We start from the raw sequence: 63,550 nt of genomic DNA, 5'->3' as shown, positions 1-63,550 counted from the left end.
CAGTCACATGATTTTCAGTATCTTTCAAATATTTTAACAAATACTCGGAATACTGTTCTTCCATCCAAACTCCTTGGCATGGAAATCCATACTGCTTTGCTGCAGTGTTAGGCTGTCATTTTTCCAACCAAGCAGGTTTAACTATATACTCATTATACACCAGTTCAGCAGTTACAACCTTAACATGCTTTCTTCTGCAGAGAACTACCTAAATGCTTTATTACTGAAACTGCAGGTATCTTTTCATTTTATTTCAATTTTAAAAATAGTAACACAACTGGGAAAACGTTTGCCGCAGTGTTGCCAACTATCATAATTGTACTGTGAGGTCTTACAAAATTTGATGTTTTTCTTCAAGCCCCAGCTCTGGGAGGCATGTGCTGACATGAGAAGCTCAGCTTTATTTTATTTTATTTTGTTTCTGGTTGCAGAGAAAAGCTTGTAAATATGAACTGAGTATACCCTAAAGGGAGGGGTGGACAAAATGTGGCCTGGGGGCCGTATGCGGCCTGCCAGGCCACTCTATCTGGCCTGTGGGGCCCCTAAAAAATTTAGAAAATTAATATTTATCTGCTCTTGGCTGACTGTCATGCGGCCCTCGATGGCTTGCCAAAACTCAGTAAGTGGCCCTCTGCCCAAAGCGATTGCCTGTCCCTGCCCTAAAGGGTTTGAAATCACAATATAAATATAATGGAGAAATAATTGTAGAAACATTTTAGAATGTTAAGATTAAAAAAAAAATCTTAAAAATCTAACAATCTTAAAATTTAAAAAGCTTAGAAGACTTTTAAACTCTCAAGGTTGACAGTTTTTTCAGTAGAATTATAATAAAATTCTACATCTTTCTGCTTACATTTTGATGATTATAGAATCAATAGTAGTTGCTTCTGGTCTTTCAGTAAACTGGAAAGATATACATATACTATTTTTTTCCCCCAGAATATGTGTTAGGTTGATTTAAGCAAAAGACAGAGCCCTTTCCTCCGTATCAGCAAGGCATGCTTGCAAGCTGCTTTGTGTCTGTGGCAGGGAGGTGTTAAACGTCTCTCTTTTCTGTGCACAATATAAGTTATCCCCTGGCAAACGGCATGTAACAAAATAAATGGAAAAGTTTGCATTGCCATTGTCCTTTTTTGATCTAAGTAAAACTAAACAAGAATCTTGCTTAGTATGTTGACACAAGACACTTTATCTCTGTATGCATAGTGAGAGCTATCCTTTGCAAACAATAATATTCTGTCTTTCTGTCTCCTCAGGTTTTTGTCTGTGTCATGTATGGGTCAATATATTTGTATTAAATGCATTTTTAAATTTTGTTTCCCCTCTGAACTATGCCAAAATTACTTCAAATTGAAACAGATTAAAATGCTTGCAGCTGTCATTACTGTAACAATCCAGACTGAATTTTAGATTGTTTAGAGTAGATGAATGTTTCATATATGCATGGCCAACCAGCTAGGCCATATATGTGGGGAAGGGCCTATGGATAACTGCCATCTGGTTTGGGAACACAAGCTGCTTTCAGACATTAACCCCCAAAAAGTTGCTTTGCTTTAATTTTCACGCGCTCCTGCGCTGAGCCCAGAACATGCCCAGAAGAGGCAGCACCTTAGTTGGACTTGGCTCATCCAACATCTAAATAGATCGGGTGCTTTAAAGGTGTTTTTTTGGAACTTCTATCTAATAGCTGATGGACTCATCTTTAAATAAAAGTGCCAAAAAGCCTTGCTGAAGTGCCCAATCTTTACAGATGCTGTGGAGTCGGGTCAAAGTAACGCACCGCTTCTTCCAGTAAAGCATAGGGGTTTGTGTTTTTTTTTCTAATGTCTGCTAACAGCCACAAGGTCTGAGATAGAGCCCAAGAAAAAGTTGACTTTCATGGGAGTTGGAGTAAGTCTATGTTATATGCTGAATTTAAAACTTCACTGCCAGGGCCAAATCTAGGGAGCCAGTACCCAGCCTAATTTGCAGGTATGCAGGTAGGGTAGAAGGAATCCTTTCCCCAACCACCTCTACTACTGTACTACAGAGGTTGCTTTAGCCAAATGACTTAAATAAGCGCTCAGTTCTGCTGTGTATCTCTTGCCACAGAAAAAAGGACTGGAGCAGTGGTGTGCAACCTGTGGTCCACAGACCCCTGGAGATCTGCAGGCTATGTCTAAGGGGTCTGTGAAAGATGACTATGATCAATCAAAAGTATGTGAATACTCATACTTGCAATTCAAAAGGGTCCACACCTCCCTTCAAATTTTTTTAGGGACCCGCAAATGAAAAAAGGTTGAAAATCACGGGATTTACAGGACCCAGGCAACGATTCTGGGCAAACTTCTGTCCATCCCATGGCCTAGTCCTGACCTCTGTCCCTGAGCTGATTCTGCATTGCTGGTGAGGTTCCCCCAAATTGCAGTACAGCAGAATGGCAGCGTGGTCAGGGACCCTCTATAACAGCTTTGTGAAAAACTCCCCTATATCCTATCTACTTTAATATGGACTTTTACTCTGCTTACAGTAAAATTTCACTCTACTTATAGGGAAGTTTTACTCCATAGTAATTAGATTTCACAGATTTAATCCACTGAGAATGCAACAATTACCATGTACCTGACAAGTGTTAAATGCTTCATTCCTAAAGGATTATCACCTCTGGTTGAGCATAGGAAGAGGAGAGATGGGGAACAGAAATTTCCACTCCCTCATGGGGAGGGGAGTAGGATGGTTTCCTGATTTGTGGCAGCTGCTGGTTCACTGCAGAGAGTGAAGAGGAGGCAGGATATCCAGCATAAAACATTCCTGAGAAGGACCAAATGAAATGTTTATCTGTAATAAAGTGACTATGGGTAACACTGTACATGTGTGTCACTTCACTCTCTTACTGAAGTGCTTGCTCCAGCTGGTGTGTGTTTATAGAGGGATTTTTATTAATACTATTATTACATTGTGCAAATACATCGCAGGGTAAGGCAGATTAAGACAACTGGTTTAATAGGCTTCAGAAATAAGTAGTATTAAATCAAAATCATATGCACCAAAAATACAGTATTGTGAGGAAAAAGCATCTGCACCTCTTTGCACCCTATTGGATATTCTACCTCAATAGTTTTTGTATAAGGTATAAAGCTTCTAATGCTTTTTTTCATAGTCTTCTCCCAATATTAAGTACTTCGGAGTGATCTTGTGAGATACAAGTCATTGTTCATGAACTGCCTAACATCATTAGGAAAAAAAATCAAAAAAAAAAAATCACAGTATATAATATATATTTTTATATTTTTATTATGGCTATTTATATAATAAATAGTAAAAATAAATTTGACCTATATACTTAGCTATATCCCTATTTCCACTCCAACCGATCCTAACACGCTTTACAGATTTAGCAAACTGAAATAAAGGGCCAGGTTCCCTCTTGGTGTAAACTGATGCTGCTCCCAGTGGAATTGCACCATGCCTTACCCAACTGGAGTGAGATGTAGTCAAAGTATAGGAATTTGTCTCGGGCAAAACAAGTTACCTCCCTATTCTTGCAAAAAGTGTTGTTGGGACTTTAATAATCACAGCAGGCCAGGCTCAATTTTATGTTTCATCTTAACGACAGGACATTGTCCTGCATGTTGTACATTGGCTCAGTACTACTTGGAAGGGAGCCACCCATTGAACTACTTACATTTCCTGCCACACCTAAAACCAAGTCCACACTAGAAAAAGATTTGCCTGTGTAGTGGTATAGTTACACTAAGAAAAGTTTCCTAGGGTTGATATGCTTTTGCTGGCAATAGAGGGCTTTAAAAAACCCCAAATGGGCGCATCCCCACATGCAGGAGTGTGTGTTTGCAGTGGCAAAAATAGTAGTGGAACAAATTTGTGCCGCTACTGGTTGCCACTGCACACACCCCTGCACATGCACTTTGGTGAAGGGTAAAATGCCCCACTTCAGGCAAACTGCCCTTTCCTCACTTCTCCAGGCTCCCAGCATACTGGAGGGAAGGGAGATGCTTTGGCCAGCCACCAGACTGTCTCCCTGGAGGACTGAGCCTACATGTCTGCCGGTGCATGCTCCTGTGGAATGGGCTATGCCATTTTTTTTCAGCTTTTTTTTTGCTATCCAGGATTTCCCAGTGGCAAATTTTGCTGCCAGCATGGGGCACATTTTAACATACTGGGCATGCAGTTTGTGGCACTGCAAAGAGGTTTATGGCACCACAAATTGCATGTGCCTGCACATGCACATCTGGATCCAGCCAATGAGCACTTTATGAGTACTTTTCAGTACTTCTCCTTCAGTATTATTAAATTGAATCATTATTAAGGATAAGCAAATATAAAGAAAATGAAAACATATAAATCAAAACACATTTCCATTTTATGAGGACTGATCAGGTCAGCAAGAGAGGAAAGAATGACCAGAGGTCTGATAAAAATCAAGCTAGCAGTACAACTCTTATTGTACAGATGAAATTATACTGGCCTGAGATCACTGTGAAGTGGTACAATTTAAAGCAGGTCTTTGCAAAATATTTCTACTGACTTAGCTACAAGGGTCAGGAATGTAAAGTATGACTCCTAACTGACATGGTTTTGCCAGCAACAGCTCCTAACATCCCAGTTATACAGCCAAACTGTGCTTTTACCATTATAGTATGTTTATCTGATGGAGAGTGCTTTTCTGTACTGGTGCAAAGCATACTTTACCATTTTAGCCTTAGAGGCATCCATACCAGAAACTTGGCCAATATACTTGTATGCCTATAGGATGGAAGTGCATTACTCTGCTATGTATTGGACTAAGTTTCACACTAATGTAAGCCCTTTTTGCTTGAATAGAGAGCATGAATGAAATGTAAAGCTAAACTAAAACCTTGGTTTCAAACTTTAGAGGGCTCTCAAATCTGTAATTAATCTCTCTATTTATAGAGGCTGACTCAAAAGAAGGAGCCTAGCACCTTCCCCAAAATTGAGGTGTTTGAAACCAAGACTCATATGGTGTCTGAACTCATCTCCATCCAGGATACCCAGTTTAGACATAAGTACTCTGCTAAGAAAAATGGAGTATCCTCTCCATTCAGTTTTGGCTGCAATGGCCTGGGCAGTTGATATGGAGATGCTTGAGTTGCTTGAGTTGCCCATATATCAGTGTCTCCCTCTTGGCCTAGCTGGTTGATCCTAAAGGCAGAAGACAGTACATTTGGAGCCAGCTTGGCTACAGGAGCTCCTGGTATGAAGATCTTAAATCTCTCTGCCTTTTGGGGCTCCACTCCTAGACAGATTGCCAACCAAGGCTGGAGGGCCCAGTCTACCCGCCTGTTGGTGCCATGTCTTCCACCAGGGGTAAGGACAAATACCACCCTCTAACTTGCTCCTCTACCAGAAGCTGTTGGAACCATATACGTTACTAGGTTATTTCCAGCTGCCCAGCTCTTGGCCTTGACAGCTGCAGGTAATACTGTCTACTGTTATAACGGCAGTAGATTTGGCCTGGTCTCACCTGGTGGTCTACACAGCCACTGGAGAAAATGCACCACCAATCAGTAGAATAGCTGCAATATCCACCATCACTGCTGATTACCAGATGCCATTACTCTACCGTACAAACTCCTTGGTATGTTATGTCTTGAAGCATTCCTCCACAAGGAATACAGACAGAATAATTCATGTTAATTTGGGGAAAATTAGACTTATTTTCTTATCCTGATCACTGTATACAATTCAAAGATAACAGAGACTCACGTCTGGTATGAGTGGAGAGATTTACCTTAGTTTATGGAAACGAGTTGCTTGAATGCAGTCAGTTGGTTACATGCCACGTTCACTTACGAATGAAATAATTCCCTCTGATTTTGATGTTTTTTATTCTTTTCTTTTAATGATATTTCAGATTGAAGTTTGAAGTTGTCCTGAAGCAGATCTGCCCTTCACAGGCCAGAGTCAAAGGTGGGAGGCCTCAAATCAGTTTTCTTATCTCCCCCCCTTCCTCCCGCCCCCCCCCAAAAAAACCCTTTTCCTTTCTATGATCCCTACAATAGAGGCCTTCCATTACCACATTATTTCCACACACTGAGCACCCTCCCTTCCCTCAAATGAGGACTGCAGTCATCTTCTAATTTCAACCGTTACACTAGGTGCCCTAATACAACATGTCTGGGATCCTCAGGATAATATTTTCAGGGGGGAAAAAAGATCCAATTTGAACATCTACTTACTGTAATTATACATGCAAGTGGCCAAAATAAACCTTCATGAGAGAGAAGGCAAACAAAGTAAAATGTAGCTATTAATTTGGTTTCTGCGAGTCTTTTCTTTACCTAATTTCTAGCCCTGGGACTTCGAGAGGATTCAGGATGAAGGTTCTTAAGAGAGTGATAGACATTTCCTCCTTTCCTGGAGCTATTAAGAAATTGTTCTTTCTTGGATACCTGGGTTTTTTTTAAATCTAAAATAAAAATAATCTGGACTGATCTATACATGCTTAGTTGTCTCCGTATGGAGCCAGTTATGTGGTTTAGGAGCATCTCAAAGATTTTTATGACCAGTCAGGGAAAGTCACCCAATAATTGCTGCACTGGGCCTAACAACTTGTGCTTGAATTACAAATAGCTTTTAGGAAGACATCTGATCTCCATGTGATATAAATGTCGGTTGAACCATTTGACACATAAGTTGGGTGCACAGTTTTTCAAGCATATTTTAGGAAAAAATGATGTTTCTAAATTAATTTAGAAGCAGAGAGCCAGCCCAAAACTAGGCATCAGTTAAGTTGCCTCAAATTGTATTTTAAGGGCTTTCTGACTCAAAGCGTTATGTTGCTTATTTATGCAAGGCAGAGTTAATTTTACTCCCAATACAAGCATATGCATATCCTTTATACCAGGAGAAAGAATTAAGGGTACATCTCTATGCTTCTACCACATGCAAATCTGTTGTGTGATAGCAGTAAATCCAGGCAGGGGTGTGGCATTTATGCATTTCCTAGCTCATTAGCTGGGATTTGAAAATTACTGCAATGCTCATTTCAGAAGCCTGGTAAACCTGTTTGAGAAAGATAATCAAATTGACAACAACAATTTTTTATTTGCTCATTTAGGATGAGATTTTTAAAAACAGACTAAGTGAGTTAGGAGCACAAATCCATTAATAATGGATGGGGAGGCATGCTTCTGATTCACAAAGGACTTTTCAAACTCCCGATCAAAGGCTACAATAAATTCTCAGCTAGTTCTACCAGTGGCTTTTCTCCACCAATTAAGTCTTATCTCTGGAGAACTACAACCCCCTGATGATTTTTATCCATATGCAACATGCATCAGACCATGTTTCTCTCTTGTACTTTCATGGTCAAAAGAAAAGGAAACGGAGCCATGAGTGTTATCTACATGTTTACCACTCTGTGGGGACTAACTCTTTGCTGGGGTAAGTCCATTGCAGTTAACTGAGTATAACAAACATGCATTAAACCCTGTATCATAAAGCCTCTCTCTGTTTTTTTCAATGTACTTTAAATCTTGACTCCATTGAAGTTACTCTCAAAACTGTTTGACCTCAGTAGGGCCGGGATTTCTCTTATCTATATTTCTCCCTGCTGGTTAAGGAAACAGAAAGAAGAAGAAGACGACGAAGAAGAAGACGAAGATGAAGAAGAAAGGTAAGGCTTGGTTAAAGAAGAATAAAGGAAAGGAAAGAAAAGGTAGGCTTAGCATAAAGACAGATTATGCCTTTCTGTTGCTCAGAGCTGAGGTTACAGCTGTTCCCACCAACCTTAATTGACTACTGAATATTATTCTCTTCAGTCCTGAACCAGACTTCAGTTTATCTGGTTAATGGGCCACTAAGCTGTTTGCATTACCTATATTGTCCCAAATGGGCACCTGTTCGCAAGTGTTTATGAATTAATGTAATAGCCAAAGCCTATAGGAGAAGAACAAAGATGTTTGCTGAACACTAGTTCCCTCTAATTGTCTTGAAAATGAATATCAGACAAACATGTGTTTTTACTTAAGACAACTGAGTTAACTAAATTTGAAGCTGTTTTGTGTTAGTTTCTACCATTTAACTTAAAAGTTTTGTCTCTTAACATACTTGATGTGGCTTTAAGAAGCTGCAATCCTCCCTCTCCCCCCTGCCCCCCCACCCCTGATGAATCTTAATGTTTGGCTAGAGTTGTTTGTAGTGTCAGACAAAAGAATCTGGCAGGCTGGTCTTGTGACATAGATTTCATGGGGAAATAATCAATAAAGCTGATTGAAATCCATCAGAAGTCATTTGGAAAATGTGTTTCTTGGAAAAAAATGGTTTTAATGGATTATTAAATACTGTGTTTGTTAAGAATTCTTGTCGTTCTTGAAAGGGCTAGTTTGCCAGGCCCCTCCTCCACTTCAGCCTTGTGAGGCTGCTGTGCTGCAAGATGAGTCAGCTTTGGAATATCCAAAGGACACAGCTGTGCATTAGCATTTGGGAAGAGCTAATGCACAGAGTTCATATTTTACATACTGAAGTCATGACACTTTTTCAAGCCACAGAAAAACAATGGTGGAAAACAGAATGATGACTCCATGCCTTACCTGCCCTTCAGCAAATTGGCCTCACTCTTAAATCCCAATCCTATTGAAACCAATGAGCAACGAGCATCCTGAGGAAGACGGATTTGGCCTCCAATGGCCAAAACTGACCTTAGTATGGGGTACGAGAAGGATGTTACACAGCACCATCTAGTCACGCTATCCCTTTCAGTGGTTCCATGTAAGAAGCTGGTGCTTACTTATTTTCTTCTAGTTTTGCTCTACACAATTGCTTTGGAGGCATCTCAGTTTAAAGGGTACATTGCACTTTTAACTGGCAAGATGTGGAAGATAAGTTGCAATTTTCTTCTATAACAGTTAGAAAAGAACAAAAAATGCTTCTGACTGAACTGCTGCAGTAAGGATTAGCAAGCAAGGTGCATATATAGACCTAGATTATATAGGTATAAAATACCGTAAAACAAATAATCATATTAATTGTACTTTGCATTCATACAGTTGCATTTTCAAATTTAGACCCACCAAAAATAGCAAGTTTATAAAGCTTGTATTTGCATTTGAAAATCTGAATCATTAAGCACAAAAATAGGGGTGTTTTGAAAATATAAGTGCCCTTTTACTACCTACTGCAGAAGTTCATCCTCAGCTGCTGTTGAATCTAAAGGGCTTATGCCAACTGATACTGAGGACCTGGCCCATACATTTTAAGTAGGTGCCATAAGTCTGAACATATTTTTAAAAATTATTGTAAAGTTTATGCAAGATAAGGGCATCATATGGAGTAGATCTCAAAAAGCTGGCTCTTCCACGCAGGATTTTAAAATAAAAAGTGTGCTTTTTCAGTTTGTTCAACCAACATATCTATTGAAGGGTCATTGTCAGGAGAAGCCTAAAAAATTAGGCAGAATTATTCTTGGGCAGAATTATTTTTGCACATGAATAAAAATTGCTTCAATGGGAGTTCCAGCCATTTGTGTCAGTGATGAACTTGTAAAGGCTGCCTTGAATGTGCCTTCCTTTAAAGAACAAAACTATATTTTGTGTGACATACTAATTAAGGCTGCTTTGGAGATTTCAGTTTAACAAACATTCTCAACCTTTATTTTGTACCGCTTTTAAGTATGGTCTCATATTACAGTGCAAAACTGAATTTAAAAGTACCCTATTTGCTGTATAACTACATTGTAAACACACCGTTTTGCAAGAGCTGTGGAGGATTACGGGACCTACTTACACATCCAATGTGTAATCCTTAAACTAAAATCTGTGATATAGGACATGCAGCCAAGGTAGGTCAATTTTTAAGCTAATAAATTTGACAAGTGTCTTTTGTAAAGAAAGAGAAGTGAAAAGAAAAGACTTCAAAACCCAAGCTGTATGAAAAGCTAGTTTCTATTAAATCTACAGGAAAAAGCAACAGTTTATCTAGGTAGCATACATAACCAGCAATACAGCAAACGTGAGTGAGATTTATAGAAATCTGTATAGAATATGCTTGTCATACAAGGGGAAAGAGATTTAACTTATGCACTCACGTTTTTATGAGAGCTAGGAAAACATCAGAAAAGAGAATAAGTATCTTTGGTCTTGTTCCACCCTCTTCTTTTTATATTCTCCTTCTCCTCCCTTCATGTATCTGGCACCTTTCCTAAAATGCACACTACATTCAAGAGGAGAGAATACTAACTCTGTATAATTTGAATAAATGAACCATGCATGTATTACCACTTCTAGTTTAAATTATGCAAAAATCCAAGATAAATGAGGCTGCATATAAAGCCCCTTAGTGTGTGATTTTAAATACTAAAGCTTGGTGTATATCTCCAAAACAAGAACCTTTTTTTTTTCATTTTCATACTCTTGACGACTTTTGACCTGCAGTAAAAATGTAAAACAAGTCAGTAAGTGACTGAGTCAGAACAGGACCTTCTGTTTGCATCATTCCTCCTGCTTTCTGGAGTTTCATGTCTTTAGCAATTTGCTCAGATTTACAGTCATCTGTTAAACAGCTACAGTGTTTAGCATAATGTGTTACCAAAAGCTGTTGTCTTTAAACACGCAAACTACTAGATTAAAATGCTTACTCTTCAGTATCTGCCTGGGTTCTGGACTGAATTATAGATACCATGTATGGTCTCAATCCTGACACCCTTGCTCATGGCTTGATTGCTTCTCTTAGGCAGAGCTGTAACAGAAGAGCAGAATGCTTCCTGGAGCACTCTGTTTCCAGAGGTATGCAGGTTATTATGGCCTATAGTGCAGGTGGGCAGGTTAGTGTGCGGTAAGACAGAGAAATGGGTCTGGCTTTTACTCAAGCCTTGCTCAGGACAATTCCCATTGACTTCAAGCTGTTAGGAAGCTCATGGCTTACAATCAGAGAAACAGGATCTGGAGAAGTTAGTGACTGGTTTTATATACACACATCTGCTTGCTGTTAATAAAACTCACGGTTACTAATACTTAATTCTGTATGTTTTTGTACTTTACAATGGCTACTTTTCATAGCAGTGTCCAAGGATAAGGTCTTTCAATGTCTGGTTCTTTTTGAAGGTCAAGGATTGAATGAGCCTAGGGTCTTTACTACAATCTATGCTTTCAACACAAGATGAAGAAATGGCAACTACAAAGTGTACAAAGTGAAGGGGATCGCTTGACCACTGTTCCAGGTATAGCTGTTCTGTAACTAAGTAGATAAATTATAGTCTCCAACATGACAGTCACTCTGGCACATTTATCCCATGTTAAAACCACTAAAATAACCTTAGAGAAACAAAAATGAAATAGCTGGGTCCTTTTAAATCCTGAAAGCGCCAATTGGGATCTGTTACTAATGTGGTGAACATTTATTTGCACGAGTTTCATCTATTGACTTCAGCAAGTCCTTTTCAGGCCCTAGGGTGACAACTTCGGGACTAGTTTTATTAATGAAAAACGCCCATGCAAACCCTGGGAACCAAGTTTTCTGTACCTAGCACAAGCTAAGGGAGGCAAGAGAGGAAAAAGGAGCCACAAGGCTGATTGTAAAAGTACTTTGCAGCTACCTAATCCTCAGGCACCAATTTAGTCCTAAATATAGACATTTGGGGAGGTTAAATCAGGTTCAAAATGGCCACTTGATTTAAACTTAGCTTGTCCTGGTGCCGACCTTATACTTACAGACCTGGTTATGACTGGAAATCAGTCTAAACCTGTAACTGTACAGAAGCTCCATGCACACAAAGTGGTCTAAAAATTGTGGAATCTGGTTTAAGATAAATCTGGAGTGATGCAGTATAAAACATACTCGGCCAAGGTCAAACCAGTGCATGGAGCTTCTGTACACTTTCCCTGCACAGCACCGAGGCTGGGAAAACCTGGTCACCGGCCCCAGCCCCCAGCCCTTAGGCTGCGCTTTTCATCCCCACCCTCTCACTGGGCTATTTTTTGTCCTCCAGCCCCTCTTCCCCCAACCAAGCATACCCCCCAACCCCCATCCTGCAAGCTGCTTCAGGTGCAGCCACTTTTATCAATGTTTGCTACTGCCAAAGTCAAGCAAGTAAGCCCTGGTGGGAGGAAGGGTGGGAGGGGTGGGAGTGTAGGTTTACTGGGGAGAGGGCAGGGGGCTAAAAATAGCTCCTGGTCCCCGCAAGCCTCCCTGCAGACCCCATGAGCCCCCCTTCTTTTGTATGGCTGACTTGGAGCAACAATTATAAATCCAGTTTAAGGTTAGTTAATCAGTGTAATTGCTCTTGAGAAAAGGGGATGTATCCCTGCAATGTCACCATCACATATGTATAGAGGGATGAGTGTAGTCATGTGGTCCATAGTTTGATTAATTTGCCACAGTAACATTTTGCAGAACTCCTAATTCACCATTTGTGCATCAAATGACCACAGTGGCCATGCTCGGTTCCGACCTGATTTACAGCCTTCCATGTTTTTTGCGGAAGGTCAAAACCAGGAGGTTTTATTGTTGGATCGGAAATTAGGTGAGCCCCACTAATCCTGCCAGACACTCCCAGAAACACCCTGTGGGTTGCACCTGCCCTGGCCCCACCCACAAAGCACGCCTGCCCTTCCATCCCACCCTTCATGAGTCACACCTGTCCCCCAACCCCAACCATGGGTTGCACCTGCCCCTCACTCCTTGCAGGTTGCACCTGTCCCCATCCCCTGGTGGACACTCAATCCCCCCCTCCCCTCCCCTCCCCTCCCCCAGCCTGCTTGCTTCCCCAATTCCACCACTAGCCCTACCATCCCAACTTCCTTTAATCAGGCAGCCGTTTTGAATTGATTTAACCTCCTGCTAATGCTCATGGGTGACTGGTGCCTCCCGAGTCTGGTGGGGCACCCGATCACTGATGGGAGGGGTCCTCCAGCAGTTGATTTCACAGCTGGAGCTTCCAGGGGGTGCATGGCCAATCTCAGGGGGTGCACGTGCACCCACGCACCTCCTACATGTTGCCAATGGCTCCTGAACGTCTGTACTTAGCCAAAAAGGAATTTAGAGCAGACTCAGTGCTGCTTTTTCTATTACTACTTCAAAGGCCACCAAGGAGTTATTCCATCAGCCAGAAATCACTGGAATATAGATGTGCTATGGCCACACCTCCATTCTGTGGCCAAAAACCTGACATTCCCCTCAGACACACATGGGGACAGAGCTCTTCACCACTTGCTATGCTCAACAACCAGCCCATGTAAGCCAGTTTCCTTCCTGCTGCAGTCTCTTAAGTAGAGCACAGCAGACTTAAGAATTTGGCCCAAATTTGGTACAAAATGAGATTCCTCTTTACAGGAATTTCAATATACAAAAGAATTGAACACACTGTGCTAAGTGGTTTCCTGATGTACCTTCACTGACTTCAGGGGCTGAAAAGAGGAGTTAAGTTAGTCATTAATTTTCACATCCCATTAGTAAATTAACTAGAAACTGCCATGATTTATGAGCACCTATTTTTTTAAGAGTTGTGTTCTTTGTATCATCTTTTAGTCTACATGTGATTGTAGTAGCTAAACAGCCCTGTTGAAATGCTGCCTTTTTGTAAACTATTAAATTCACTTCTACTCTTAATACATGAGGTATGGTTATTATTTGGTTGGTCTGTACACAGGTATTATGGTTTGCATTTTAATTTTAGCATAACAGAGTGGGAAAGTGCAAAAATCTCCTCTTGAAATTCAAAATAAAATAGCTTTTTATAGGCTGAGGAATCTGTGCATAGCTAAATTATTTTTCTTTGCAGGAAAAAAGAGTTTATATGCCTTATCCTTTGTTTTCCCCATATTATTCCTTAGCAAATAGATTCTGTGCTTGAAAATAAATCTCCACTGAACTTCTTCTGAAAGCTTGAACAAGAGTATAATTAACAACATTAAACAAATATCTAAGGTTGCATATAAAGCTTGGACAATGCTGTGTCTTCCAAAAGAAATTAAACTTGGATAGAAATGTAAAACAACAATGTACACTCCTGGGATTATCAAAGGCATATTGCACCAACGGGAAATAGATGAGAGAGATACATATGACCTTTAAACAGACTAGCTAGTTCTTCTTGGCTTACTTCAAAGATTTCTTAAAGCAGGGGTGTATTAACACTATTTAAACTGCATTTTTTAAATTCTGAATGGTCTTTTTCTTGTGAAATCTAACTTTATTTCTTAAAGTGCATTTCAGACAATGCAATTAGATTCTTAGAGTATTTTTAAGGGTTTGCAAATAAAGTAATAGCTCTGTTGCATAAACCTATTTCCTCTAAATTTCCAACTGAATCAAAAGTAGAACTTCCTCCTTCCCACATTAAGCACATTGATATAATTTAGAGGAAAAAAATGGTCAAGATTTTATCAGCTGCTATTTTAAAATATTTCCTCTCTGTTTTCTATGCAGCAGTTTCAAAAGCACAGAAACATGCACACACACATGCATGCACGCACACACAACTGTTAAACTTTCATGATTCTGTTAAAGTTGCATGGAATGCTGTCTTTAGCAGTTCATATTTTTAATCAGCTTTCAGTTTCAACTTGAATTGCTTTCTTTGTTCAAACTGGATTAGATCGAGATAGGTTATCTGGCTTAGTTATTACCATGTTGTTCAAATGGTGCTTAATTGTATCTCTTACATTCAAATGTAGAGGGGAAAAAAGGTTTTACTAATGAATTGAAAAAAAACAGATTAAAAAAATCAGAATATATCCACGTGCCAAGGTTAAAAATTAACAAAGGGCAACACTGGACTTTCAACTCACTCATCAGAGATCACATAGATTTGAAGACTAGAATATCTTTTGTTAAATGATCTAAAATATGTGGACAATATTATAACATTCCATGTTTAATATTTCAAGAATGCTACATTTATTACAGTTGACTTCCTTCCTTGTTACTGGTACTTGTAAGGTACCCATCAACATACCTGGGGACACTGTACACAGCTGAAGAGATAGATTTTGTCTTTAAAATGGGGCTTGTAATCATTTATTTGAATTTCAAACCAGTATTCTATATTCATTTTTCTGCCCCCTTTTATCTGCTATTTTTTAACTTTGGCATAGATGAAATGTTTGGGATGGGAATTTGTGCATGGGTGCTATTAATCCTTTTCTATATTTGTTTTATTTACTATACTTTCAAGCCTGAGCCATCCATTCAGGAAGCAGAGGTATTATCATATGACCTAGAGAACTAATCACATGCCACAAAGACTACCATTTTACTTGAATCCAAGATGAGGTTTTTCCACCTCCCATTTGACATGGGAAAATAAGGCTCCCCTTGGATTCAAGTACCAGCCTGGGGCAGGTACTGGGCCTGGATTCAGGGACAGAGCTGCAGGTGCTGCCTCAGTCAGGGCCAAAGCTGTCATTGCCACTGCTGCCTGTCCAGGCCAGTGTGGCTCAAGGTGGCTCACGCAGGGGCAATGTGGGGGAGACTGGGGGGAGGAGGGGAGGTGCAGCCAGGGGGAAAGACCACACAGTGCCAGGGGAGCTGCTGTCACTGCCTGATCAAGGCTGGAGCAACTGTGCTCCATGCCCCAGGCTGGGCTGGAGCCAGAGTTGCAGTATAGGGTAAGCAGCATTGGGGGGGTAAGTGGCAGGGAGGGCAAATGGCCATGGGAACAATGTGCTGGAGTAGGGCAAGTAGCTGGCAGGGTTGGAGACAGGGGAGACTTACTGTTTTATATGAAATCTGAGATTCGTGCTTAATCACAGGATTCCAGCAGAAGAGGCTTTATATAACTATCTTGCTTAATCACAGGATCCTAGCACATGAGCCTTTATATAACTAATACTGCATACACACACACACACACACACACATACACCCCTTTCTATCTCTTTTAGTCATAAAACTAGTTAAAACTGAGGGGTGCCAAGTATCTCCTTGCACCTCACCTCCCAAAACCACCTGGCAAGATTAGTCCTTATTGCTGACTAACTATGCCCATCTGTGCTACCATAGGTCAGCATTATTATTATTATCCTAACTTTACAAGAAGAGAAAACTGAGTCACAAAGTTAAGATTAGAAGGCAGGAGGTTCTGGCTTGCCGCCTTGCCCCCTGTCTCCTAGACGACACTAGACAGTCTGTTACTCTCTCTATAATTACAGATAGAAATAATATTAGACACTGGCACAAAGCAAAATCCCTCATGGACTCTGACACTGGATTTGGATCTGAATTTTGCATTTGCCCTTTATCCTCATCTGGGTTGAACTGAAACCCTAAGCTTCATGGCATTCAGAGTCCAAAAGAAAACCAACCCCAAAACCAAAAAATAACCAAGTCCAAGCAATGAAATTATTATGCTCCACTCTGAACTTTCCCCAAATCTGTTCCCACTCCAAGGATTTCTTGCAGCCAGAGCTATGCAGGGGTTAGGCCTTTGATGTGATGGTGATAGGTGCTATATAAAAACTTCAGAGAACTAAAACAGGGCCTGGTATTGTTACATTACTATCCTCACATGTAAATAATTTCTGCATCTGGCAGGAGTAATCACATGGTGGGCAGAGTGTGAGTCCACATTAATGCTATTTTTGCCATATTAAAGCCCAATTCTGCTCCCACTGAAATTAGTGAGAGGCTTATACTGTGTGTCTATTTGCATTCAAAGATCAAAGAGGCTCTGGATTTAGTTCAAAAAGATCCTCCCCTCTCTCCCGTCCCTCCCGCCGCCCCTCCCCACTCATAATTAGGTCTTTTTTTTTTTTTTTTTTTTTTTTGCAGTTGTGGTTGTACCCAAATTTGCTGACCTCATGCAATTCCTAATCCAACGAGCTGGCTTTTTTTTTTTTTTTTTTTTGGCTATTTTTGTCATAACTTGTTCAAAACAGAACAGTCTGTCTTTGGGAGCTTTCATTCATAGGAATTTGGGACATTTTATGAAACACAACAACTCCACAGAGGAAGGAGGGCTTTGTCTGCATGAGAATAAATGCTTACAGAGATTGCAAAACAACAGGAGGGGAAGCTTCTTTCTCTTTGTTCAGAATAGTTTTGCCAAGAGCATTAAAAAAAAAAAAGAAGAAGACCTCATGGAATAAGAGATGAACTTGTTAATAAGGGATAAATGTTTGGCTTTACAATTCAGAGGAAAAAAACATCATGGGATTTGTCTAGCTAAATCATCCCCCCTGCTACCCCCTCCAAAAACAAAAAAACAACAGCTAAAAAATGTGTGCTTTTCCAAGTCATACATTTCATTCATTAGCAGGGCTGACTAGAATGCTGACCTGTCTCCTTTTTAAATGGATATTGTTCTGAAATATGTTTTTTAATAATTCATTTGGAGCACCTAGGGCTGGCCTTCTCCTTTGTAGTAGTAGTAGTAATAATAATAATAATAATAATAATAATAATAACTTCCTAGGTTCAGACCTCTTTCAAAGTGAGCTGAGCTACAGTGCCATAGGGCAGTGTCCTTGATCGTGTCTACTGAGTTGTTTTGCTTATAGAAGCATTACTGTTTTACAGAAAAACAAAATTAGTCCCAGCTCCAAGGCCTGATTTTGCTTTCGGTTACACTAGAATCAGTTCTAAAGCTCTATCTAAGTATCAGAGTCATACTGCTTTTACCTCAAGAGTGCAGCTATAGTGCTATAACCACTCTTGAGTGGCTGTAGTGACACTACAGCTAAAGTCTATAATGTGCATGCAGTTTAAAGGGGCAAAAGTACTGGAAGAAGCCCTGTCCACTGATCTGACCTTATTATGTACTGATCCTGCTTATCATACTAATATGACTGTAACAGCTATAACAGCAAATTTCAGTAGCAGATCTGGTTTGGTATAAAATATTTTACAGAAATATAGGTTATTCCCATCGGTGAAAGAGAATGGTGGTGAAAGAGAATGATGGTACAGCATACTGGGATACAGCATCTTTATGCCAGTGTAACTTTATCCCTGCTAGAGGTAACATTGGTTAAAAAATATACCATACCCCTGACTAATACAGGGCTACATATTAGTTCCAGCAAGCTCACTGGGTATTTTAATAAAATTCCTTGAACATTAGAGAAGGTTCAGAGGCCAGATTTTTTGGGACTACCTAAGTCATATTCAAAGCCCAACACAGGAGCAGGGAATGCTGACTTTAAGGCTCCTTCCCACTTCCATTTTCTTGTGGCCAGCCAGAGATTGCTGCAGCCTCCGGTATGGTTTACAGCACCATAAGGGCTGCTCTAAGTTACATCAGTGCTACCAGTCCCTCGGGGTCCTTTCCACCATCCTGGAGCACAAAGCATCTGGTGGGAGTTAACTTTAATGAGAGCAGCATGTGATCAGCACCTCTGAAAATTAGCTCTTCAGTGTCTGGTTGTCCTGGAGACTGCTCAGGAGGGAGACAGCTATAATTTGTGAGGCATTGCAAAAGCTTTGGGTCTCTTTGCCTGAGAAAGGAAAGAATAAACACATAGGGCTCAGAGCATTCACTGGAACTGTGCTACTATGGGGCAGGAGGGAGGGGTCCCAGGATGGATATAGTCATGGGGCTTTTGTGTAATGGCCACAGTTCCTGCAGATTTCAGAATGGGCTTGCTGTCCCTACAGGAGATCAAATCCTGCCCTGATACAACTATTTGGGGTTTGCACACTGGGGGGAGGTAAGGTTATGGGGGTTTTTTTCTTCTAGTCTCCTTTCCATGGGTTTTCTTGTAGGACGATGTGATCAGGCTTTGTGTTGGCAGAAAGGACTTTTATGGTTTATCTAGTCCACACGTGGATGAAATAACAAGGCACAAACAAAACAAATAAGAAAAGGAGAAAACATAATAGAGAGAGGGAAGAGGAATGTGGACTATCATTTGTCCCTTTCAAAAGAGGTAGTTGTATCGAGTAAACATACTGAGAGCTGATAAGAAATGCTTGCATGCAGGTGAGCTTGGAACATGCAGAACAACTGGAAATTCAATATTTTTGCAGCATGTTTTGAACTTGAAATTGTGCCCAGTTTCTGTTCAAATTCTTCTAGTGAAAACAAGGCAGCATTTACCCATTGCATAAAGGAAATGAGACTATTTTTGGAGTGAGGGTGGCTTTTCCATCCCAAATTTCAGCAAATCCACTGTCTCCTTTTTGAAGTTGTGTAACTTGCTAGAGCTGCAAATGACACAAAATGTTGGTTTCATAAGAAGATATGAAACAAAATGGTAAAAATACTGTGCAAAATCCCTTGAAACAAGACTTCAGATTCTGGCACTGCTCTAGTAGTCTCATGTTATGACTGCAGGCTTCTCTGATTGTTTCTTCTGACATTGTTCCAGGACATGTTAAAACTCATAAATCAAATGCCGTGATAAATGCCGTGATAGCTTCTGAAACTCATTGAAGTACCTACTTCTTTGCTGCTATTGAAAAATATTTCGGTACTGTTTTTAACTTGCAGGTAAATAAATTAGATCCTGATCTTTTGTTCTTGATTCATACAAATAGTTCTGTATGAAGGCAATAAGGCTGTGGTCATGAGTAAAGTTTACTTATACAGGTAAGGAAGGCAGGTCTGAGCATTTGGAATATCCAGGAGAATAACTTAGAGCAGGTATAATTTGAGCCTAGGTTTTATGTCTTCAGAACAATATGCAAAAATCAGCTCTTTGGGAAGAGGTATTTTCATAGCGATCAACTAATTCCTTTCTAAAGGAGATTCCTCAGGTCAGAAGTTCTGACATGTGCAATACCATGGGCAAGCATGGGTAGACATATCCTCACTGGCTTTATTCTAGCTAATATTGGTAACAATAACAATAAATGGGGTTAATGCAGGTTAGGAGTACAAATAGACACTTAAGGTTTGCATCAGGTGTGAATGGATTCCATGGAAATCTGTGCCACCACATCTTCAGTCCTATTCATTCCTGTCCTGCTGTCCCACCTGGCAGTTCTAGTGTAGACATATTTTGAATGAATAATTTACTACAAATACTGCATGCATTGATTTTATCTCACTGCACTTGGAAATCCTGGTTTTATATAGGCACTCATTTTTTGGAAGTGATTTACTAGCGTTTTGCACAGGGAAGTGAGGGGCGAAGTGACTTTTTTGTTTTGCAAAATAGTCGCAACCTGCAGGCTTCGATGTTTGTGAATCTCTCAGGTTCATCACAAGTCCATCACAGCAGGATAGAACAACTGAAACAAACTGAAGATGTGAGACACCCACTGTACAACCATCCTGCAGCACACTAACATCTGAAGACACACAGGAGCTTCCTCACCAGCACTCAACCTCTCGATGCCACACCCAAGGACACGTGACTATGGATGCGGAACAAGAGACCGAAGAAAATACCCAACAACGAAAATGTACATTCCAGCAGCCAAGTCCATACCACCAGGCTGGCTGATGAACCATGGCAAAGGTGGTGATGTCTCAAAGGTGGTGATGTCTGAACATACCAGAGTCAGATGTTCCAGGGACCTAATGAAGAAATGGGGCTATACCATTGGTTTAACCACTTTTGACCGTGGCACAGACCTGCTTGAAGGCACATGTACAATGAAAGATTGTGCAAAGTATAATAAACAAGCACAGTCATATGTAACAAAAGGGTCAAATGTGGATAGAGACACAAGAAGATCGCAAGTGCCACAAGACTGGGTATTTTTCTTGAAGCCCCAGCTCCTAGAGTCACATGATTACATAAAAAACCCACTTGCCTTTAAAATGTAAAGGACATTTCCACCCCTCGTGGTTTGAGAGAAAAGCAGTGAAAGAAGAGCCACAAAGACATAAAAATTGTACGTCCTGTTGTTTCTACTTTTGTCATTACTTCATGATTTTTTCAAGCCAATCCCACCAGTTCTTGAAGGATGGCTGATTAATTTTGAATGACTGGGGTTTGCAGTAAATGCAGTAGTCACATCCAGTTTCTTGTTGCTATTTCAAACCCCAGTGAAGTTGATGGGAATCTTTCCATTGATTTCATGAAACTTTGGATCAGGTCAGAGGAGCCCAGCAAGCAGAAGCAAACGGGCCCATGATAATCCCTGGGCACAATGAAGTAAATGAAAACACTTTCAGTGGCCTCACTGCAGACATGATTTCACCTGATGTGTTAGTTTTTTCCTGTTTTCCTGAATCCAGGTTTGAAAGGAAGTACCTTTGACTAAATACTTAACATGTGCCAGTTTCTGAAACTTTGAACTCCTTCTCCAAACATTTGTGCCTTGACCTAGTATTTATCCACACATTCTCAGAAAACAGAAAGAGGTGATATACAAGTGTGGCCACCGTGAATTCGCTCAAAAATAAGCAAATATTAGTAATGTTTGTCTATTTATTTATTTGCAGTTCTTGTCTGCCTCCAGTATGAGGAATGGTAAGAAGGAAGTCTCAACTACAGCCACATCATGGTATTATATCTGGTAAATACAACATTTATTATTTTCCATTTATTCTAACTTAATTATTTATTACAAATAGTTATTCATAAAGCATACTATCAAAACCTATTATAATAATGTACTGTAATATATAGCTTTAAAGTGTAACAAGGTAAATGTCCTGGAGAGCAAAATTGCCGGTGCTTCGTTTTTTCTAATTTGAATCAAAAGTAGCCTTGGGAGAAGTTGTTCTTTTAAAATTAATTTCTTATAATAATTTGAACACGAAATTATTCCTGTCAGTTCCATGCTGTTGTTTCCAAGATTTTGACATTTCTTGCAATCTCAGCTTTTTAGATACATTTATTATTAGTGTCCTTTTTAAAATTAAAAAAAAATGATAATCTTCCTGTCTTGTCTCATGCATAATTGCCTGCTTTTAATTGATTGGTCATATTGTTGCTTGCAAATTTATGGATTGGCTACATCTGTTATTTTGTGGATAAATTGGTAATCCTCCATAATTAACTCATTAAAGGGCCTGATTCTCTGAGATGCTTAACGCCTGCTAGAGTCATTTGATGAAGGATGACTAGCTGGACGATACGTGGCTGGATCCTAGTAGGGTTCCATTGAGTTCAAAGAGATTTTACCATATATGAAATGCCATAATAAGCCAAAGTTGAACCTTAACTCATACTGACTGATAAGATTAAGCTTCTCTTGATTTATCTCTGTATGCAACATTTGAAAGGTGGCAACCTATCTACCGGTGATGCTATTACAGAGTGAAGAGTAGTGGTCAATTAAAAGCTGGGGTAGTGTCTCGCAATATAGAAAGAGAGGTTTTAACCTGGTTTGGATTAAATAGGTTCTTAAGGGGTGAAATAATCCAACAGTGATGCCATTCAGAATTTGCACCAAAATAAAATGGGCATTTTGCCTCAGGAGAACATCAAATATGAGCAGGTGAAACCTATGTAAGGGCTGGGGAGCAAGCATTAATTTACCATTAATAGATAAGATGGGGATTCTCTGTGTATTCAGTAAGAGAAAAAAAAATTATAAAACATTCTTACTATCGCCATCCTTACCTCCTTTCCTCAGCATAGGTTCCCATAGAGTGGGGCATAAGTGGAGAGTCGGACCGGGGAGACAGGTCCATACCTGTCCCTCCTTCATGTTGTGCTTCCCAAATCCTCTCCTCCCCATCTCCTCCATGGAGACTGGGGGGTAAGTAGAACTCTCTTTTTGTTTTTTGGAAGACTAAGAGAAAGTTCAGTAGTTTTTCTAACCATTTTGACGGAAATCTGTTCCAGTGCCTGGGATATCATATGGGTGAAATATGCTCTGAAATTACTCCAGTACCTGCTACATGCTAGATTTCAGGTGAATTGTCTGTAGTAGGCATCTATTTAAAAAAAAACAAATGGGATCCTATTCTTCTCCTCATGTCATTTTATACATATGGCAAGGACAGCAATGCTCTCCATAAGACTGACATTGCATTACGAGGGATTAATCTCAGGGTCTGAGTTGGGAAGTGCTGTATCAAAACATGCGGAGAGGGGGTAGAAATGGACTATCTCTTGTACATGTGAATGGACATAACCAAATGGTGTGGGATTACACATGTCACATCATGGTTTATCATAGAAATAGGATACCACTGTTTGTTATGGGAACAGACATGACAACCAAAGAGTAACTTGTGAAAATATGCTTCTGTTTTCATGCTATAATAATGCATAGCACTGCTCTATCATACACCATAAATTTCCTCCCTTTCTTAGCTATAAAGTGTAAGGATATACTAATTATAATTAAAAATCTTTCCGGCATGTAGAAATTATCTTTGACTTAATATAGAATAAACTGCATGGGTATACATTCAGCCCACTTAAGGTCTACAAAAAGAACTGATTAGATTTGTTATATGGTGTCAAATGTAATATTAATCTAATATATTAAGGACAGTGGCACAGGTCCACATAAATCAATGTAAGTCTATTGATTAGAAGGAGGTACACCAATTTACTCCAGTCCACAATGTAAAATGTCTCCCCTAATGTAACTTGATGTGACCTATAACAGAACAGCTGAACCTGCGGGAAAGGGTTTTACAGCTGACTTTTCCAAAGAATCTTAATGTAACCTCTGTTAGGAACAAATCCAGCCCTTCACTGCCAAGCAAATCCCTTTTCAGTAAAACCAGTGTTTCAATGGGACAGACCTATGATTAGAATGAAGCTTCTTCAAAGGCCACTATTGCAGTTCCTAAATTAAGGAAGATCAAAAGTTTTCTTTGTACACAACGGGGTGATAGAAAAGGGCCTGGAGTAAACTCTTGGACCCAGCACCCAGAGAAAGACCCACTGCCCTAAAAGTGTAGCAGCAGCAAAATTGTAAGTGCAGATGGCACTGAAGGGAAGGAGCAGGAGAGATGGCATGAATACGGCCTGGTGGTATTGCCCTTGGGTCCAAATAACCCCTAACAATAGGAAATGGTGAATCTTGCCCATGCCCCTAACCACTCTGTTCTGCCTACCCACTTGCCCCCAGCACTCCAACACAGTCTGTAATGATAATGCAGAAACGGTGATGCTTTATGAGAAGTCAGGCTTGAAAAACAGAGGCCAGGCATTGAGGAACAGACCTTGGATGTGATACCTGGTTTCACTTTTGAGAACTAGGAAGCAATCCAAATATATTGCAACAGATGGAAGTAGAGCACAAAGAGTACACAGTTTGAGGGCTAGCTGCCGGAATGGTGACTCATCATGTTTGTCGCTGCAAGAAACAGTAATATATTCTAATGAGATTCAGTATTTGCAAATATGTGAGGTACCCACCCAGGCAGTTTACATGCAATAGCACAGGTTTTTGCTAAAAATTGATCCCTCCTTATGATATCGTGGGCTCACTATAACAATTATGGCTCCACTTCTGTCATGGCTTTGACAAATGCTAGGACTTTCACAGTTCAAAATATCACTTTGACTTTCAGCAGAATTTTTACATTTTTGAAGGAAGCAACATGTCGGTTGATTAGTGGATGGAGTAGATAGTAAAAAGCTGAATACAGTCCTCTAAACACTGAGAGTTACACTAAGGGAGAGCTGCAAGGTAGAGACTTCAGCAAATAGGTAATATTACCTAGTATGGCCTGCCTTTTATTAAACTGAATTTGTTTGCTCATGCTAATAAAAGTAAGGTTGCATTTTTAGGACCTCTTTTATAAAAGATATCCAAGAGCTTTACAAACAGACAGATGACCTTAATAGGCCCAAGAGGTTGTGAATTAGAATATGGGGGGGAACTGAGGCAGGAATGTTGCAAGTTGTCTTGGTTATTCCTTTCACTGACACACAATAATATCTAGTATTAAGGACTTCTCATGCCCACTGGCCTGGCTCTAACTACATAAAAAATAATTAAACACAGTACCACATATAAAACAAAATAAAATAGGAAACATTCTGGTGCCAGGGAGACGATTTCCTTAATATGTATCATTTATACCTATGCACAGGACCTGTGTATTCAGATATTTATGCTATACACGATACGCTATCTAATACTGTTTTCTGCCTGTCTCTTTCTACACTTTTATGTCTGTGGAAATATTTTGCCCATAAAATGTAAAGACAGTAATAAATGTTATTGAGGAAAATGGGTTTTTCTACAGAAGATGGTTTCCTTTCAGAGATACTAACAAAACCTCTATCGAATTCTTACCCAGGATCTCATCTCATTGCTTTTTACTAGGCATTTGTCTAGGTCCTCACACACTGAAATAAGACTGCGCAGCGCAGTTTAGTGTATTTGCATTAAGCCTGTGCTGTGTATGATATGTATTCCTAAAACAGTAGCCCCTAATTTTGCAAACTGTGAAAATGAAGTGCAACTTATTAGGTCACTTCTCATTAGGAAATTCGGTGTTTCCAAATATTTATGGCATATTTAATTTACCAAATGCACACAGATTTATTATGCAAGATGTATCCCTGCTACCAATGCATAATCATGCTGGGTAAAGGTTCTAGGGGAAGCTAAGTATTTCAGGAATCCTAAACATTCAGTGTAAAGATAGGGTAAAAGAGCATTTCTAATACCAGAGGAAGAGTGAGGTGACCTGTGCATTTCTAGCAAAATAAAAAATATATGTTTAAACTGCACACAAGTCACACAGGTCCTTAAGAGCACAGCTTTCCTTAAAGCAGTTTGGAGAGCCAGGTAATGTTTTAAGTTCACCATATGTGCCAGGTTTTTACTAAATCTTGCATCGTACTGTGAGAAGACGTTGCTTGTGTTAACTTGTTGTGTTTGAAAGCAAATTTGCAAGCAAGTGGAACTTGAATCCCTCTCTGTCAATAATTCCTCATCACACTCAACAAAAAGCCACCACTTTCTTATGTCCCCACCCCCTGAATGTGAAATTGCACTAAATCAGTCAATAGCACTATTTAGCATGTAAAACAGAAAACTTCAAAGCCTTTTTCTCCACCTATGAAATTCCAGACTGTGCTTCTAAATTCAGTGAAATCTCATATCCCTGTCTACGCACAATTCAGGGTACCTTGGAGACGCATATTAAAGGGATGCTGTCAGCTTCTATTTATTTAAAATTTGGACTGGTTAAAAAAACATTTGGGTAATGGGCCTTCTCTATGTGAGCTCTTCAGCTGATGTAAGTAGCATTTCTTATTGAAGCCAATAAAACGATGTAGAATTACACTAGCTGAGCATCCTGTCTAAATTCTGATTCTTTTAAAATTTCTTTTCAGTATTTAGTAGAAGAGATTTTTTTGCTCCTCTGCTATTGTTTTCTTTTGCTTGTGTTTGAGAACATCACCAGCAACTGCGCTTGAACCTGAGGCTGTTCACACCTGACATAGGCTGACAAGGGGTTGAATCAGTGAAGAAATACCCCTGAATTCTTTCCGGGACTGTCTACACAGGGACACCAGAGCACATTAATATGAATTACCTAAAGGCATAAATTGAGCTATGTAAATTAAAGTGCCTTTTACACTGGTGTGGACATGTTTATTCACAAGCCAAAGGACTTGGCTCACTGCAGCTTAGTGATTTTATTTTACAGCATGAGCATGACTTTGTCTTTACTTCTCTGAGTATGGAGAAATTCCCATAGAAGCATTCTCCCTGTGGAGAAATTCCCATAGAAGCATACTTGAAAGTATGTCTGCACACACGTGCAGAGTACCCAGACTCCTTACTGTACCTTTAAACAGACTGAAAAATACTCAGTAGAAAAATATCCCACCCAGCACACACACAGGCTTTGTTTTCTTGTTCAAACAGTAAAAACCAAAAATTTGAGGGGAGGACATTTTTCAATTAAAAGTTAGAATCCTCCCCTCTTGACCCCCAAACAGAATTTTTTGGCTACCCCTAAAAAAAAAAAAAAGAGAGAGAAGTTTGATCAACAGAGGGCGCATCTACACGAGATGCTAACTGCGCAGTAGCCTAATACAGTAGTGTGTCACAGCAAAAAACATGTTAAGCTACTGTGCAGTTAGCATCACTAACAAGCCATGTGCTGCTGCTGCTGCAGAGTAGCACCAGTTCTCGTGCATTGATTTAGTGCTTGGCTATACAAGTACTAAACATAATGTGCAGTAACTACAGTGCATTAATGAACGTGTAGACACACCCAGAAATACATAGGATCCCTCATCTTGCTTTGATTGTAATACTTTTACTGCTACTTTTAAGAGTAGGCACGGGTTTTTTAGAGAGGAATATGACTTTAAAGTTGATTGTGTTTCTTTAGGATTAGGCCTGATGTGGTCTAAATCTACTAACAGATTCTATCAGAGCTCATCAACTGTAATCAAATTCTTCTGTAACATTTGCATCTTAGTTCTCCATTACAGTCCTGACTTGAATGGGCAAATTCTAATAATGATCTATAGACATTCATTGAAATGCCAAGTTATCACTCAATTCAAACAAAACCATAATGCAATTGTGTTGGCTTCAGATTTGTCTGAACAGGTTATCATCCAGACTGATTTTGGAGGATGGCTCTTTTATGCGAATGAAATGTGCTTCTATATATAGAACCAGAACAAGGCATATGCATGCCTCAAGTACAGAGGCTTTTGAGAAATTTTGATGCATTTCCTTTCTTTTCTCTAACAAGTAATGATTGTGAGCAATATTTTTTCACCCTTGTATTGTGTGTTTAATCAGATCAATAAGTAAAGGTATCAATAACACGTGAAGTGACTACAGACCTAATATACTTCAAATTTCTGAGAGATGCTACCAGTAAGGTAATTATACACCCACACATATAATATATCTAAACATACACACAAACACTTCACTGAGTATACTCTGGCATTCCTGTCTCAGCACTCCCTAAACTCAGTATAAGATCAGTACTGTATTTACTCATTTAGAAGATGAGGTTCCCCCCCCCCCACCATTTAACATGGTGGGGAAAAGCCCCTCACCTTACAACTGAGCATGTGGCAGTGCGGGGGGACGGGATGGTGGAAGCTGCTGCGGTTCTAGTCCCAACATGGAGCCGGAGAGCCGCCACCTACCCCCTTCCACTGCCTCTGCATACCCTGCCACTCTTCATAGATTTCATACACGTTAGGGCTGGAAGGGACCTTGCGAGATCATCAGGTCCAACCCCTGCCCAAGGGGCAGGAAGTCAGCTGGGGTCACATCACCCTAGCAAGATAAGCATCCAAGCATTTCTTAAAGGTATCCAAAGTAGATGCTTGCATCACTTCTAGCAGGAGTGTATTCCAGACCCTGGAGACGCGAATGCTAAAGAAGTTTTTCCCTATGTTCAATCTAAAATGGTCTTCCAGCAGTTTGTGACTGTTAGACCCTGTCTTCCCTTGGGGTGCCCTGGTGAACAGATGTTCTCCCAGTTCTGGATGCGCACCCCTTATGTACTTATAGGCTGCCACAAAGTCACCCCTGAGTCCGCCCCGCGCAGCCCCCATTCTCCAACATCCCCACATCACTTCTCCCTCTCTCCCACTGCCTCACTCCTTCTTACCTTTGCTCCATGCCGGCAGGCTGCATCCCTGCTGCAAGAGCAAGGCTCCAGCCTGCCCCGTAGGAGTGATGTAGAGCTAGCACTGCTGTTCCAGCCCAGTCCTGTAGCAGCCATGTGTGGAGAGGGGAGATGGGGGAACAGGGGAAGGGGGAATTGGGGCAAACTGCAGCTGCAGGGGTGGGGGCAGGCACATTGTGGGGTAAGTGGGCATAAGGACAGACAGCAGAGGGCAAGCTGCCACCTCTTACTGCCTGTCCCACTGCTTCCACACTGCCTGCCCCATTGCTGCCTCCCACCTACCCTACCACATGCTCCCCTATTGCCTCCCCCACTGTCTGTCCCCTGCCCCATTAATGACTCCCTCTTCACCTCTCCCCATACTACCTGCAGTAGTGGGGGGTGGGGAAGGGGGGCAGGAGGCAAATTTAAGATAATCCTTCAATTTTGTGTGTGTAGAATCTAATTTTTTGGGGGTCATTTTACATTAGGGTCATCTTGTATTTGAGTGAATACAGTAAATAGATTCTCTAGGAGTAGCCAATTCTCAGGTAAATCTAAATTTGACCTGAGATTTGGATACATTGATCTTTTCCATAGTCAGAGCTGGCATTAGGGAAAATGATGCCCTGGATGAACTTGTGTTTCGGCACCCCTTTCCTGTGCCCTCCTCCCTCTCCCCCCCGCCCCTGCCAAAACCAAGGAGCGCTGTTGCAAGCAGAGGCAGGCAGGGGCACAGGCTGCAGTCCAGTGGGGAGGTGGACCAACACGATGCACCAGACAGGCAGGCACCACTGCTGCTGCCTGCATTGTCTGGCCTGACTTCTCCTGAGCACTGGCTGGAGGCAGAGGACAGACTGGGCTGGGCACTGTTCCTCCTATCTGGGGTGGGGATCAGCCAGGATGGGACAGGGAGGGGAAGAGCACTGCTGTGAGTGCAAGCTGCTCACACAATATCCCCTGATCACAGCACCCTGTGCAGTCGTCCGCATCTCCCACTCCTAAGCCTGGTTTTATTCATAGTTCACAATGCACTTGCATAACCTTGATCCAAACTTTATTGGAGTACATGGAAAAGAATTGCCCTTGGTCTCAGCGGGTTCGGGATCAGGGCTGGTAAAAATGGAATGCGTGTTACATGAAAGGCACACGTACAAGGGTATCACACCACTGCATGTGGTTGGGTGGGACCACAAGTTCATGTAGTTCAACTTTGCCCAAATGCAGAACTCTGTTCTTAAACTGAAAAGAGTAAGTTTAATGTATGGTCTTTGAAAAATATTTACTGAAATATAATGCCCCAATACAGGTCTTATGCTTGTTCATAAACACACAAAATACATTTTAAAATCCAAATTCCTGTACCCATGCCACACCCAGTATTATTAAGTCAGTGTATGAATGTATGAGTACACTATTTACTAGAGCTATCAATACAAACTAGGATTCTTACCTTTTACCCACTCCACTGCACTGTATGTTCTCCTTGAACGTTGTCTAAACAGGCAGGTCCCTGAAAACCATAAATGAAAATTTCAAAATGATTACTATTGAGCAGTTTGGCTCACTCTATATTTTAAATTATGAAAGTGAATTTCAGTGACAATAAAAGATTTACAGTACTGGGGAAAGTACAAACTTCACATGCTGGATTTTTAATGGAAGCTGTAACACAAGATACATCAAAATATTCCATTTCCAAAACTCAGCAGACCAAATAATCCAGAGTCTAAAAGTCCAAAAATCTTATTTCTTGATGAAAACAAGCTGTCTGTCTAGTGATTCACTTTGTTGTCATTCTATAAAATGTTGCCATTAGTACAGTCATAATCTGTGTGGAGATAGTCACTCAAACTGAATTATGAGTCATGTCTGCTGAGAAAGGCAAGTATAGTGTGTGTGTTTGTATAGGTACAGAAGGGCCATGTATAGAGATACTTAGGAACACAGACTCTTTTTTCTTGAACAATATTAAATCAGAAGGATTTATAGACATGTTGGACTAGGCACAGATAATTTAACTGTCTGTCCACCCAGTCAAATTTTATAACAAGCCATAAATTACTTTCTGGAACTGGTCTTTAATACGTTATTGCAGTTCATTTTGGGTCCTTAGTAGATTAACTCAGTGTTGCCAACACCATGATTATTTTTAAAGAAACTAAGTTATGCACCCAAGGGATTCTAGCATTTATAATAATCAGGATTTTATTAGATTGCATAAACTCAAGAAGTATGAACTACAGGTCTAAACAAGAGACTGAGAGTCAGAATTCCTGGTTTTTCCTTCTGGCTCTGCTACTGACTTGCTGGAACAAGGTACTGCATTTCTCTAAGCTTTTGTTTCCCCATTTTTTAAATGGGGAAGTATAAAGTCATAAGTAAATGTTACTGGAAGATGACGGCTTCATTTTGGGAGGTGTGTGTCCTGCCACGGGTCTGAGCTGTGAGAGGCTCAAGCAATCATCCCTGCTCTGTCTGACTCAGAACAGTTTCTCATCCCAATTGGATGCACAGCCTTGAGTCTTGCACATCCCTGGTGAGTCCTTGCCATTGAGCTACTAGCTGGTCTGGCTCTCTTATCAAAACTTATACATGTCCATGTAATGTTTCATTTTGATGAAAAATTCCAGCCTGCTGTACTTCTGACCCTTGACCAATTCATATTTTGAAAGTTGTTAGAAACTCACAAATAAAGCTCCAGCAGGCTTTGGGTATCTTTCTACCCAGACTGGGCCAGACTCTCAGCTTCTTTTAGTAACAGCTGACAATCTGGTCCAACATTTTTTGTCCTGGCAGGGAACTAATCAGACATCTGCACTATTGTGTTTGCATGTAGATGCCACAACTTTGTTGACAACAATTAATTACCAGCCAGGTTCAAATGGCTAGGTTGTTCCAATGCTGATCTTAACCGGCATCAATGATCCCTGAGAGTGAATATGAAAGCCATGCAAGATCCAGGCCTGTTGATGGAAGACAGATTCTAAATCCTTTCCCTCCCCTTGCCATGGTAGGACAAATGAATCAAGAGAAGCCATACACTGTCCCAAACAAACACCATGTTCCTTTCTCCCTGCCAAGAGAAAGCCCAGAACTCAGCCTGCTGGGTTGTAAGGACCCATCAACCTAACTGGAAACCAACAATGTTACAGCAGCTGCAAATTGATTAACTCCCCTCCTCCTGGATGTCAAGTGGACATTGAGATAAAATAAACCGATCACCCCATAACCCAGAGATAAAGACCCACCAGCTGTGTGTTCTGTACCATACCCAATCCCTCTCCAATAGGAACACTGAACTGAAGTGCAGCTTAGTTATCTAAGTAATAATGTCCTAACGAAATCTGATCATTGCACAATTGTAACAATGGAGATCTGATCTGAAAATAATGTGTGGGTGACTAAAGTACCTAACAACCATTGTAGTGAACTCATACAGGCTGTGATTCAGCAAAGACACATGTCTAGTTCATATACCCAAATTGACCTCTAGGTCTTAGGTCTTCGCAGGATTGCAGTTCTTGTTAAAAAAAATCAGCCTGTTCATTATTTACCTGTTTAGTGTGAAACTTCAGAATAGCCTCCACGTTATTTTGCTTTTCTACACTATAAGCATGCTTGCAAACGTATGGTATGGTATGCAACTCAATTTATTTCTGTTTTTATATAAAAGGGGTTTTATATATATCTTTCAGGTCTTTTCTTTAAAAAGAAAAGAAAGGAAAAACTTGACAAACAATAAAGATAGCTAGTGAAATCCAATTTTACATTTTAGTTCAAAGCATTTCATTTCATAAGCTCCTGAAGCTTTATGTATTGATCCCAGTTAAGGTCAGCTATCTGCCACTTTTCACTAGTCTTTTCTGAACTGCTTATAGTATCATATCTGCCACTGGGGAGAATGCAAAAACTCACAAATAGAAATAACCGAAGCATTTGAAAAATACATTGTATATTGGTCCCCTTCTTTTTCAAAGAGATCCAAATAAAAGCATACATAGTTATGCAATTTTTGTATGTATAGACAGCTAACATACACTTAATATACACAGTCAAATTCTGTATGGAGAGGAAAGAACTTATATAAAAATAAATATACTTTAAAACTTTGATTTTATTTTGTGTACTAATACTGATATATATTATCTTGTAAACTAAATGATTTAAGCAAATGAACATGGAGATAGCTCTCAAGCCAAAAGCAGAATTCAAGCTGAATACAAGTGGGATCATTCTAGGCGCTTCTTAAGTGTCTCTCTCCTGTTATCTGCCAGGATACCGAGAAAAACACATTTATTCTTTATATAATTTTTACTATGGTCACAAGAGCGACTGAAGGACCATACCAAATTGTTCTGACTCTCCAACAAATCAGAATAAAATGGTTTCTGAACTAAATGACAATCCATTGAATTGGAATTATATATTAAAGCTACAACTGGTCCACTTGGCAGAGGTTCAAAACCCTCTAAAGTAGCCCGCAGAAGCCAGATTTAACATCTATTTTCAGATGTAAGGGACATGGTGATTTCAGCTCTTTCTTTTGATTTATTCCCATGTGTCACAGGTTCACCAATAGAAAGCTAGTCAGGAGGACCTCCAGCCTATGGGTGTACTCCAGTCACATTGCATATAGAAAAAAAAAATCAGCTCCATACAAAATAGTACAGCCCCAAAGCAAGCCAAGCCTAGAACAATGCTGCCATCAATCTTGATAATCAGTAGGGATGGAGCTGAGTTGTAAAATGAGATCTGGATCTGGATCCAAATCCAATTCTTCTAATGGCAAGACGGGAATTGGGGAATAGTAACCAGTAGCATAAAAGTGCATCAAGGGACACCTTTTAGCAGATTTGTACACCCATCCCTGTGTTATCTGAATTGCTCAGTGTAAACCACATCATTAGGAAGCATTCTTGAACCGCAGATATTTAGAATGGTTTCACTAGGACACCGTGTGTATAGGGCCTGGTTTAAATCGTGGGCCCAGCTCGTGGCACAGTGACTCCTTTAATCCTTGGAGTTGCCCCCTCATGCCCCAACCGCTGCTGATTGCAAGAGGGGCCCTGCAGCCCCACTGCTTGCTGTTCAGTCTTGATGGCCAGCAGGTGAAAACCAGTTTTAAATATGCCACGGTTTTTGCCTCCCATTACCTGCTGCAGGCAGATGGGACGCAAAAACCGTGGCATATTTAAACCTGCAGTTTTTACCTCCCAGCTATTAGGAGGGAGCGGTGAGTGGTGGGGCCACAAGCCCCTCCACCAATCAGCAGTGAAGGGGGTGTGCAGGAGGAAGTCCAAGATTAAAGGAGCTACCATGCTACGAGCTGAGCCAGTGATTTAAACCAGACCTTACTTCTGTAGTGGTTTTGTAGTTAAACAGGATCCAGATCAGGGAGATGAGAATCTGTCCAGTTATATATTGTGGCTAGAAAACTTGTAAAAGGGCCTATTGGTAGGGACCTACCGAAAATAGGATTTCATGGATTTTGGAGAAAATGCAAAATGCGGCACTGCCCGCAAAAGCAGGCGATGCCTGAGAAATATGCAAAAAACACCCCAAACTTACTGAAAATAAAATGCCGGCTCCCCGAGGGAGCCAGCACTCCTCACAGCCTGGCTGTGCAGCCCGCTGGAGAAGGGAAAGCAGGGGGGGCTGCTGGCATACACGGGAGCCCCAAATGGCTGCTGCCCCTGCCTCTTGCTGCTGATTGGCTGAGCGGGCTGCTAGTCTTGCAGCTCTGCTTCTCTCCACCAATTGACAGTGAGGGGCAGGGACCGTATGAGGGACAGCCCTTCCAGCCAATCAGCACCATGGGGTGGGGCCTTCGGGGCCCTTTGGCCAATCAGAGGTGTGTGTGGGGGCAGACATAATAAACCCTCAAAAATGGCAATATGCCTGTGAAATCAGCTGGCTGCCTCCTCGAGTTGGGTAGACCCATAGGAAAGAGTTAATTCTGAGTCTTGGGGGGAAAAATGCTGTGATGCAGTGGAAAACCAGGAACGGGCACTACCATTGACTTCTGTGTCCATGAGACAATGGAGGATTGGACACTTACTTCTCATTAAGAAGCTCTCATGTCTCTGGTCTATTAATACAAAGAAACACCAGGACACTGAACCCATTCAGTCCTGGTGGAACACCCCTGATAGCCATAGAATTATCCCTGGAATTAAAGTGTCCATATTAGGTATATGCCTGCTGTCAAGTATTTATATATCTGACTGTCATAGCCCTGGACATTTGATTCCATCTGACATGAGGATTGCTAAGAATAATATTGAAACGCTTAAAGCACTAGGAGAAATGCAACCAATCTTGCAATCCTCCTTTGTTTAAGCTATACTAGGGATACAATCCTGAAAAGAAAATTAGAATGTAGAATTTCTTGGTGTCAAAATTAAATTTCCTAATAGCTGTGAACCAGGCTTCTTAAAGAAACCCCACTTTTTACAGATACAAAGAAGCAAAAACAAATTAGAAAAAAAAAACAACCCACCTAAACGCCTGTTAGACTGTTTTGTGTGCCACTGACTGTTACGTTACACACACACACTCCCAGACAGGTTATACAGCTTTGGTGGTTCCTGTCTTTACACATTGTCTCTGCCTATAGTGTTTTGCTTTGAAGCTGATATTTGTCCACTTTTCAAATGTGGTAACGTTCTTTTATGATCGCTCATGCCTGAGTCATATGTTATACCACCATTAATAGAACCTTCAGCAAATGGCTTAATTAAAAAAAAAATAAAGGTGGTTTCTACAATTTCCATCTCAGATAAACCATTTCAACCAAAGAATGGGATGTTGAGAAATGATGAGACAAAAGTGATGCGGAAAAAAAAAAAAAAAGCACGTCATATTTCAGAAAGGAACAAAATCCATTTGTTATCCCAAATTAGGCACTGTCTGTACACTTCTTGTATGACTTAGGGAAAAATGATCCTGAAATTATTCAAAGCGTTTCACAGACATGCCTATCAATTCCAGCAAGTACAAGATTCAAACAAAAAGAAACGTAGGTACATAGACCACTTTAAAACATCAAAGTGTCATAACTTTAGTCCTGACTGTTCCACACAATCCAACCTTGTTGATTGTGTTACAGTGCAGCTGATTATTCATAAGCTGTACTGAAGCTACAAATTATTTATTGATTTTTCTCGAATGTTATCAAGTTCTAAAGAATAATTACTGGTGTAATAGTTAGCTAAGTTGTTATGAGAATTGTAAGCCCCTTTGGTTAATGCATGGCATATGTCTGAGGCATTCAGCTAATTCACATATCTGTCTGCACTATTAATAGAGAAGGTTACATGCCAATTATCCAGGGTTCAATCAGCCTGTTAGGATACAATAGCTGCAGTGTTCACACACTTGATGTGCCACATTCCTCACAGACATTATAAGCAGCTGGTCCAGATAAGACCACTGGGGTTTTAATATTTAGAAATCACTCCTTCATTCAACCTAGATTGTGGTTTTTATTGTTGCATTAACTGAACTTCCTTTGTTACCTAAAATCTCTCTCATTTTTTGGGATTCAGAGGTATTGGAGTCAACTGAGATTTCTCTTTGTTTAGGGGGAAAACAGACCACTGGCTTAAGCAACCAAGTAGACACAATGAATTCTGAACTTCCAAATATTCCCCCCAGAGGGAAATTAAATGATGTTAATGATGAGCCAGTTTAGTAATTTGTGTTATCACATCAACTTACAAACTGGAAGAAATAATGTTTCAAAGTAGTTTTGCTCTGCGCTAGTTCTCAGTTCTATATAGTTGTTTCTCCTGCTTTATAGAGGTAGACAATGAAAATGCATGCTACCCCAAGAGCTGTTTAGTTTTGTTTTTCTGCTTTAGTTTTGGTGCAGGCTTGGAAAAAAAAAGTGTTCCCCATTCTCTTAATTTGGTTAAATGCAAAAAGAGACTGAAAACAACCAATTTAAAGGGTTGTGTTAGTGAAGCCACTGTGGGCTCGTTGGGGATTTCACCACATGAAAACCAGACATTCATCTGTTCCCATGGAGATATTCCTTCTACTAGTCAATCAGTGAGCTGTTCAGGTCAAACAATAGGCAGTGGTTCCTTTTCTTATCTTACAAATCGATCCCCCCCCTTTATTTTTATATTCTCGATAACATTTAAACACCCTCAAAACAAGCAATTATGTCTTGTGATTATAGAAAAGAGTATTTTTTTAGATTCCTTAAACTAACAGAAAAAAAATTGGAAGTTAAAAAAAAAATATATATATATATAAAAAGAAATAATGTAGGCTTTCCTGAAACTGTAGGCCCAAAAACAGGCCCCAGCTCAATTTTCGTAATTATGGGTAGTGCTATCCTCTGATCCAAGTGAGTAATCCTTTACAGGATTGGGACTTAATTTGCCTCTAAATCATCTCATAAAAAGTGATTAAATGCAATCCCGGTTAAATTAGGAATGTATCATTTTAATTCCCCAAATAGTTGTTCCAGATAAAGAATTCTTTTGAGAAAAGGAGCTGTGAATACTGAAGAAGCGATTAGTCTTCATCAGCCAAAGGAAACACCTGTACTTTCTATAATGAGTTCTGGTAACAAAGAGGATTCTACATATAGTCGGCAGCAGGTATTTTTGATAGTCTTGTAGCTAGAAGACCTTGTGTCAGGAAATCTGGGTCCTATTTGTGGTTCTGCTAGACCTCCCATGGGAACTTGGAAAATTTAGAGGAAAATTTGCAATTGAGTACTATTTTCCCATCATCTATGTGTGCAAATGTATGTACATATACACAGGTGCCTATGCGTGCAAATTTGTGTGTGTCTACTAAAAAAGCTCTTACAGCTGCCCTTGCTCAAGCATTAGAATTTTCTCCCTTAAAACACTTTTGTATTACAGGGCTCTGCAAACATACTACACTAACACAGACAGAAGCATTGCTTTTTTTTTCTTAATATATGCACAGGTACTTGCATCTGAAAAGTGCACACAATTTTGCATGTGTATAGATGGAAACTAAGTGCTGGAGCCAGGCTCCTTAATTGAGGCCATAGCCTCAGTTTCTCCATCTCTAGAATGGCAATTCTTAAACATTGAATGTGCATTTTGCATGGGAGGAGCACCCTGATAAAAGATGCAAAGCTAATACATTTTTCTCTTTCAAATTCCTCCTGTAGTTTCACCTCTGATGCAACACCTGCAGCGGAGACCCAACTGGTTTGGGAGAAGCGTGTGTGTTGCGCTATCTGGAATCCCATCATCGCTACCCCGTGTTCTTTACAGTTGTCCTAAACTGTTGTCTACTTTTTCATACTTGCATCATGAGCCCTTTTTGTTAGTAACCTTCAGCAATAAATGACCACAAAGGGATGGCTTGTGAGTTAGTCCATCACTTATTAATTTTGGTGAAACTATGACATGCACAGGATTTTACTGTACCCTAAATTAATACTAATTTAATGAGAGACTTCCATAGGAAGACATTTGAAAACATACTTTGTCCTCTGAGACACATTCTTAAAAAAAAAACATTCATTTTCACAGCAATTCAATAATGTAAAAAAAAAAAGGGGAGGTGGATATTTTTATAAAAATGAAATATCAGACAGAACTTGAAGGGACAACTTGTACTGAGCTCACCGAGTGAGAATGGAACAGAAAATTGCTAATAATACTTGTAGTTTGGATCCTATGATTAAGTAACTGCTCTCCTTTTTAACAAAGTCATGCAAGAACAACTAAACTGTAAAGCTAAGCAGAGCAGTAAAGTCAATAAAGTTAAACTCTCTTGGCTTTAAACAAGACTGGCCAGTTATACCACTTCTTACCAAATTGCATTTACATCTCCACATGGAGAGATTTCATTTCTCTGAGCTGTTGGGCTGGAACAAAGAAATTTGATCTCTGAATGTATTTTGGAAGTAGCCCAGCAAAATAACCTTTGGGGGGGAACAGAAATTATGGGAGTTGAATAAGACAGTTAATAAACAAACAAACTACAATTTCACACTACAACTGTAACTCATTTAGCAAGAGCACGCTACTTATTCCTGTCTGCCATTTCTCACCTATTGAAAGAATACAGTTGCAAATGACTTCTCCTTTGAAACACACAACACTTCTGAAAAGGGGCTGATGGCTCAGCACCTGTTCTTAAGACTCTTTCATCTATTGAATAAGAACTGATTGAATTAACCATTTTAAAGAACCTTGTCTGACATTTTAAAGAAGGGCGTTATGTTTTAACTACTGTAGTTAACCCATTAAAGAAATCTGTCATGACACTCCCTGCAATTTTTCATTCTTTCTCTCTGGATGGGAGTGAGAGTCTTACAGAACAAAAATATGCTTCTCTGAGAAATGCTGAGATTTCTGGGTACCATCCCACAGCAGCTTATTAAAAATAATTGCTTCATACTGAGTAATTCTCATCATCTACTCCATTTGTGTCCTGCTATAATACTCAAAATACCACCTTAGGAGTGTGGTATACAGATTCTGCATTTGTGTTTAGATCCCTTTAGAGCTGTAAAGGAAGAATCAGATAACTTTAAAAATAGTATGTTTGACCATGTGTGCATAGGCTAGCACACAGCACATTGTAGAAGGACATTATATGATAAAATTCCATATTAAATAATATTGTCAAAACATGGAAAAGATATTCATGGTTTCTTCTTTGGTGCTTTGATGGGGTTTTCCATATATTTTTATAGGCAGCAGAAGTTGTTTAGCTGGGTACAGCAAGGCAGAAGGATCTGGCAGCCAGGAAAAGGAAGTTCAAAGTCAGTTTAAAAGCAAGCCAGAAACTGAAACAGTCTGTGATATTTTTAGAAAAGTGGAGAAAGGGAAAACCCAGAAAGTCATAAGCAAATCATTACCTGGAAGAACAAATGCTATCAAAATGATAGCAGAACTTTAAAGGTTGTGGGTCTACCTAAGAAAAAGACAAGGGAAGTTGATGGATGGCTTACTTGGTTCTAAAAGCAAAATATATATTTGCATCTGGAACCTCTACATTTTCAATGCTTGGCAAAGGTGAGCTAAAGCAAAAACAAATCAGTACCAAACAGAATAGCAACAGGGACTAGGAAGCTTTATAACAATATGATGGCTCTGTGGAAGTACGTTGGAATAATAGCTATTTCAATAGGGCCAGGGATTCTGTTCAAGTCTGTAGGTACTGAATAATTACTGCTTCTTCCATAGGAAGCATTTCTGAAATGACTGGTCTGAACTGGCAGAAATCTTAACATTCAAAATGAAAAGTGGCATTCATGGCAGGAAACAGGCAATGACCGCAGAGGGAGCAGGACTAGTTGTGGCCATTGGTAATACCTTCATTGTGCATTATGCATAGATTTACAGGAAACAAAGGTTCAAGGCCTGTCTCCAGCTATCCTGTCCTTGAGACAGTCCTTTGAACTGCTTGGAACAACTATTAAACAGATATTAAAATACTGTTTGGTCAGTTTGCCTCCAAATATTAGGCATACATTTTTAAAAATTTCCTTCGAGTTACATCACAAGTGATCAAAGAAGAACACTTGAAAAACAAAGTTGAAAACCAAGTAAGTGCCCACATGCCAGGAAAGAACATCGCTATGAAAAATCTGATGATTTCACAGAAAAGAAAGCTGTGATAGTAATATCTAGGAGCCCCAGTCAAATACATAAGGAGTCCCTGCCTCAAACACCTTACAGCCTTTGTTATTAGCAGAATGCTATTTTTTCTGGGAAATATGAAATTAGGGAAGCAGTGTATATGTTTTACAAGTACATATTCATTAATTTGGGATGCATAGGATTTTGAGACATGCAACAATCTCGACTTGAACAATCCAAAGCTGATCAACATAAAATAAGTAAACTCTCTTGAACATGCGGTCCTATGTTTTATAGTTGACACATGCAATATTCATGCCCTTGTGTCTTATATTTGTGCCTTCATTGACTATGGAAATTATTTTGGCAATAGTGTTGAATGTACAGCCATAGTGAAGAAATATGTATAATGTGATGCCAATTATAAGCAAAACATGAGCAGCCAGGAGTGTTTTCTTTTTAGGACAAAGTTTATGTACATAAAATGCTAGAGAACTGTAACTGCCTTTCACATATTTAATTCAGTACAACCAGGCCCTGGAGCAACCAATATGCACCAAATCTCACCTTAATATCGGGAATCAAAGTTGTCTAGCAGGAGGTTAAAAGAAGAAGAGAAAATAACTCAATTTCCAAGCCATGCTTATTAGCTTTCTTCAATCTGAATTCTGAAAGCTTCAATACATCCTTAATCAGAATTTTGTGCCAGACCCATGGATACAAAAGCCCTTGTATTTTCAGGCCAAAATGTAATCAGTTCATTAAATGGTTACTTGACATACCCAATTATTAGACAAGTTATAGCTGGTTATAGTAAGGACACATTCACCCAAATGGAAAAGTTATAACTGAGAAATAATCATAGAGATAGTCCAGTATTTCTTTAAACTTTGGGTAACAGCCTAAAGAAAATTAGGATATTAAATGGCAGCAAAAGAACAACACAAAAAAGCTCCTCATTTCCTTCATGGGTTGTCTCCCTCAGGAAATGTGAGCAGTTTATATCCAAGATGAATCCCTTTGTATTCTGCTATAATGTAACTCTATTGTGACTAAAGCTACAAGAAAAAAAAACACAAAACAAAATGCCTTCAGTTAAAATATGTACTGAATCCTCTCATATGTACAGAAGTGACATTTATTTATAATATATTCTTTCACAGAGAATTTATTGCTGTTAATTAGGCTTTCCAGTTTTCATTAGGCATGCTAGTTACAGCTGGGAACTTTGATTCAAATTCCCTGATTTCTCCTATCTATAGCTTACCAAACCAAGAACAAATAATAGATTTGGGCTGATGTTTCTTAAACTGCTTTTCATTCCAGGACTTTTAAGGTTTGCTTTGCTGTTTTGTTATTTCCACAACTGAAACTTTTTCAGTCAATACACAAATACACCTGATTTATGCTGACATGCTGGAGAGCTGAGTCATGTCCTTGGGTAATTCCACTGAAGTCATTTAATTATAAAACTAAAGAACATGAGGGAGAGGAATCAGGCCTGAGTATGAGAGCTGGTAATACACACATTTTTGCTGATTATACTACAGTGAGTCATTCTAGGTGAGTCCCATACTCTTAGGGTCATTCTCGATGGGTCCCACCCTTTATTCCTTTTACTAGGGCTGTCCGCTCTCAAATTGTGGGAGTGCTAATATGAGATCCTCAGCATCTTTCAAAGATGTACCTCTAAAGCACAGGTGTAGGTTGTAGCCGTGTTGGTCTAAGGACATAGGCAGACAAGGTTCTTTGGGTAAATGTGATATCTTTTATTAGACCAACTATGACTCATTATTATCATTGTTGATAGACTCATAGTTGATCTAATAAAAGCTGTCACATTTACCCAAAGAACCTTGTCTGCTTATGACCTTAGACCAACACGGCTACAACCTAAACCCACCTGATGAATGGTATTTGTACCCAAAAGCTTGCTAGGAAGAATTTTTCCAACTATTTGAGTTGGTCTAATAACAGATAAAAGATTTACCCAGAGATCCTTGTCTGCCTCTGAAGCACAGCATTTGAATAATCATGTATCACGGATGCACACCTAAGAGGAACTAGCATATATTAATAGGCCTGTTGAGTAAGGAGAATCTGTAAAGTCCAGGGACAAAGAACAAATCTGCCAAGTCTCTCTCACTCCCTCATTTTTTGGTTTCTTCTCTAAGTAGTTTTAAAAATAAACATTCCCCCTCACCACTGTAAAGAAGAGTTTTACTATATTTCATTAGGGCATTTAGTATCTCCCTTATTCAGACTGTCACAGTTTGATGCCCTCAGGAAAAAAAAACAGGATCCAATTAAGGTGGGACATATCACTTGAACAGTACATTGAATTCTTGGGAGGAGAAGGGGAGAGGCAATCTGAGACTATCAATTGGAATGAAAAACATTGAGACACTTTTTCTTAAAATGAGAAGCCAATTCTGGCCTGCGGATAGAGGAGAAAGGAAGTTAGAATCAAAAACCAGAAAAGAAAAAAAAAATCAGCTAATGCAAGTTAGTATGAAATAGCAAAAGGCATTGGTTCAAAATAGAATGGTCTGAAAACATTTCTATTATTATTACTACATAAAACAGGGATATATTTTTGGCACAAGTTTTGTTACAAATGTTCCTGTTTTCTGATCAACTCTAGGTCAGGCCCAAATAAAAAGTGCCAGAAACAACAGTCAATGATACAGCTTGCCCCCATAGTGTTACCCAAATATATTAAAAATTAAAGTATGCAAGCTTTGCCTATGCTGCATGACTCTGTCATATTGACTAACCATGTGAAGTTCTTTAAACACTGATTTGCTACAAACATTTTAAGATGTCCATGTACCTTAGTTCTTTTGAGAACAAGTCAACACCTTTGTGTGCTTGAAGGGTTATATGAAAATGACCCCTCTAAGGTATGAATTTTAATTGATATAGCATGCATGGAGCAAGAGTGTCCAAATAAGAACTATAATTACAGTTATACTAACATATTAGTATAACTTTTGGAACTTGCCTATTCAGACAAACCAAATCAACATTTTTCTGAGTACAAAACGTAGCAGTGCTATTGACCACCGAGCAATCCGAGCTGGGATTATCTTTTTTTTTCTGGGTGTACAGTGGCTCACACAGTAGGACTTGATTCATGATTGCATCCTCCAGACAGTATGCAATATAATAATAACTAGACATTATTATTATTAATTAATGTAATAGTATTGGTAATAAACATAATGTAATAATTTTACACTAACTCCTACTGTTGCTACTACTTAGTTGGCACATTGCAGCTAGTCCTCCTACTAATCCCTGTGATTCCTTCAGCCTCTCATACAAGCTTTTATGCAGTGTGCATGTGAAATAAATACAGTAAGATGGATGAAATGAACAGTTCACAGTGGGCCAATTACAGTGGTCTCATTAAAATGTTTTAATTACATGTGCTGTAATTCTCCAATGAAGATAAGGTCCTGAAAAGTAATTTCCCAGAACCTACAGTGGAAACTAAATAAAAAGACAGTAAAACTAAATAAATAGGGGTCAGACTGGCATCTCCATTTAAGCTAGGTAGATTTTTAAATTAGTACTATTTGCAATGAAAAATGAGTCCTGATTCAATCAAAAGTAGGTGTGTGCATTGGCCCTGCTACATGTCCAAATTAAAGATGGATTGAAACCAGCTATAGAGTTGTTACACATTTTCAAGCACTGACTTTATAGCTGGTTGGCTCTCTTTCTAGCTGGATAGTTATTTTTATCTTGTGATAATTACTTTGCACATGTGGTTGGGTCTAAATGTACTGCATGACTAACCAGTTAGTTGTGTGATAATTACTTTGCACTTGTGGTCAGTCTTAATTGGCACATGTGATCAGTCTAAATTTATTGTGCAATTAACCAGTTAAGTGGGTGATATATGTAATATGTAGCAGGGGTCTACATGTGTGCATGCACACAGATGGAAGGGCTTACAGGCCATGTTCAATAAATGTATGATAATTTTGCAGGAAAGGCAAATGCTTCCCATACTTCTAGTGGGAAACATAGCAAGGGGCGCTTTGAAAGAGCACCTTGTTCTGAAGGGCCAGTTTCAACCAAAACTCTATTCAAAACTATTTCTTCTTCAGCCAAACCTCAGCTGACATCAGCAAGAGTCCTCCCAAAGCAGAGTTAGAGTTAGGACCTTAAACCATGTGGTCATGGGGATTGATAGACCCAATGCAGTTACCACCTCTGTTTACAGAATATGAGGTATGGTGTTGTGGTCTATAATAGGAGCCTGGCCTTCCCCACTCCTCACTGAGTAAAGGTTTTCAGTGCATAGGCCTACTTGGAGTTAGCATGCTGGAGTCCCAATCAAGGAATAGGTTGGAGATGCCTTTGCTTAGTCCTCTACCATAGAGCCACAAAGGAACTTAGGCCTCTTGTGGGGTCTCTTCACTGTACAATGGAAAGTCAGCATGAAAATGAGAGGTTGTCATGCAATCTGGCTAAATTTATATCCATCATGAACACTCTGCTGCTTCCTTGAAGGAACTGATCTCCAGTGGAAAGGTTGTTGTATTACATCCATCATTCTTTCCTCTAGCCTGTACAATGGCCAACACCTGTTCATTTAGCAGCTGATGGAAGATGTAATAGCTGTGTAACTGAAAATGCTCAGCAGCTGTAAACATTGCTGTGAATCATACCTAAATGACTGAAAGAGTAGAAAGAGCCTATTATGCATCCTAGAAGCTAAGCTGCTCCACTCTGATGGCATTTCATTTTTAAGCAGTGACTAGTCTAGTTTTGCTGAAGCAAAAGGTAATGAAGAATACTTTCCATGAGATCTAAGTAACTGCAGCACCTTGTTACTGTGGTTAAAGTTTTGAAGGTGATCTTTTGGGCTAGGGACAGAAATGACACATAAGCCAGTGTATGTGATTGGAAACCAGTTCAAGTCTATAACACAATAGAAGTTCAGTGCATATAAATCACTTTCAAAATGGTTGAAACCAGTTTAAGATAAACCTGCATGGATGTAGCATCAGACTTAACGGCTTTAGATTAAATCAGTTTATTGAACTTCTGTCTCAGATCCCCTCCAGATTCAAGTGAACTCACAGCCCCCCAGCATCCCAGGGTGCTTTGCACCTCCCTTGCAACCCCTGCAGGGTGGGCAGGCTAGCCTTGGCCTAAGCTATCTACACCAGCCCAGCAGGGAGGTTTGGTCTAACACCCCCCTGGCTTCTGTCCTGGACCACTGCAGGCATGTGGCTGCATTTCCCAAATCAAACGTGAATGTCTGTTCACTTTCTTATCAGTTCAATCTATGCAGCTTACATTAACCCATGAAGATTGAATTGATTCAGCCTTGGGTTTTTTGACTGTCTGTACTTAGCCTTGATAATGGTTACTGTTCTCTGGCTCCTGTCACAGCTTTGCTGAAGGTAGAGGTTGTTGGATGTTTGAAACTACAGTAGTAGAAAATTAGTTAGGGGATAGAGGAGAAAGGAGAAACTTGTAGTACTAATAGCACACGGTACTCATTGTGAAAGAGTTACAGTAACAGCCGTGAGCATCAAAATATTAAAAAAATAAGATCAATTATTGGAGCTGCATTTTTTCCCCAATGTCTTTCCACCCAAGATTTTTTGGCTATACAGTAATTGGTGTTCCAAAAGAGCAGGGAAGAGTGTTGAATAAAATTATATTATTTTATCTCCACCCCTCATGGCAGAATAAAGTCTTAGTAACACACACACACACACACACACACTTTAGAGTGGGCAGTGTTCTCAATAAAGAATAAACAGCCCTGGATGGGGGAAATGAGTACACTTCAATCTTATTCCTAGCTCTGCCACTGACTAGCTGGGTGACCTTGAAAAACTCATCTCATCTCTCTGCCTCAATTTCTCCAGCTGTAAAATGGGGATAGTAATACTAATTTCCTTTCCAAAACACTTTTGACATACACTATTGAAAACTGCTTTATAAGAGCTAATTATTACTATAGTATATCAAACCACAATAGACTGTAATGGCATGCTACATGAGTACAAACCACTTAAAAGTATCTTCTAATGAACTTGGAAATGACCACAGACCTTTATATTATTTAAAATCCTGAAATATATAATAACTGATATGACTTAGCAGGTAGGACTCAACTGTGAGTGGTTTTACCAGCAGAAGTCCTGTCAGCATTTTACAATTGACATGGCTCTGACAGAGTACATACACATTCAGCTGCCTCTGCCAGAGCAGCAAATTGTCGCAACAACAGGTTGTGTGTGTAGTACTGCAGACAGACATAAAGAATACAACTGATACTCCTGCCTGCCACACTACTTGATGGAAAAAAAAATTGCATTGCTATGGAGTTGCTGCCTTTAATTGTGAGAACCCATCACTCCTTTGGGGAAATTACATGAGTGAAATCCTCAGACCCCCTTGTTCCATCCCACAATCCATTTTTATTGTCCTATTTTTCCTTATTGTTGCTACCACACCATCAAAAACATAGATGCCATATTGATCAGGCAAACTGTCTTGTCCCTGTTAAGCACAGAATAAGGCATTAATGGTATCAGAATCACAGCAGTGGTATTATTAATGATGACAACAAGGGAGAGATTATAATAGTCATGACTACCTTCAGGGATTTGCTGTCCAACAGTACAAGACAGAGCAGCTGGTTGGGACCAGTAGTGTAAGACTAGATCATAATGGGATGACTAGTAGTGGTTCCAGAACTATCAGATGCTATGTGGAACTCACCTGAGCACTTACTTCTGTGTACAGACCCAGGATGAGAGCTGTTGTGACAGTGAAGAAGCAGGGGGCAATCACCGAGTGGAAGCTTGCAGCCCTAGGGTTACCATCATTCAAGTATCAAAAAAGAGGACACTTGTGAGGGGCAGGAGGGGAGGGCAAAGGAGCATATGGTTGGGGGGTGGGCAGTGATATGCCTATGTCCTGCCTCTGCCCCTCACTCCTAAGCCCCTGCTCCCCCAGCTGTACCTCACTCCCAACACATAACCCCCTGCCCTCCAGCCCTACTGGTGCCCCTCACTCCTGTCCTTCAGTCCCCTGCCCCCCCAGCACTACCGGAGCCCCTCACTTTCAACCTGCAGCCCCCTGCCACCCAGCCCTGCCGGTGCCCCTCACTCCCGAGCTGCAGACCCCTGCCCCCCACAGCCCTGCTGCCCAAGCAGCTCCTGTATTGAACACCGACACACAGACAAACACACACATACACACACACACACTTTTCCTAGCTGGGCCCCACATGGGGAGCACGTGACCCCCAACAGCCAATCACCTTGCCCACTGCTCCCAGCCCCAAGCAGCCAGCCTGGGAAAGCAGAGGAAGAGCAAAAACCCAGACATTTGCTCTCATTTTAAAAACCCACCCAGACACATGGACAGGAGGCCAAAAAAGAGGACGTGTCTGGGAAAACCTGGCCATATGGTAACCCTAGTTGCCATCAGTGGACAATTGCTTTTGAGTTGGCAAATATGTCAGGGGGTTGTCATCCAGCTGTGGAAGGTGCTTAAGCATGTCCTGCCCTGAAGCCCTGAGACATTGAACATTATCCAGGAAATAATAGGGTAGATTTAGGCTACCCTAACAGTGGGATGGCAATAGATACACCCCAATGCTGTCTCTGCTCCCAGACTTTTAAATTGGTTTGAAATAGTAATTAAAAAAAACAAACCAAACCAAACCGTAAGTGGTTGTTTTGCTACCCTGATAGCATATCTCATTGGTTTGAAGAAAGCAACATTTCTTGGTGTTTTGCATTGTTGTCTAGAAACGCCACGCTTTCATGCTCTTAGTAGATGTCTGCTAGTTCAGAAGAATTCCAGTTCCTGTCTCTGCGTGTGTGTCTGCTATTGTGAGAGGTAGGAGGGAAGCAGAAGTGGAGGAGAGCTGAGGCTTGGGAAAGGGACCAAAAAAAAAATAAAAATCAGTGATGATTACTGGGGCAGTCCTTCCCATTAAATTACACTTACTTTAGTTCTTTTTCAAAGCTCTTCCCGGAGCTAATGTGAGCTACTCATTACATAGCACCGAAACAGAGCCTCTCCATAGCACTTTACAGCTAGATCTACAGACCGCCTGCCAACGCTGAGCAGTGGCAGTGGCCGGGCAGAAGCTACCACTCAGTATGGGGGAAAGGTGCCTCCTCCCCCTTACTGCTGCTGGGCCCTTTTTGCTGCAGCCACCCAGAGCCCGCACATGGGCTACCCTGTGGCTCCTCTCCACCGCCGTCACTACCACCTCTGGGCTACCTAGCAGGGCAGCAGTGGCTGTGCAGAGAAGCCGCAGTGCAGTGCAGGCTCCGGGCAGTTGCATCAAGAAAGGCCCAGTAGCGGCGAGGGGCTGCTTTTTCCCTGTGCCCAGCAGCAGTGTCTGCCTGGCTGCTGTCACTGTTCATTGTGGGCAGGCAAGTCTGGAGCAGGCATGGGGTCAGGTCTGCGTGCGTGGGTTCCAGCTGCTCCAGAGCTGGTCTGCTTTGCCAGGCCAAGTATAGATCAGGCACAGGACAGGCCAGGGTTGGGGCTGTGTGCCAGTACCACAGGGCTGAGGCCAGTACCACGGGGCTGGGGTCAGTGGCAGTGGCAGCCAGATGGAGCTGCTGTTGCCACCTGGACTGCTTTTCTAGGCAACCCAGCCCCACTGCATGCCCAGGGGATGGTGGGGTGCGCCGCGGGTTGATTCTGGACGGTGGGATGCACACTGCCTGGGCCAGGTGGGTCTGCTGCAGGCCATACAAAATCCCTCCATGGGCCAGATCTGGCTGGCGGGCCTTATTTTGCCCATCCCTGCTATAACCCATCATGACTGGGGTTACCATATGTCTGAGTTCTCCCAGACACGTTCTCTATTTTGACCCCCTGTCCTCGTGGCCAGGCAGGTTTTTAAAATGTGAGCAAATGTCCAGGTTTTTGCTTTTCCTCTGTTTTCCTGGGGACTAGCAGCTTGGGACTGCTTGGGGCTGGGAGCAGCAGGGAAGGTGATTGGCTGTCAGGGGTCACATGCTCTGCATGTGTGCCCCAGCAAGTTTCAAGGTAAGAGACACAGAGTGTGTGTGTGTGTGTGTGTGTGTGTGTGTGTGGAGGACCTGCGTGGGCAGCAGGGCTGGAGGGGAAGGGGCTGCAGGTTGAGAGTTAGGGGCACTGGCAGGGCTGGGTGGGCAGGGAGTTGTGGGTTGGGAGTGAGGGGCACCAGTGGGACTGGAGGGCCAGGGGCTTAGGAGTGAGGGGCAGAGGCAGGGCATGGGAATATCATTGCACCCCCTGCTCCCACAGGTGTCCTCTTTTTTGATACTGGAAATATGGTAATCCTAGCATGACTAACCTAACCAAAGGTTCCTGTGAAGTGTTGGTTTATATCTTCTAAGCACTTTACATAGATTAATCTGTTTAATAACTCAGATATGGAGAGTCAATTTGAAAATTTGCCTGCATCTTTCATTGCTTTGATAAAATATTTATAAGGACAGCTTTTTACTTATCTGTTTGTCTGCCTGTCTGTTTGTTAAAATAAAATCCATTAAAAAAAAAGAGGGATGAACTCATATTGGAGGATTACCTTTTAAGAACAGACATATAATTTTGACCATTAAAATCTTTAGAATTTTGCCTTTTCCCTAATGAACATTTCTGTGGTATGGATGACACTACAATAGCCCCTGGAAGCATAATTACTTGTAAAACCACAGCAGTAACTACCTTTAGAGCAACCAGTTCTCCAGCAAAATGTTTATTTTATCTTCGGGTAATAAAAAAACAAATTCCCAAATGAGATCAAAACATGGGCCCTACTGGTTTTAAGCTACACAACTGATTTCCTTCTTTCTCTTTCCTCCCACCTCTGGATTGCACTAGTGTCAAATAAGACAGGAATCAAATCAGAGCGGCTCATAAGAAGCACAGCAGTCAAATAAGAGCTGCTTATTTATTATAGACACCTCGTGAGAAGTAAAGAGGGTCACAGTGTGCCACGACTCTGTTCTTAATGTCTATGAGTCAGAGAAACAGAATAGGGTTTTTTTGAGATTGTATCACCTATAGATACATGCACAAGGTTTTGTAACATGTGGCTCTCTTGTAATCTGGCCTCTTTAACTGTTAATATTTGCGTGAGTTTTTTCTTTCGGGTTTCTTTTCCCCCTACTCTTTCTTAAATGCCTGTAAGCGAAAGGTTTCACCGAAGGAGGAGGAGGAGAGTGGCAAAAGCAAGAGACAGCTGGAGAATGAATGATGAGCAGGCTCCTTTGTGCCACCATTTGGTTTTAACACTAGCTGCTGTGAAATGGTGGCTCTTGCTAGGACTGTTACAGCACAAAGGATCCCCCAGTTGTGAATGCAGGATTATTGTTACTGGTTGCAGAGAGGTTGCCTTTAAGGGTAAAACAATGTCTCGGCCATTTTCTTGGTAACCCTGACTTTTAACATCAGTGAAGTGAACAAACTATTAACATGCAAGGAGAAATAAATCTCTGACTGTTTTGTATAGGTTGTTACGATTCTTTCCATACACCTGCACTCTTGGCATCAATATTATCCCAAAAAGTGAAAGGGAATGAAAGTACACTAAAAGTCATGCTTTGTCTTGACATGAATTATTGCATCAGTAGCCTATAGCAGCTCTAGGTGTTGAGGTAAATACAGATTAGCAGAGTCTGAAAAGGTGCAGACACCTTTCTGGCATCAGTAGATCCAGCCCTGGTCTTGGCCACCTTAATGACAGCATGAAGTTACTCTAGGGAACTGAGATCTGAATGTAGCCCATTAGGATAGGTTACGTTAAAAGATACTGAGCATGTAAAAGTCTGCTTTACTCACCTGCTGCTTTTGAAAAATCTTGCATTTCCTGAAGTCTTTTTTATCACATCCTGAGGGAGAAATTTCAGAATGAAAGAAAGCATACCTTTTGAGAGAGATCCCTGACCGCCTTTTGGTACTTAGAATCATTTTCAGGCAAAAATCTAGGTAGGTATTCCCTTTGCCACCTGAATGTGCATGCACATCAGGTAAAATAAGGTGCAGGTTCTGGTGTTTGCACTCAAACAGCCCGAGACAGAATCAATCCAATTTACGCAGGTATTGCTAAGTTGCATAAACTGGACCGTTAACGAACAGAACGCACGTTCAGTTCTCCATTGACCAGGGAAGGCAAAGGCCAGAAAGCAGAGGAACCTGCCGCATGCCTCCCAGCTCTGCTGGGCCACAATTGCCCCAGCTTTGCCCGCTTGCCAGCCCCCTGCCTCTACGCTGTGGTGGGACAGTGGGGGAAAATGGACCCCCACTCCGGCCTTGGCTGTGAGGGGCCTGGGCCAGAGCAGGGGTCCATTCTCCCCTCCCCACACACACTGCTCCCCTGTACTTGAAGGGGAGATGTTGGTGAGGGGCTGGGGTATGAAGAAAGCTCCCACCTTGGGGGACTTTGCAGACTCCAGCTCAGGGGAAGCCCCAGCCGGGACCCCCCCAGCCCTGCTGGGATGCAGGCAAGGGAGCAGAGGCTTTGCTGCCTCAGCTCTGTGACAACTGGGCCAGGGCCAGCCAGGCTCTGTGGGAGCAGACAGCACAGTGGAGGGCTGCAAAGCACCCTGGGATGCTGGGGGACTGTGGGGTAACTTGAGCCAGGAGGGAATCTAGGACAGAAGTTTGATAGACTTGTTTAACTTAAATCAGTTCAGTCTGATGCTACATCCATCCAGGACCATCTTAAGTTAGGTTCGGTCATTTTGAAACTTGTCTTTGTGTACTGAATTGCTATTCTGTTACAGATTTAGACTGGTCTGTGATCCCTGATCCTGGTGTGTGTAATTTCTGTCCCTAGACAAAGGCTTTTGGTGGGGTTGGGGTAAATCTTAGACCAGATTTTGCCATTTTTAAACTAATCTGTGCACCAAACTTCTGTTCTGTTACGGGTACAGAATAGTGTCCAGTCACTTTTACCAGTAAAAGTTAAATTACAATATTTAAGTTATCATAACAAGTTATAATAAAATATCCAATAAAAACAATATTAATCTGTACCTGGCCTAAGTCTCCAGTCAAGCCTGGAAAGGCACTTGAGGAACTTGTGGTGAAGTCATTCTAGATATAGGCTACTGAGAGAAACTGTCTTAAAAAAATCAAAATATTAATTCTCATGTGGAGTAAAAAATCCTTTTAGAAAACAGTTACCACAAACACAAAATAGCTACATTTCAAAGTTAGATATCTTGGATGTTTTCTGCCCAAATGCAGAGTAACCAGATTGGACTGTGATATAATGATTATCCCAATGGCTTTGTGTTTTTCTTGTCCTATAGGCTCTACTTATCACATCTGATGTGAACAAGGGCACATGATAAAAGGGATGGATGTGGTCAGGAAAGCTGAATAAATATTCTCTCTGACACTTTTGCCAAGAAAATAAAAATATTCATTGAACAACCAATAATACAAGCGCTTTATAAAGGGGATCAGTCCCCAGGAATCAGGACAATTTAAAGTATTCAAATAGTTAAGCTTAAATGTTTTCAACCAATATGTTAATTATACTGGGCAAGCCTCTAGTGCTGGGCTGAAACAATAAGCCTGAGCACTCTGTATTTAGCAGATCCTACAGAGTGATGACAGTTCACAAAGAGTTTGCAAACCCTCTGTCAAAAGGAAAAAAAAAAAGCCTTTCACAAATTGCTCAGGAATCCAATGATTTTATAATAAATGATAGGGTTTGGATTAATAAACAAGCACTGGTTTGGTTTTTATTTGTAAAGTGTTTTTTTTCCTTTTAAAAGAAAATACTATGTGAAATAAAACATGAAAACAAAAGCAATTCCTTCCTCATCATGACATAGACTTGTATAGTGCCCAGCCCCCTTGGCTTTGGGTCACTCGAAGTTTCTAAAATAAACATACTGAGACCCCATGATCCCAGCTTGTATGTCAAGCCCCTTGCCCCGACATAGTAAAAAGGGTTGAAAGAATAGATGAGATTCAGAGCTTCCCTAGATGGCTATTTGTCTGAGTGTAAGTGCATTGCTGTAACCAATGCAAACACGTAAGGCAGAACCAGGCGTACACTGATTTATTACACTGGGGGGCTGGCACATGTAACTTCATCAACCTACTTATGACATGCTTATCACTTATGAAATGTTCAGTTCCCACCCCAGATGACACCAAGCATAGGTTTTACGTACAGAGTAATTTAGAAAGCCCGGCTGGAACTCCTTGAACTGATGCCAAGAACACCCTAGAAAAATCTAGTGCAATCACAAAGGCAGAAGACACGGCCTTTCAGAGGAGCATGTATGGATCCAACTCAATAGTTGGCATAGGTTTCCCTACAAATGTTTGCAGTCTACATTCACTGCAGTGCAGTGAAAAAGGATAAAGGCCCCATTACACATCCAACCAAAGAGTGTTGGCATTCTCTGTAACCAGCCAGGTTACAATGCAATTGCCCTCTGATCGTGATGCCGCACCATTGAAAGTCATATGGGTGACAAAATCTAAGTGCATCCCAATCATAGGGGCAGAGCCTGAACTGGGTGTTTTTTTAATTTAGTTATGGACTCCTTCATCATATTTTTCTATATTGTAACCTGGTCAGAGTACAATCATGATTTGACATCAACACTGAGTTGTATAGACAGCATGTTAAGGCAATGTATAAGTGCTGGAGAGGGGGATACTCTCCTATCCACATATCTGCTTAGTCTCAGAGCTACGTGATGTGATTCTCCAGCTGTCTGACACACAAAAGCCACAAGAGAAGTACCTGAGCATTTTAGTACAGTCTTCACTTACTCCCACTATACCACGGCAGAAGCAGAAATTACACCTGACTCAAGGGTGTGAAAGCTCTCTCGCTGCTCAGGTGTGCAGTCACTAGGGAGCTAGCTGACAATACCAAATGAATTTTTCATACATATATCTGCTAATGTGAGGTATCCCAGGGCAAACGTCAACCCTCAAGAACATTCTGTGGATTGGAGACAATACCTGGAGGATTTTAAGTCTATAAAGTATTTTGGCAGCTTTTTACAGGAGCATAATTCTGTTCACAGATGTTTCGGGGTCACTGTGCCCTTCTCTTTGATGAGCACTTTAATGTTTAAAAGAAAGTAGTGAGAAGTCCCAACATTATCTGCATGAATAAAACATGTGAGAATACCTTTAACTCTATAGACACTTCAGACTTCAGGCTCAAGAAACCTGGGTGCAGTTCTCTGTTTATTTTAGCATATGACACATGTGGAAGCCACGGACTGGAAGTTGCTGACAAGCAGACCACAAAAAAAAGAAAAAAACCCCTACTGCTTTATTTTAGAGCGTAACTGCATGTAAACACAGCTTGACAAAAATCCAGTGCAGGAATTGTTAGATTTTGGTCAGTTATGCTTTGAAACATTTTTGGTGGATGGGCCCTCAATTTCCTTTGTTAAACTCCTTGAGCTAAGAAAATGTCAGTGAATTTTGATTCACACCTGTGCCACGCAAACAAAGTATTTGCTATGCAGACACCTTTCTGGTTTGTGCATGAGCACATGCAAAACTGTGCTTCATGAAAAAATGAACTTTGGGAGTTTAAATTAGGAATCCCCAGCAAAGCCTCTAAGAAAATGAACTTTTGGGTTCTATCTTGGGGCCCAGCACTGTCAGCAAAAGCATTAAATGTGCTACCTCCTATTAACACTATTTGCAATAAGGAAGATGATAAATCTATCATCAGACATAGTAAGAAAACTACCCAGGAACTGGAAGTAAAAAGATGACATCTTGAACAAAAATCAAACATTGCCAGGGTTTTGGTTACCTCTAAGTATGATTCTAGCCACTGGGTCAAGTTAATCTGTGATATAACCCAAAGTGAAGTTTATTTTCATTCAGCCTCCATTTAGCTTCCTTAGCTAACAAAAATTTGCAGATGAAGCTGTTCATATATGTCAATTAATACTTAAATCCATAGGCCATACTCAGATCCTTGTGTAAGTCAGTGAAAGTCCATTACATGCAGTGGGATTACATTTATTAACGCCAAGTCTGAATTTGGCCTACTGAAAAACAACGTGAAAACTTGTGCATCAACCAGACCTTTAAAGAAGTAAATTTAAGGATATCAGGTCACTAAGGGTACTTGTACACATGTGAGGAGGCTGCTGTGACCCACTGTAATTATTCAAGGCTGCTGGAGTGTGCTAATTATCGCACTCTAGCCAGCCTCCGTGTCTCGTGTATCAGCATCCCCGTGCTTCAAAATGGTGGTGGGAACACTTAACTAAAGGTCCTTTGACAAGCTATAGTCAAAGCACTCCCACCTCCATGTTGAAGCAGAGGGATGCTGATAGATGAGGTGCTGCACATGCTTTAATTACAGCGGTTCTCAGAACCGCTCCAATTAAAACAACCCCACTCCCGAAGAACGTGTAAAAATGCCCTAACTGTAACAAAGGCAGCAGTACTGTTGGTGTGGCAAATGCCTTGACCACTTTCTAAGAGAGTTTCCCTATAATCTGTCATAACTTTGTGTATTTTCACAGGAAAATTTCAGAGTGATTATCAGACTAACTGCGTCTACCTAAGCTAGAAAATTCTAGTGACGGCTCTTACTTTGGTTACCAGATGTTGGCTGCAGAATGAATGCCCTAGTTTAGACAAGACTCTGGGGACGCCATCATTTTTCCCTGTGTCAGCTGCTACCATCACACTTAATCATCCAAGGCACAAATTGTTCATTACTAATCAACATTTTCCATAAGGAAAGCACTATCATGCCCATTTTACAGATGGGAAAACTAAGGCACAAATAGATTTGCTTACGGTTACAGGATAACTCGGTGTCACGGCAGAGTAGAATACTGCCCTCCCTACTCCACTGCTATGCCTTATCCCCTGGACTACTAGGCTTCTAGACTATTCCCTTCTATACCTTGTGTTATAATTTGACTTTTCAAAATTTAGTCCCAGTTGTTCTAAACTCATCTATCCCGTATGCAGCCATTGTGTGTGTGAATATTTGCATGTAAGTACCAACCAAGCCGGTTCCAAATGCACCTGCCTTTCCTTTGGGTTAATTCAGCAAGGCCAGAAGGGGGACACTGGTGTGTGGGCAGCTCAGTGTTTGCGCTCTGGAGAAGCCACTCCAGCTTCACTTTATTTCCAAGCGAGGATTACATTCAGTGAGCTGGTGTCTCACTTGGCATAATTCTTTTGTCTTGCAAGACAGACAGATACCTACATAATAGGACAGCCCTATACCACACTACCTTTACCCTTAAATATAAATATCTCATTCTCTGTAGATTATTGTTTTCTTATAACTTCCAACCAATGAGGACCAGAGCAAAAATAAAGATGCATTCCTTGGCTTAGTCACTCTCTCATTTAAATTCCTATTTTAATGCATACTGTTTATTTCAATAGCAATGACAGCAGATAAATAACACTAATGTGAACATCACAGCAGCGATTATTGTATTATTTAGACCAAAAATAAGTTCTTTGTCATGAAAACAGCATTCTGCAAAAGTTTGCAAATTGCTATGTGTTTACATATTTCCTAGTCCCATTAAAGCATTTAGAGACAATAAAAAGTTTGTATTTAGAGATGATATACTGATTTTTTTTTCTAAATTTCAGGCAAGTTCTGTAACTAATACTGGGAATGCTAAGATCTTCCACTATAGAAACAGGAGAAAAGATTATATTAACATATCAATAGAACTCTCTCCTCAGGAGCCATGAAGTGGGAACAATATTTGCATCTACAGTTTGTTAACAGCACAGGCAGGGGCTGCTACTGAATCTCTTACATTTGTGCTTAATGTGTTAGACTCTTTTCTAGAAGAAAGACAAACCTATATGTTCAAAGGCCCTTCTTAATATATTAATATTTCAGTAGAACTCAGACTTCCAAATCAAGATCCAGAGCCCTCTGTGCTAGGAGCTATAGCATTGTTTCCTGTAAGGTTGCACAAATTAATCCTTCACCTTTTTGGTTCCTCAACCACAGAGGTCTAGCTGCTTCCTCTTAGGATGACTTGAAGCAGAGGAATTTGTTGAATATTTAGCTCAATTTACCGTTAATCTAAAGAAACTGACTCTATACCTTATTTTTCAGATGCCTAGAACACATCTGAAAAAATATAGACACAGAACCTGGAAATTACCATACACAACTGGCCGCTGGTTTATCAAGCCTAGTATCCTGTCCGGGATGCTAGTCACTCCCAGATGTTTCAGAGGAAGGTGTTAGAAACCTAATAGGGGAATATCCTGTCCAAAGCAAAAGTTGTTCTAAAACACATCTGTTAGTAGTTGATTTATGCTTTGAAGTATAAGACTTTTTATTCCTTTGCCTTTTTTTCTTGGATATTTTTGATAAATGTCTAATCTTTTTTGGATCACAGGCTCTGGGTTTAAAATATCCTGTGCCAGTGAGTTCCACAGGTCAGTTGTATTATATGCCAGGAGTGATATTTCCTGCCAGCGTGCCCATGTCTAAATCATCTTTATTTCATCACAGTTGATTTCTGAAATAAGGTGACCAGAACTAGGCACAGTTCCATGAGGCTACCCCACTACGTCTTGTACCCGGTACCGTATATATATATATATGAGTATTTTGATTCCTTCTGACTTTGTCTGAATGTTGAATCTAGGTTGCCACTGAATTGTTCCCCAACAGCAGCTAAGTATTTGGTTATTTGATGGCAGTTGATTAAGAAACCAAAAAAACCCCACACATGATTTCCTCCCAATATGCTCTACTTCGCATTTGCCAGAATTGTATTTCACCTTCCATAATGTTGCCTTGTCCCTTAACTTGTAGAGTAGGTTGACATTTTTTTTGTCAAAACTTTCATGCTGAAAACCACCCTGTTTGGCAGAAAAATATTGTTTCAACCAAAACGTTGTTGAGAAGGATTACCAGGCTGGAGTTTGGCGGGAAGTGATTATTCTCCTCTATTTGGCTTTTGATGAGGCCAGGTACAGAAGACTGCGGGGGGGGGGGGGGGGGGGTTAATAGCATCCTTCAGCTACCTAAAGAGTGGTTACAAAGAGGATGGAGTTAGACTATTCTCAGTGGCGGCAGATGACAGAACAAGGAGCAAGGGTGTCAAGTTGCAGCAGGGGAAGTTTAGGTTGGAGATTAGGAAAAACTTTTTCACTAGAACGGTAGTAAAACACTGGAGCAGGTAACCTAGAGAGGTGGTGCAATCTCCATCCTTGGAGGTTTTTAAGATACAGCTAGACAAAGCCTTGGCTGGGATGATCTAGTTGGGGATGGTCCTGCTTTGAGCAGGGGGTTGGACTAGACGACCTCCTTAGATCTTTCAACCCTCCTTTTCCATGATTCCTGCTCATGTCAGAGACAAAATTCCCCAACTCAAAAGAGCCAATGGGTAGAACAAATGCTAACGTGAGACAATTGTTAGCTTCAATTTCTGCTTGGTTTGGAGCATAGCCCTGAATCAGTGTCTACCATGTCCCAGGTGAACAGTATAACCAGGAGGCTATTGACCAGTTCTTGTTCCCTCTCCCTCTCTTCCCCCTTCCCCTTTCACCCTTCTCCCATCCCATTGTCTTTCAACAAAATTTAGAACAGCACAAGAAAGAAATACCAAAACCTCAACGTTTTCACCAAGCAGAATTGTTCTTCAGTGAGATGTACTTGCTCAATCAAATCTCTCTGGTATTCCCCACTGACGTCTTTAGCTTCCCACCTAAATACTCAAAAACTGGTGGATGTTCAGTGCTTTTGAAAATGCCACCTTTTATACAGGCTCATAAATAAGGAAACAGCTTAAAATTTTAGCCGCCAGCTTTTGAAAATGATGGATTCTAATGCTATATTTTGAATCTGGGAACATGTCTGAACTGAGTTTAGCTTTCAAATTCCAAGCTAAAGGCATGATTTTCAGAATTACTGAGCCCCCTCAACTGCGGTGGATGCCAGTGAAGTGTACAGGTACACAGCACTTGTGAAAATCATAGCCCATCTCGTTTGTTTAATTCATGGAAAAGATTTTCTTTGCTTTAGTCCACTAGCAACTAATTAAGTTGCCACCAGATTAACAGCCTGAGCCAAGAATGACAGGATATACCACATGCTTTCTCAAGGCAAATATTTACAGTTGTGTGTAGGATTGAAGTCTTTGACATCTATCTTCAGTGCACAAACCTTTTTTTCCTTTAAGTGCAACATCAGAAAAATTGCTACATGCCATTGTGTGAAAGGGTTCTTTTCTTTTTTTTTTTTAAAGTGAGATGCAGTGAGTGCCAGCTTGCAAATTGTTTAGCAGATGCTATTTCTGTAATGCTGGCACGGCTCCTTTTAAAGAGGGGGGGGGGAGAAGAAACATAAAAGAGTAGATCAAAGATTCTTTTTTTGGTAGGCAAAGGCTTCTGGCTTCTTTTTCCTAATAGAAAAAGTTTGCGATATCAGAGGAGACCGCACATCAAGCAGCGTTATGCAGCCCAGCTTTAGCATTCTCTTTATTCACTGCTTTGTGCTTGCTTCTGCTCTCTTGTCACTCTGCTGGTATTTCATGGGGCCTCGGCAGTCTTCAAGGAACAGACAGAAAGTGCGGGATAAATAAGGCTTTCTAATAATTTGTTTACTGGCCCTATTAGAAACCACCTTAGGCATGTGCTGAAGAAGATTGATCCCAGGGTTTTTTGAAGAGTTCCAATGGCTCCCTGGTGATTTCAGTGGTCAGGGAATGCTTTTATGCCTAATGGTGACATGGGGAATTAATCATTACATGGAAGGCAGATTACAAGGGGTGGAGGAAGTTCTTTAGGGCAGGCAGGGTGGGCACTGTGTACTCCATTAAAAAAAATCACATGTATTATGATTTTAATAGGAACTCACTCATGTTCTGCACTTTTGGAAGAAACAAATCCAATGGATGCACAACTATGGTTTGCACAACAAACCATGCAAATCCAATGGATGCACAACCAATGGATGCACAACAATGGATTTAGTAGCCTAAACGTAGGCTAAAATATCTAGGGTGGATTTTCTAAAGCACTCAGCATTGACCTAATTCTGCTCCTATTAAATTCTATGGTAAAACTCCCATTGACATAATGGGAGCACAGCATGTTGTTGCAGAATATCCCACCCTAGCTGGTTATTGGTTAGGTGTTCCCCAGCACCTCTGCAAAATTCCCCATCACCCATGTATATTGGGAGGAGGAAGTTTCCCTACCACCCCTGTATGTTGTAATGAGAAAGTTTCACATGGTCCTGAGGCCAGGTCCCATTGCAGAATACTTAGGAGGGGGGAATGGTGGGACTACTAAAACTGTGTGCAAATGATCCAGTGAAATGTGCATCCTGCACTCAATTCAGCAAAAGGAATTTGTCAAGTTATAATGGACTGCAGAGACCACTGAACAGAGACAATGAAGGACACCACATGAACGACTACAAGAACACAACAGACGTGTTGTGAGACTTTAAAACTAGGGAGAAGGCCCCCCCTCACCCCCTTCCCCAGCTTCCCAGTTGTAAGGAACCGGTCTTGGAAGGTTCATTACTTGAGCACTTACTTTTTGACGACAGGAAGTGAAGAAGTTGAAGACTTTGCAATTCAGCTGGAGATCCCTAGATAGGAAATGAAAATATAATTTTGCCTCCCTCTCCCCACCAATTCTTTCCTGTTTTTGAGCTCTCTTCTGTACAAGAGTTAGGACCTAACAGGGAGGCAACACTGGCTCTCTGACTTTACATGACTTGACTTGCAGGGTTGAAACAGCACAGCAGAGCTCTGCCTACCCCTTGCTGCCCATCACATTCAACCCCATTCTCCTCACCACCTTTGTCCTCAACACACCTCTAAGCTGGCTGATGTAGGGGAAGAGGAAAGTTTAAGAGAGCAGCTCCTATACCCCAGGGAAATTCTTTGCCGGCAAGTTGCATCTAATAGCTGACCAGCATGACTGCCAAAGACTCAAGTATAGCAGAAAATCTGGCTTTCAAGTCTTACAAATTCACATCATAACCAAATTGGAGCCTGATCCTGTTCCAGGTGAAAGCAACTAATTGTTACATCCAATGATCCACAATGGTGTTCTTGAACTGAAAATTACAGTTTTTATGGGGCCCGTTTAACAAAAATGTCCCAAATGACTCAGGCATTAACTCTTCTGAAAAACTGATAATTAACTCATCTCTTTTCCTTGAATTCAGACCTTTTTTCCTCTCTCTTCACATTGGCTGCTTCCTACATTTTCAGGAGTATAAAGTCACATTCATATGTAATTTAGGGAAAGATTCACACGGCTGACGCACAACAATCTTTATGGAGCATATGCCAACAGGGCGCACTTCACAATAACACAATCTGTTTGTGTACCTCTCAGTGCTGGTCTGTGCTACTTCCATGCTAAGTTTGGGAGTGTCACGGAGAAGCATAGCCCAGTGGTTCACTCCCACTCCATGTGTGGCCGATCTCTGAACGTGACCTTGAATAGGTACACCAACTTTACTCTCAGGGTTTCTATACTGAGCATGTACAGTCAGTACAGTCATTCCCAGGAGATTACATTACTTCCTTTCTCCAGGATTTGGCATATCAAATCAGAATCAGGAGTGACTGGTTGGGGCATGCTTCTTGGCAGCATCCCCAGGCTTGGCATGGAGATGATGAAGACAGGGCCTCACTTATCTGTTTGGGTTTTTGTGGGCTCTAAGAATAGGGATTTCCAGGTATTTTAATTAAGGTACTAATTTCTAACATCCAAAGTGATATTAGATTTTATGTGTAGAAGCACTGCTGCACATTCACACAAGTGTGCAACCTCATAATTTCACCGTTACAGTAACTGAGCACACAAACAGTTTGCCAGCTAAGTGTCATCTGCATGTGCTGTTTGCCCACTTGCCTGAAATCCTAGTAATTGTATGCATGTAGTTCTAGGGAACTGGGCCTAGCATGATTTGTAACTTGAACACAAGCAAGTCTTTTTTATTGTCCCTGCCACTTGCCTATGTCTTTGCTAGTCAGGCATTACTAACCTAATCGTGAATCACAGCAGCAGGTGACCAGTTAAGGAATCCACATCAAACAATGATGGAGCTCCCAGTGGATTTTTAAATTTTAAACTTAGGGATGAGAATGAGCTTTCTCCTAGTATGCTGAGTGGATGGTGAATGTTCTTGAGTATGCTCATTTTTTGTATTCCTCTCCCTGGCAATCAATGTGACTAGAACATGTATCTGATGACCTTCAAAGAGGTCATGACTCCCCATATTGTTGACCCTTGATATTGGGTCTGAAAAGCATGAAAAGAGAATGACTTAGGAACCATATACCCAAATGACAGTGTAACTGATACACAATCAGAGAACTACTTTGACTATAAAGGACGTCGCCATGGAGCATTTCTGCTTTTCTCAATTTCATATAACAATAATACCTATGTCCTCTGTTTTCCAGTTAGTTGGGGGGAGGGGAGGAAGAATCCCACTTAATTCCCATTTCAGAAAGATTATGATGTTTAAAGAATGAATCTTTTGGAATATTTTTCATGAGAAAACAAGAGAGATCCACCCAAGGATGTCCAATAGCTTAATAATGTGGAAAGCAGGCTGTAGTCCTTGCTTTAGCCTTTTAAAAATATTTTTATTGATACTGATATGTCTTGGCAATACCTTTCTGTTTTAACAAACTGGACGTTTTAGATGGAAAGAAAAAGTTCCATGTAATTTCCCCCCGCCCTGCCACCAGCTCTAGTGCTTTCCATCTATGTACCTCAAAACACTGCAAAAGATGTCAACATGGATGGGTAAATATAGGAACAGGAAGGGAGGAATGACTTCAGTCAAGATCACCCAGAAAACAAGGGGTAGAGCTGTCTAAGGGGCCACACTGCCTCTACCAAATCTTATCAAACAGCCAGACTGAAGGCGTAAACTTTTTCCTCTTCTTTAAGTTTTTTTGCAGTAAATTATTCTGAAATCATGTTCATTGCAGTAAATTATTCTGAAATCATGTTCATTGAGCAAATTGGTGGGTATCATGATGGTTTGCAATAGGGGGGTGCAAAGTAGGCCCTATTCAATTTGGATTCAGGTTCAACTCAAATCAGGGACAGTGACTCAGTTTGTTGATTCGGATCACTGTCCCCGATTCGATTCAGCCGTAGATGCAATGCTGATTCAGAGAATCAGCGATTCAGCCATAGACACAGCTATGAAATATTTTTTCTACATACTTTCAGGTACCAGTGTGGCTCGTGATTGATGCGATGCTGGGGCACATGGAGTATCCCACAGGAGTGTGGGGGGCTCTCCACGTGTTCAGTGGTGAACCCAGAAGTGGACTGGAATTACTTCTGGTCCACCTTCTGGTCTGCTGGGGAGTGCACTAGGAGGCTCCCCCTGCACTGCCCCCGGCTCAGTGATCAGCCGCGGGGGAACCGCAGGCGCCCCCCAGACCCAGGAAGCACCAGTCGCCGAGCCAGGGAGCCGCAGGAGGATGGACTCAGAAGTGGACCTGAACTGCTTCTGGTCCACTTCTGGGTCTGCTGCTGAGCGCATTACAGAGCTCCCCACGCTTCTGTGGGATGCTCCATGCACCCCAGCATCGCA

General features: G+C 40.9%; 1 long non-coding RNA gene across 1 annotated transcript; it reads left to right on the top strand.

The window, feature by feature from the left end:
• The first annotated feature begins 9,617 nt into the window (after nucleotides 1-9,617).
• Nucleotides 9,618-37,722, top strand: LOC109282426 (uncharacterized). Its single transcript, XR_002089400.2, has 4 exons — nucleotides 9,618-9,799; nucleotides 11,061-11,176; nucleotides 21,290-21,363; nucleotides 37,530-37,722. It is a non-coding gene; the product is annotated as an uncharacterized LOC109282426 (long non-coding RNA).
• The last annotated feature ends 25,828 nt before the right edge of the window (nucleotides 37,723-63,550 follow it).

Source organism: Alligator mississippiensis, chromosome 9 (genome assembly GCF_030867095.1).
Source record: "Alligator mississippiensis isolate rAllMis1 chromosome 9, rAllMis1, whole genome shotgun sequence".
Lineage (NCBI taxonomy): Eukaryota > Metazoa > Chordata > Crocodylia > Alligatoridae > Alligator > Alligator mississippiensis.
Note: the sequence above shows the minus strand (reverse complement) of the source record. Positions and strands in the feature narration are given on the sequence as shown.